At 32.9% G+C, this 64,715-nt stretch overlaps 3 protein-coding genes and 1 long non-coding RNA gene across 5 annotated transcripts; 2 read left to right on the top strand and 2 right to left on the bottom strand.

The window, feature by feature from the left end:
- Positions 1–15,895: 15,895 nt before the first annotated feature.
- On the bottom strand, positions 15,896–22,757 carry LOC122598043 (dual-specificity RNA methyltransferase RlmN). The gene is made up of 9 exons (XM_043770649.1): positions 22,457–22,757; positions 22,285–22,361; positions 20,996–21,107; positions 20,805–20,902; positions 18,935–19,068; positions 18,616–18,724; positions 17,628–17,819; positions 17,412–17,548; positions 15,896–16,329 (listed from the first exon to the last, which is right to left on the bottom strand). The coding sequence occupies exons 1-9, from the start codon at positions 22,695–22,697 to the stop codon at positions 16,041–16,043; spliced, it is 1,389 nt and encodes a 462-aa protein (XP_043626584.1). The 5' UTR covers positions 22,698–22,757; the 3' UTR covers positions 15,896–16,040.
- Positions 22,758–25,266: 2,509 nt separating this feature from the next.
- LOC122595509 (mevalonate kinase) lies at positions 25,267–29,766 on the top strand. The gene is made up of 5 exons (XM_043767876.1): positions 25,267–25,533; positions 27,492–27,738; positions 28,149–28,402; positions 28,617–29,021; positions 29,480–29,766. Exons 1-5 carry the CDS (start codon positions 25,383–25,385, stop codon positions 29,596–29,598), a joined length of 1,176 nt encoding a protein of 391 aa, XP_043623811.1. The 5' UTR covers positions 25,267–25,382; the 3' UTR covers positions 29,599–29,766.
- Positions 29,767–33,509: 3,743 nt separating this feature from the next.
- On the bottom strand, positions 33,510–35,669 carry LOC122595399. Its single transcript, XM_043767750.1, has one exon. It carries the CDS (start codon positions 35,667–35,669, stop codon positions 33,510–33,512), a length of 2,160 nt encoding a protein of 719 aa, XP_043623685.1.
- Positions 35,670–56,001: 20,332 nt separating this feature from the next.
- Positions 56,002–56,955, top strand: LOC122598173. 2 transcript variants are annotated; one of them, XR_006323549.1, is made up of 2 exons: positions 56,002–56,544; positions 56,634–56,955. It is a non-coding gene; the product is annotated as an uncharacterized LOC122598173 (long non-coding RNA). The 2 variants fall into 2 exon arrangements; XR_006323548.1 differs by having other exon boundaries at positions 56,631–56,955.
- Positions 56,956–64,715: the final 7,760 nt, after the last annotated feature.

Raw genomic sequence — 64,715 nt, 5'->3', positions numbered from 1 at the left:
ATAGTTATAGTTATATACGGAGTACTAATAATTACCATATATGAGTATGATTTTTTTAATTAAACTTAGATATATCTCGATGCAAGTTTGAAAGTATAAATTGAGAAAAACATTTAACCATGATCAATAATTTTGAAACCTTATAATTTACATTACTAAACTTTCAATTATGGAATTTTATTTAGAGAAAAAAATAACTTATATACCCAAAAATCATGTTATATATACCAAAATACCCACTTTTTTTTTAGTTTTCATTAAATAGCCATAAAATCGCAAATCTGAATGGAGAATCGCAAGTCAGGATGGAGATTCGCAAACAGTCAAAATCGCAAATCTCATTTGCGATTTGCGATTTAGGCTTAAAATCGAAAATCTCTTTTGCGATCCTGGATCCATATGTATTCGACCCGACCCTATACTTATAAACCCTAAAATCGAATAGTCATTACAAGAATCGCAAATCACCCCCAAAATCGCTGCCACCACCCTCAACCACCCCCGTCGGCCTTCACCATCAACCACCACCAGAATCGACCATTCCATCACCACGTCGGCCATCACCATCATCCATTCTTCACCATTCCAATTCATTACATCCCAAAATCGATTTCATCTAGAATCGAACTGCCCAATTAATTAAGAACAAAACAATTGAAGAAAGTTAAGCAAGTCAAGAAAGGCCCGAACCTAAGGTTGATATTCTGCCATTTTTCTTATTTTGATTTTGGATTTTTGTGAAGTTTAATGATTGTTAAACATGTATATATATTATGACATTTTTCTATATGTAAACTTATATATATATATTTTAAGATAATGACTAGTTTTATATAAATTTCACAACTTTTATATAAATTTCACAACATTTATATATATTATCCTGGATCAAAAATATCACAACTTTTATATAAAATTCACATCTTTTTTATTGTTGTATGTAAGGTTTCTATCTATTTGAATCTTAATTAGTAGTATTGAACATACCTATTTACGTTTAATTTGAATGGTATACTAGTCTTAGTGATGCTACTTGGTTTTTTCTTATTGTTTTTAAGGAATATATCCAGTGTTCGTTGACTTTGAGGGGTAGAATGAGCATAGCTAATGATATCGCAAAAACTCTGATGTCTCAATTTATACATGTTTCCCTCATACGATTTGGACGTTTTAGACACGTTTGGTAGCCGTTTATACATGTTTTGTGGTGCTTTATGGTATTTGCTAGTGATTTCAGGTCTAAAGCAAGTTTATCGCTCACAAATGGTAGAAAACGACTTAGGAAAGGTCCATATGCACTAACGGATGAGTATGGGTGAAGAATGAAGCTGAAACGGCAACTCCAGGCAAGACTAGCGGCGCGAGGCAAGGAGCTAGCGGCGCTAGTCAAAGAACTCAACCCAGTAGCGGTGCGAGCCGCTCACCTAGCGGCGCTAGTTTGCAGTTTTTCGGTCAAAAATGCTCAAAAAAACCTCTAGCGGCGCGACCCGAGTTCCTAGCGGCACGAGATCGAGCTGACATCACCATTTTCTCTCTCTTGGGGTATAAATACCATCCACCATTCCACCCAAACCCTATTATGGGACAAAAGAGCACACACACTTTGTTTCCAGCCGATTTTCAAGGGTTTTCAAGGGTTTTTCACTACTCCAACATCATTTGAAGACTTGAAGATTAATCTTGGCTATTGTTACTCATTGTAGCTCGATTGTAACCTCGATTTGGATTTGTTCTTTATATTTGGTACATTATGTCTTCCTTTTTATTTGAATCTTTAGCCCTTTTTCCCATTATTCGCCTTAGTTATCCGTCCATTGAGGACAATGAACAACTTAAGTGTGGGGAGGGGGATGGTAAATTGGAAAATGGTAAATTGGAAAAAATGAAAATTTCTTTTGAAGTTTCCTTCCTTTATTAGCATTTTGGTTATGTTTTTAAATTTTTGAGGCTATAGGTTTTGTGCAAAGACGAAAAATGAAGTTAATATAAGATTTTGTTAATCTAGGATAAAACTTGAGATTGTTTACCTTTAGCTTTCCTTTTCTAGTGCTTGTGGCATTTCATCATTCCAAGGGGCAATAGGCTTGTTCTGAACTTCAATATAATCTAGGTTGCTTGCTAATTGTACCTTAATGATAAATCAAATGTAAATAATAGCTTCACTAGATGATGTATTGGTAGGCACCGCTTGAGGTTTTCCATTTGAATTTTGCAAATTGTGTGCATAAAGTGCTTGAAATGTGTTTAAATATACTTGTGGTAATTTGACTTAACATATGGTTTGCTCACCGGATGTCCCCGGTCCTTAATTCTTATGTTATAGGTTGTAGCTCTAGTCATTATGTTGGGTCTTCATATCGGGGTGTCTAGGGTGCTTCGGCATCAAATGGGTGGCACATGCGGGAACACGCGCAAAACATTTTCAATAGTCTAATGCTAATGTGGGCTTTGAGATTTGAACAAGTAGGTCCTAGGGGTGACTTCATCTTACCTAGCTCACCTAAAGCTTCCAACTTGGGATGAGTTGTCCGAAAATTCACTACACGGGTCTCATAGAAACTCACGGGTATTAAATTATAAAACTTTTTGTTCTCGTATGTGTTAGTATTTAGAGCATGGCCTTTGGATATGCAACCCAACCTTGAGTTCTGGTGTATGTCTCTTAACGATACTCACGTATCTGTAGCAAACCGCTGGCCGGACGCTTAAAGTACACTTTCGTATGATCACCTAATATGTGGATAAAGTTGCAATTCTAGACCGTAGGAGTATGTTTTGTCAAGAGACTCATAAGTATAACGTAATGAAAACCTTATGGAAAACCAATGGCGTGAGTGTTTAACTGGACGAATATACCAATAGTCATTGTGGAATATTGCTTATGTTGCTAATAATAATTGTGATGCTTGCTAGTGGATTATAAGCTTAGTAAGAGCGAGCTTAAGGCAAATTGGAATGATAGAAATGTTAAAGAGGTGAACACAAGCATAGGAAGGATTCTAATTGTAACCGAAAGATGGTTTTGCTTTAGATTAGTAGAATTTTCTGATTTCGTCTAAAACTTTGCTCATTAGTTTTTAAATGCATTTGCTTTTGGTATTCAACACCGCTTGGTTGGAAACTTCCCCTTTAACTATAGATCGTTTTATAAAATTTTGTTGTATTTTGTTTGAGTTTTGAGGTTTGTTTAAGTGCATACTTGCTTGAGGACAAGCAAGATTTAAGTGTGGGGAGGTTTGATATGTCTCAATTTATACATGTTTCCCTTTTACGATTTGGACATTTTAGACACGTTTGATAGCCGTTTATACATGTTTTGTGGTGCTTTATGGTATTTGCTAGTGATTTCAGGTCTAAAGCAAGTTTATCGCTCAGAAATGGTAGAAAAAGACTTAGGAAAGGTCCCTATGCACTAACGGATGAGTATGGGTGAAGAACGAAGCTGAAACGGCAACTCCAGGCAAGACTAGCGGCGCGAGGCAAGGAGCTAGCGGCGCTAGTCAAAGAACTCAACCCAGTAGCGGTGCGAGCCGCTCACCTAGCGGCGCTAGTTTGCAGTTTTTCGGTCAGAAATGCTCAAAAACATCTCTAGCGGCGCGACCCGAGTTCCTAGCGGCGCGAGATCGAGCTGACATCACCATTTTCTCTCTCTTGGGGTATAAATACCATCCACCATTCCACCCAAACCCTATTCTGGGACAAAAGAGCACACACACTTTGTTTCCAGCCGATTTTCAAGGGTTTTTCACTACTCCAACATCATTTGAAGACTTGAAGATTAATCTTGGCTATTGTTACTCATTGTAGCTCGATTGTAACCTCGATTTGGATTTGTTCTCTATATTTGGTACATTATGTCTTCCTTTTTATTTGAATCTTTAGCTCTTTTTACTATGAGTAGCTAAATCTTTATACATCTATGGAGATGAAGTGAAACAATTAGTCATGGTTGCATAATATTTTGAATTCAAGTTGGTTTTACTTAACATTTTGTCAAGATCTTAATGAAGTAATTTCTTTTACTTAAATTTGTGTTCTTGGTAGTATTTGTGTTCTTCGTTAGTGGTACTAGTTGAATGCAAGTATTATTTTAGTTGTTTGTCTATGAATAACTTTTGCTAGGTCATGGTATGATAGTAAAGAATACAAGTTTAATAGAAATTACTTTGTTAAGTGGATTTAACGGTTGGTGGTACCACGTTTCTTTCACAAAGATAAAATTGTTATTTAAATAATCAAACGAACTAGTTTGTTCAAGAAATTGTAATAGGGTTGGTGGTACCACTTGTTGCAAGAAATTGAGTTGATTAGGTGATTGAGTAGATTTTACAAACGTAGTGCACTCGTTTGTGTTTTTGACTTGTCACGATTATTATCACCAACATTATTGAATTTTGAGCTAAAACCATATGCAACCTAGACTTCTTGTAGAGCGGATTCGACATAGATGGCTTTTAATTCTTGTTTACACTAAAACCATTTTCGATTAATTTTTTGGAATTGCTAATTTGTTTTAATTTCCGCAAACTAACTTTTCTAAACGCAAAGTGACAATTCGGTCACAAATCAAACTTTCTCTTGATTTACATTTTTATAGCCTTAAGTACAACATTCAGTCCTTGTGTTCGATCCTGGTCTTACCAATTAACTATATTACATACGAACGGGTACACTGCCCGTAAAAGTGTGGTAGTCAGTAAGCGGTAGATCTTGTTATAAATTATTAAACTCGATTTCACACATCAAACTCTTACACCGAGCTAGAAAGAATTGTTTACTACTACTTGTTTTGGCTCATGGCTGCAAGTACAACAAGGTAGCGGAGACCCGTTGTTGACTCATCTATTTTTGCAGTATGTGACTCATGAGGTACCAGTGTGATTTGAACGTGGTGACCAGGAATTGTGGTTCTATTTTTCACCATTTCATTATGCCCGATTTAGTCAGGAGGAGTTTTGCTTAGTGACCGGTCTACGTTTCGGGCGGCATGACTCATTCAGTCCATACATTGAGCATATCAGCACCCCATTATGGGTTTTTCGTGTTTTTCCCGACTACAAGGGTAGTGATACTCTTAAATTGATGGATTTCGAGCAAGTGTTTGAGAGTGGTCATTCTAAGGGGTTGGATGATCATGATTTCGTTCGAATATGTCTTATATTACTTGTTAAGGTTGGATTTAGTGGAAGACAACCATTGCAACATGTTAGTAAGGATTTGTTATTATTGGCTGAAGATTTGGAAGCATGGAACGTGTTTCCTTAGGGATCATATCTTTGGCAAAAAGTGTATGAACAACTTAGCACTATGGCCAAACGTGGTGAAAAAGTGGGACATGGTCGTAAATATACTTTAATCTGCTTTATTTGGGCATTTAAGGGATGAAATATAGTGTTCAACACAACTTATTTTATATGTAAATATGTATATCTTATTTATTTAGTTAATTAATTTAATGTGTGTGAATTAAATTGTAGATATGGATTTATGAAGCCTTTCCCCATATGCGTAATTATGCAAGGAAGATGAAAAATGTGATTCAAAGAGCCATTTGTTAGGATAGAATTACGTTATTAAAATGGCCTAAGTTGTTGGAGATTATGCCGATTAACGAAGTAAGTGCCGCAAATATTTATTTTAATTAGTTTGTATATTTATTCTTAATGTTTAAGCACCACTATATTTTATATGTTGATAGGTTATTGACGAGCCGCTACTCACACTAACACCTACAGAGGATGAGGCTAAGACTGATTGGTGGCAAGATAGCAAGCGGTTTTTTGATGGCGTAGATGACATGGATCCCTCGACATTTCAGGTTCAAGGTAGGGATCGACTCAATTCACCGCCACCACGATCACCACCTCCTCAAGATATCGACCTTTTAGATGTGCCCCGTCAACTATAAGAACCGGACGCAAGAAAGAAACAAACGAACGTATCTACAAAAAAGTAAATAATTTAAATGTGAAAATTATAATTAAACTAAAAAGCAGGTGGAAAATTTATCTTGATTTACTAACCGCTGCACCAATGGCGATAAACAACAACTCAAAACGTCCATCCCTATCTGTTTTGATATGAGTTACCGACCCGGGGTTTTTCAACTTTAAATTGTGACAATAGGCTGGCAGTTATTCCAAGGCATAACACTTAGCTCTCCAAGCTTGAGAATATGAGATACTAATCTTGAACCGGGCATTTATGTCGGTCATAATCTCATGACCCCTATATACCCTTCCTTTTACAAACATCAATTCAGCCAAAAATCCACCCAACACCTTTTTGTTTGCCTATCTATGGTGAGGATAGACTTGGGTTCTTGAACAAGTATGTTGATCAATGAAAGTAGTGACTTGAAACATTTCACAATCTTTTACCCTCCTTGAGATCATACGCCACGTACAACCTTTTTGATCAATTCTACACTTTGTTTCAAAACGATGTTTATCTGATCTTGAAACAACTAGTTGATAGTCGTCTTCCACACATTTCGTATATAAAGCTATCTTCAAGTCTTCCTTTGTATCGAAACAATCACCTTTCTTGATACGATTAACTTTGGTATAACATTCGGCAGGTATCTTTACCAATTCTTCTTCGGGTATTGGAAGTAATTCTGGCATATTCCAATATTACTCGCGTGGCTCTCTAAAATCCCAACCTCTCTTGTCACAAACTTTCTTCTTTTTTTCTCCTCATCATGGGGTTCTTATTCTTCCCCATCTTCATCTTCATCTTCTTTTGGGTTATATGAATTAAAAAATGGGTTTTCAACAGTTCTTTCATAACAATATCCTCCACATCATCATCATCAATAATTTGTTCCTCAACATGAACTGATTCTTCTTGTTTACTTTCACCAAAAAACCAATCTGAATCATCTTCAAGATCATCATATGGACTAAGATCAAAAAATTGTAGATTTTGAGAATGTTGCAAATATTGAATGGGTTGGCTACGAAAATGATCAGAAATTTGTAATTGTTGTGGAACAATGAAATTTTGATGATGATAATTATTTTGTTGTGAATTGTGAACCCCAATACTAGGAGCCGAAGAACTTAGTCAATTACTTCCCGTTCCAGATCCAATTTCAGTACTTTGCACAACAACATACAATGTAACAATATCTTCAAAAACACCAGTATAACTCATGAATCGATCAACATCTTCATTATCGTTTAATATGTAAACGTTACCATTTTTCGAATAAGTTAACCTCAACTCACTTTCAACATTTAAACTTAGTTTGTTTGCAACACGTAAAATTAACTTTTTATAAGTTAACTTATTAACGGGGAGTTGTAGTGACTGATGAAGAGGTTCTGGTTTATATTGTAAACTACCATTTATATTCTCCCATGACCCTCCATAACATAAATCTATCCAAACAGTTGATTCCATCACCAATTACTTATATGAAATCATAAGATTATTTTTAGATATAATTTTGAAAGAAAAATGAATTGAAGGTGAAATGATCCATGCTATTTTTCTTATCTTTTATGTTATACAGCAAAAATATGTAACAAGTACAGAATATCCAGCAAAAATCTCATAACCTTATCCAAAACCTTATCTCAAAATCGCAAATCACAAATCTGATTTGCAATTTAGAGTCTAAAATCGCAAATCTGATTTGCGATTTGTGATTTTATGGGTATTTTATGAAAACACGAAAAAACTTGGGTATTTTCGCATATTTAAAGTGATTTTTGAGTATTCAAGCTATTTAAGTAGCCTATAATTCACAAGCATTTATATATATATATATATATATATATATATATATGTTACTATATTAAGTCATACATTATTAGAGAGTTATTGAGAATTTAAATAAAAATTGGATATACATGCATATCAAATATATCAGTTATATTTACGTTTTCATCCCTTTAATGTCATATCCCTATTTTAGCTTAGGTTTGTCCAAGCTTCAATGACATTTAAGTTATCAGTCAATAAGGCCATCTATAATAATAACAAAAATAAATAATAAAAAAAAATCAAGTTATAACTTGTGTAAAGATATAAAAGATCTTTTATGACACCTTCATTTAGATGACAACTAAGATTTTTGTTTATAATTTAAAATGTTATAATTTTTGCTTATTTTAAAATTTGGCTTAGTAATTAGTTAATAACTAATATTAATATTTTTACCTAAAATTAAACTCCATGCATTTATTTACTATATACTTATATACTTATATACAATACTAATTACCATACATGAATATGATTTTTTTTTAATTGAAACTTAAATATATCCCGATGCAATTTCAAAAATGTACATTAAAATATAATTTCATGCTTTAACATAATTGACATATATCATATATTAATATTAATAAATCATAATTTTACTATTTACAATCGTAATCTAATAAATTTTTATATTATCATAAAATATGAATGATAATGTAACCATTAATTATTTTTAATTATATTATCGATGAGTCCCGTACAACGTCGGGTTTAGTCTAGTTAATAACATTTTAATAAATGTCACCTTCATTAAAACATCATCTTGGGCTTAACATTAACGTTTTAAAAAATATAATAATAATATATAAATAAAAGTAATATTACTTTCATTAAAGCATCAAAGTGGCTCAAGGAATTAGAAAACGAAGTTTTTTATTTTACAATGTTTTTTAGAAAAATAAAAATGTTTTTTTAACCAAATGTAAACTCATAATTATCTCAAATTATCTTTCTCTTATATTTAAAGAATACCACCTTCATTAAAACATCAACTTGGGTTTTCATATTATGTAAGAGAACGAGAAAGAATTGGACCTAAATAACCCACGACATGTGTTTGATTGAAAAAAAATGACATGCTACAGAAGTTAAGGCCCTAGAGTTGGTATCTCATATATTAAAATGGTCATATGTAATGACTCATACATGAGGAACTTTTGGCTAATTTAGTCAGTAAAATAATAAAAATTGACCAAATAATTCATCATCGAACCGGTTTAGTGAGCGGTTCAACTAGGAAACCGGTCCTTCATATTTAATATCACCTTCATGAGCACATCAAATCGACACACCAAATTGAAGAACGTAGTTTTGGAATTAACTAGATTATTAACCCGCGTAATACGCGGACGAACATATATAACAAATGACATGTTATTCTTTCATTTATACTCCTTTATAATAATTATCAACCCTTTCGTTTTGGAAAGTGTTAGAAAATGGATAGATGCAAAAGTACTAAAATTCCCCTTAGTAAACACCCTATATGAAAAATGTATTAGAGATTATCAAATTTGTTTTTAATGAATTAATTTACACTATAAACTCTTATCTTGTTAACTTACACTAAGTCTTTATCTTCTAAAATATTTCCAATATCACCATTACATCAACTTACACGGTTACATCACTCGACACCAATTGTCTATGTCAAAACCACCCATCACCGACACCACTAAACTGTCGTCGCCACCACTGCCGTCGCATTGCGTGGTACCATGCTAGTAATATCAAGTACTGACACATTTAGATAAAAAAATGTTGATAATGGGGATGTTATCATTATTTTAAAAATTATTGTATCCATTATATACAAATAATTAAGTATTGTTTATTAAAATACCTTAACATATTAACGGTATAAAACAAAATGCATATAACAAATATTTATTATGTGATATTATAAACGTTCTATGCAAAATCACAAATTTAGTAATAATGATTTTAAATTTTAATTTGTAACAAAACTAATGTATGTTTTATATTTGTTTAGTCACAAATTTATGTTTCTAAGAAACATGTGAATCGATCATGAGTATCGTGAGGTTTGACATATATTGTCTTAATTGTATATGTAATCAATTTAATTACATCGGTTAATCTTTAAAAAACTACTATAATTATGAAAGCTATATAAGGTTTAATATCAAAATAATTAATATTATCTTAACTCAAAATCAAATATTGGAAGTGAACTTATCCTAAATTATGATATTAAACTTTCTTCATAATAACATAGGATGTTATATATACTACATTATGAAATAAATTTAAAGATTTAAACTTTTAAACATATTTATATTTTTGTTCCGCCTAATTATTTCATTTTCAAAATTTGCCAAATATCACAATTTTTATATTTTGGTACGTTAAATTATCTTAAGTTAACGGCCAACAAAACCGTCATTAATGACACAACTTGCTTCATGTTTTAATTATAGTTTACAAATTTTATTCTTAAATTTGATATACCCAAAATTTAAAAAATTTAAGACTTATCCACCATCACACATTGTCCAGGTATATTTTCAGTACTTATAATATCCAGTTAATTATTATCAGATCAAAATAAGTTAATTTACAAATTATTTTTTTCCCAAGAACTATTGAATTTTGAATGAAAGATAAAATAATTAATAATATAAATGTATTTATCAAAATATATTATAAAACATTGGGTTTCTCTTTTTTTCCCGACTAAGTAGTTGTTAACCCTAAAATACTCTTTCTTTTTATTCACTATTTTAAATATTTCCATTAGAAATACTTTTAATATTTACTTGAAAAACCTGTAATAACCTTAATAAATTTAATTTATAGCATCTCCCTTAACTCCAAAAATGACTACACTTCCCCTTTTACATCAATAACCTGTACTACTTGCCACCATCACCGCCACTGCCACCAATCATATTCGACTCGTCGCCGCCACCATCTATCCACCACCACCACCATCTGTCCCGCAACATTATATACTTCTCAACCAATATTAATGATTTTTTATGACATAATATATTTATCTTATCTTAATATACTGTGTATGTATTATGTTAGTTTTAAAAGTTATAAACACTCTCATGCGTTAAGAAGATTCAAACTTGTGACCATGACTTTTGTGGACAACATGTTTACCAACTCTTCTTTGAAGGAGTTGTTAAAAAAAATGTTAAATTTGAAATTCATGTGGATAAAAATTGTAAACTTATACGTATACATGTAAACTTACATTAGATCTATATTAATATATCTTTGTTTTTTTTCTCTATGTGTTTTTCAAACGATTAAAATAAAAGATAATATAAAAATTATATAAAATTATATTTTACTAAAAATTAAAATGTTTATTTCAATACAAATATTAACTAATAAAATTCCAATGTCATTAAATACTTTCAAGCTAATTTTGGATACTAATAAAAGACGTAAGGGTATATATTAATTAAAATAAAAAGTAGAAGGATTAACATTGATATTGACTAATTCTTAAGTCAAATGTGACATCATCATATTCATCCAAAGGCTCCTATTCAAAATTAAATTTCATTAAATGGTTATTATTTTTCCATTTTAGAATTTAGGTTGCTCTTTTAGTATATATATGTTAGATGATTGATAAGCCCCATATTCTTGTACGATTTTTAATAATCTACATAAGTGATTACATGATACAAAAGTATTTAGCATTATCATAAAAAATGATAAATTTTTTTATTTTTTAGTTATTATGTAACACTCCGTAATTTAAGGTATTATAATAATGATAATACTATTACTTTTACTATTATAAAATGATTTTGTTAGAAATTAAAATATGATAGGTGACTGTATATAGAGTCGAGATTATACTATTTAATAGCCGGATACTTTAAGTATCTAGACTTATGTTTTAAAGTAACGGGTGTTTAAACGATTTGTATTAGAGGGATTAGGAGTGTAAATACCCGTTAAATTAGTAGATAAACATGATATAGTGGAGCTTTATGGATTATACACGTATACACCTACATACATACTTATCAGACTTCATCTGATACTCCCTCCAAAGAGAGAAACACAAGAAAATCAAGAAGAAAAGAAAGGAGGGCTGAATTCATGTTTAATTTATCATCTTTATATTGATTTCAAGTGATATTCCCATCATTTAATTCAAGTGCTAAAGTTGGAAGTCTCATTGTGATTGAATTGCTAGTAAGCGGCTAAGGTGAGTAATATGGGGATTAGACGGGTCACATGACCATATGACCCCGAGGTGTCATGTAGTCATGTGATAGTTACAGCTAGACTATATGACCCCGAGGTGTCATATAGTAATTGGATAGTTATGTTTGATAAGAGTTGTTTGCATCATAGGAATAATCTAGCTTTATCGCTAGATTCCAGTTGTTATGTGCTAAGTTGTTATGTGTTGCATATGCACGGATCCGTTGCAAGATAAGAGTTGTAAATCCCTATGTTTGCCATTGATAAGATGTTGATATGCTTGTTTAATTGTTTATATTGCTCACTAAGCTTTTTGCTTATTTCTTTAGTTGTTTAACTTGGTAGGTGCAAGCGGGTCAGGTTTTAAGAAAGAACACCAGGAAGGAAAGGCTAGTGAGGAAGCTTAGCGTGGACTTACTTGTGCTAGTAGGTATATGAAAGTCTCTTTTTGAATTGCTGAGTTGATGCCCAACTCGAATTAAATCGCCCTGTATTTTGAGTTAGTATGTAATGGAACGGGTCGTCCATATTTTGATTAACCTTGTTGGTCAATGGCAAGTTGGAGTCTTCTTGTAAATTATGGTAGTTAAGACAACCCTACAATATTTTCATGTAAGTTTAAGGCCATGTAATATGGTCATGTTGTTTATGTATGTAAAAGTCTTAGTTTTACCCATTTTGCATATCATTAGGTGGAATAACCTAATTAGGTCTTCTTATGGGTCAAAAAGGATATTTTGAGTTGAATGTATTCTAATTATGGTACAAAAGAGATCTGCACTTAGGTAGGTTTATGTGTAGTCATTTGGTATAAATTTTGGTTAGTCAAAGTTATATTGCGTCTAGGTTAGTACCATTGACCCGTTTGAACTCAAATTCCGAAACAGAAGGCTCAATCAAGTCACATATTGTATTTCAATTTATTCTGTAAGTTTTGGTGTCTTTGAAGTTGATTTTTGGTCGATTTAGGGGATGTTGACCATCTTGAAGAAAAAAATGTCAAAAATGACTTTTAGGTCAACTTTGAAGGCCTGTATCTTTGAAATGGTTCAGTTCTGGTTCAAGTGGCTTACGTGGTTGGAAAGTAGACTTCGAGGGCTTCGAAATGGTATAAGATATGTTTAGTTTTGTCAAAAGAAAAGTGGGTCAAACTGTGTCGTAAAACAGCTGCCGGGTGCTGTTTGTTTTCTGATCAGCAAGTTGCTGTATTTTTTCAGCAACCTTCATGTTCCTGGGCTGTTTTTGAACTGCTGTAATTTTGTGTGTGTCTTGTTTTGGGTGAAACCAAAAACAGGTATTGAAAGTATGGTTGTATGTCTTTGAAATGGTACAGGTTTCATGCAATACGGATGTGTTTAAGTGTGTCAAATATACGTCACAAAACTGTCCGTTGGAGCAGTTTTCTTGTAAGTCAATTGAATTTAAAATGGTTATAACTTTCAAACGATAACTCCGTTTTTAGTAAATGAGCTATCCACAGAAAGGGGAAGAAGTCTACTTTCTAATGGTTATGGTATTAAAGTCTAAATCAAAATTAATTTCAAGTTATAAGTTGTTGAACAGCTGCTGTCCTAGTCGGTTGCCCCATTTTAGTTTGTATAAGAGTCGGGACCTATTCTATACATATGTATTGATAAGAATACACATGTTTCTGTTATTAAACCATGTTTTAAAAAAAAAAAAAAGTTGGGCGTTTCATATTATCAATAAACTTATATTTATATAATTAGTAAAATGTTTATTTGAAAACTAAAATTTTTATAAAAACTAAAAAAAATGACCAAAACACACTATGATCTAATTTAACACAATGTTTTTTTATTGTGTAATCCAAAATCACATTGTGTTAAGTTTTAAATATCTGATAGCGTGTGAAAGTCATAAAATTTTTCAAACACATTGTGATATGAACTTAACACGATGCGTTTTCTAAAAAAAAGTTAAAAACACATTGTGCTATATTCAGATAACAATGTGTTTTGACTAGTTTTCACAAAAATTTTAATTTTAAAATGATCACAACCCATATAATATAAAGAAAAAAAATTTAAGTATTTAAAAGTTAAAAAAAGTCAAAATAAAATTTGACCAATAGAGGATTTTATTAATAACATAAAAACCACTTAAATAGAGTTTATCTCGTCCATATGAACACACTTACATGACTATGAGAGGATTGCTTATAATGATTTTCTAATTCTGTTAAGATACCAAAAAACCAAATGGGCTACAATCTCCGTCTCTTATCTATCTCTATTCTCAATAAAACAAAATTGTTATGACATCACATTTTACAAAAATAGTTTAGTTGTTACCTCCAAATTTTTTCTTAAAATAGTTCTTTTTTATTTAATTTATTTATGATGTCAAAACACCTTCCTAATTAAAGTCTATCTTATTATTTTTATTTTTGTTATTTATGATGTCTTTTTTTTTTACAGAAAATGTTTTCATTTTCTTTTTAAAACTCTGATATTTTTATACATGGACTTTTATATTTTCATCATCTAAGTAATTTTATCATAACAAAATTTTAAATTTTTGGCATATCATACGGGTTAATAAGCTAATTAAATTTATTTGTAACATAAAATATACTATTACGAGGTTATGATTACTGTTAAACTGTCACAACTTTAATATCGAAGATACGCTTTTACAAAACTTATATTACGAGTATTATTCACGGGTTGAACCTTAGATAATTAGCTAGTATCTATTTATATTAATAAAATAAGATTGTTATGACATACGCATTTTACAAAAATAGTTTATGTGTCACTTCCATATTTTTTCTTAAAGCTTAGATCTTTTTTGTCTAACTTACTTATGATGTCATAAATAGTTTCTTATTAAAATTTATTTTACTTTTATTTTTTATGATGTAATTTTTGTATAGAATTTTTTTTTTTAAACTCTAATAATTTTATCATAACTTTAATGACGAAAATACTTTTTTCTAATACTTTTATTAATATCTCCGGGTTGAATCCGGATTAATTAGTTAGTAGAATTTTTAAAAAAATGTCACAAGTTAGTTGGTGACAACACTATCGTACAATAAAATGTGATCCCAATTCCACCCCATTTCTACAAAGCGGGCATAAAAATGGATAGATGTCCAAGCCACTTTCCATTAGATTCGTAGTCGGTGACCGATCAATTAGTAATCTCCAAACAAATATATTTACCTTAGACGGGGCAAACCGATTCGGAACAAGTTGGATGCTGACTAGATGGAAAAACAAACTGATCTATATGTTTTATAACAATAACAAGTTTTACCTAGAATTCGTAGGAGTCATCACATAACCATTGCGAAGAACTCGGTTGCTCTACTATTATAACATTTGAAATATGATAAGAAAAGGATTGAAACTGTTGCAATTCGTCCGTATGCCTCGTCTCCAAATCTCCAATCCCATCTAAAATTGTTACATTCCGTCGATGATATATAGACCAATATCTATTCTGCTCGATAGAAAAAAAGCCGAGGAACAGTATAGAAAGCAGAAAGACACCAATCCAAGTGCCGAGCCAGAAGAGAGGGACCATCCCCAACCTTTTAAGTGATCACTTTCACAAGTTAAAAATCCATCAGTATCAAGTTTCTAAACACCTTACAAATGTATCCCCAAGTACTCATGAGTTTGTTCCTTGGATCCATCAAAACAAAATATTTGGGGAATTATAAAGTTAACCTTAATCCCATTAAGCAAAGGAGTAAAATTGGATACTTTTTAATGTTCATCTTGGAAATAAACTTGTGAAATGACCAAATTGATTAAGATACACGTATGTAAGAAGATCGAAAAGGATTTAATATGAGAACCAAACTCTAGAGAGATTCCATTTGGGTCATTAATCACAGTATAAAGTTGATTATCAAATGGAAAGGAAAAAAACCAAAAAGAAATTGTTCTCAGCTCAACCCAACTTGATCGATTTTAACCTGTAGAAAAAGTACATGTTAAGACCCAAACGTATTTCAACCAAAGACCCAAACGAATACAACTATTCCCAATAAATCCTCTGTGTTTACTCCTAATATGTACAAGTTACAAGAGTTATATAGATGGCTCCAACGAGGCTTGAAATCTTGGCGGCACTTTAAGCAAAGGAGCTTGAAACTCACCCGGGTTTCCCAATTGACCACATGCAGCCATTTGGTCATCTCCTCTACTTGGTCTCATTAACACAACACAACCTCCCTCTGCCAGGATGTTTCGAAACTCGACCATCTTTGCATCCGTTGTGGGTTGGAAGTATGACCCACTATGCGGGTTGAATGTGATGAGGTTAATCTTACAAGGAATGCCCTTAACAAGATCAATAATCCTTTTTGCATCATCAATACTGAAAAGACAAGATCATAACATTAATAAATGAATTCTGAGCATGTGCCTTTACACAGATATAATCATTTTGATAAGCACACCCCTTAAAACTTTTAGCCGAGTTTGCAATTTTTATTTTGTAAACTCTCATCTTTTCATTCATACAAAAGGCATTTAATGCCCTGTATCCCATTGTTTGGGTGTCAACCTGAGGATTTACTTATTTAGTCAAAGACTAACCATGTTGCACCTCCCAAAGATTTGTACCACTGAACTCGTTGACTCATAGGCAAACTGTTCTTTTTTTCCCAAGGGAAACAGGCAACTCACTGTCCACTCGAGGTTCAACTATCATAAGAACGATATGATTAGTTTGCTCTACCAAAGCTGGTAAACTTTGGTTATACTATGTTCACATAAAACCATAGCTTACATTGTGAGTTGAAGTTTGCATGCAAACATATGTAATAGTTCAATACAACTATCAGAATCATGCATGGATTGGAGTCACTGGACACGTGTGTATAATAATTAAGTATGTGTTCGGATGCATGTTTAGAATACTTAACATTGGATTTTTTGGTTAAAGTAAAATATGATATTTTAGGGTCAAGTTATCACACTTTAAAACCACATTTTAAAACAGCATATCCAAACACCCTTAAACTGATGCTAAACGAGACATTTTAAGGAGGCAATTTTAACCCATTTACTTATAAATGGGTCGATTTTGGTTGTATTTTCTCATGGTGCAAGTGAAAAAATTAGCTAAAAAAATGAAAATAATGAGATTGAATGGATTTACCATGGTCTATTTTTTATGCGATTCATGGTCTATTTTTCATACGATTATTCTGGTAATAAATACGAGTAATAAATTTATTTTGTATTTATATAGACATCTATCATTATTCAAAAGTAACATTAAGGAAACAAAAAAAGCAATCGTGGGTCAAGAAACCGATCCTGCTGAAACTAATATGACCCATTTAACCCTATCTACATTTTGACCCATTATCTAACCCGCCCATCTTGCGACCTTGGCACAGACTTTGGATCATATCATCATAAGAAGAAAGTAAAGTTATTCTCACATCTCACCTGTCATTAACTCCAGCAAGCATCACATATTCAAATAAGACTTTGTATTTATGCTTCAAGTGGAGTTCTTCACGGAGGGTTTCAAGAAGTACATTCAAATTATACTTCCGATTAATGGGCATAATCCAGTTCCTAACCTATGACATAATTTTGAGATGGTAAGAAAAAAGACAAACAAGATCAAAGCTTTGTAATAGAAAGGATCAAGAATATTACTTCATCAGTTGTAGCATTCAGACTAACGGCTAAAGCACATTTAGACTCACGAAGAAAGCGTTTTATCTGGGGCACTAGCCCACTGGTTGAAATGGTAACCTTGTTGGGGCTGAAATGAAGCCCTTGCTCATCCACCATTACATCTGCGGCTTTTAACACATTGTCGATGTTCTGAAGTGGTTCTCCCATCCCCTAAAAGTAAATTTATAAACTGATAAATATCACGTTCGTTCTCTGTATGTTGGAGAAGTGACATAAAGCACGGATGTGCAAATGGTCAATACAGATAAGTTCATATTATTTCCTACGTGTCAACAATGGTCGGGTCATGAGGAGTTGACCCAAAACACTTTTTTGTCCAGATAGTTGACATACAATTACTGTATCATTTTATGATTACAAAAAGAGTTTCATTTCAGTATTAGTCTAATTGTTAAAATACAATGATTTAGGAGGTTTTAGCATTAAAAAATGTAAACACAAGGGCCAACTTTTGAGCCATTCAGGAGGTTCCCTTTTTTAAGCTATTCTTTATTTTATTTAAATGACCCTTTCAAGATAAATCATAAAACATATCCTAAATCGCCTATTAATAAGTGGGTCGAAATTGCCTCATATAAGCAAGTATCTGGTTCTACTTTGAGTATATATATCAAATACTACTGTTTTGAAATTAGCTAAAAATTCATAATTAATGAAAAAAAAAGAACTAGAATTGAATTAATAAAAATCAAACTGTAACTACAGATAAAAAAGGTCCCGTAGTTGAATCAATAACGTTATAATTACAAAGTAAAATAAGAAAGACTTGGATTTAAATCATAATAAAAAAAAAAAATATAATCATAATTTAACCAATATGAGGTTCATACTTAAAGTCAAAAGAGTAAAATAATTTGATAAAAGTCATAAAAGGAATGAGCTACTGTTATTATTTACTTAGTACGTTATAGTTACTCCATTGATAATAGCAATATAGCATACATACCATGAAAACAACATTTGTTATGGGTCCAACTTCATCCGTAAACAATCGTCGTGCAAAAACCGCTTGTTCTACTATTTCCGCTGCAGTTAGATTTCTCCTCAAACCCATCCTGAAAAAAGAATAATCCATCAAGAAGAGGAGACCGAGGTTCGCATTTTGGGTCAAAGCCGACCCCTTTTGTCAAGTACCAAAAAGTTACCTATTTTAACTAGTTACCCAACCCACCCGTTTTGACACATCTACGTACAACCCTTGCAGATCCAAGAGCTTAAGAGTCCCACACTCATCGTTAGCAAATACAATCAGAAGAAAAACTTGCCTGCCAGTGAAGCAGAACTGGCAGTTCATTGCACATCCCACTTGGCTTGAAACACACACCGTATTCCTTCCTCTGTCATTGTTGGGTATTATGACCGTCTCTATTACCAATCCATCATCCAATCTAAACAGAATCTGCAGCCTCCTGAGATATTATGATTAATGAGGATATCCTTATAAAGCAACGATAATATTATCTAGAGTATCTATTTTCATCAAAGGAGGCAAGATGAGCAGGGTTGATATGACCAAGAAACAGTTTTTTGGCCATATTAAAATGGTTAGTTATCATTATCTGAACAATATTATTACAATATTTATTCTATCTCCTTGAACAAAACAAGTTAAGTTACCCGTTCAACCCTTTCCCCTTCTAGCTAACATTTTGTTAGTCAGTTCAAAACAAAAGCAACCAAAACTGATGTTTCACAAGTAAATTGGCCGCATGTATCATATATAATCGTCATTTTGAGGGTCCCACTTATATAAGATGGGACAATCTGATTTGATATGGGTCCCATTAAATTGAAATATGAACATATAAAAATAGAACCAACAAATTGGAGAATTATAGGAGAACTGAAAAGAGCGGTTCACATGAATGACTATATGAGCTATGGAGTGCTTAGATGTATGTTATAACTAGTTACTAAGACAAAGTTTTGCATGTATAGGCATTGGCGGATCCAGGAATTAGTCTAACCGGGGGCAAAAAAACTCACTAGACTTATAGTGGCCAAAACGACAAGAAGATAGTCTCAGAATAACAGCAATATATAGTACGACAAAAAAAAAATCATAAAAACCACAAAACGAAGCATTTGAAAAAAAAAAAATAAACTAATTAAAAAACAACCAAAATGGTAAACTTCATTAACATAGCAAGTCAGCAAGTGAAAACGTTATAATATTGACAAAAGAAAATTAATAAAATTTCACAACAAATTAATATATAAACTTTTAGTAGGATCACTTTAACAACAATATATATCTAATGATAAAACTAATGTGAAATAGCCATAGCCAACAAACCAATATTAAAATATGAAGCATTTGAAAGGGGCTACGACCTCTAACTTTTTGGCGTAAACTCTTTTTTTTTTATATATATTTTAATTAAGGTTTACAAAATTACGTTTGGAGTATTTGCTTACCATATTTAGAATCAAAGTTTGTATATAATCAAGGTCGCACCAGAATTTCAATGAGAAAGGAGAACAGGAGGTTCTATTGCATTTTCTTTTTTATGAATAATGATGTTTTCATCTTCCGTACTAGATTTAATGGTTTGGGCTGAGGGCATTCCAAAAATACAGTGAGGGCAACTTAATAAGTTTTGGGCTTTATAAAAAAATTTGCATTACTAAGCTATAGTTTTTACCAGCCCACAGAGGGCATTACCCCCCAGTAACTATGAATTACATCCGCCCCTGTGTATAGGCAAAACTGATCATCTAGCTGTAAACTTAATTATGGATTTTGAATCTCAAAATCATTTTCAAAACGCACATTTAAACTCCATATATGATATATCATGCAAGTATATACAGTCCAAAAAAATGACCAGTGTTGTAAATCTCGGTTATCTCGGCCGATATATCGCTTCTCGGTGGTCGACCGAAACGATATATTTCCGATGGAAAATGATTAATCCTCCTAAAACCTTCAAATTATGACGTGTATCCCACTAACACTCTTTCCTAATTTTAACTCTTAATTATGCCACATGTCAAAATCTTATGGATTTCTAGGAGGTTTAATTAGGGTAATTAATCATTTCCCATTCCCGATATATACCCCATATATCGCTTCTCGGTGGTCGACCGAGACAATACCAAAAGCATTATTTACAACCTTGAAAATGACATTACCTTTCTAGTGCCATCGGATGCCGTAATAATATCTTTCACTTGTAATGCCTTCAGTTTAGCACATTTACTCAACATCATCGTTAGATCTTTGTTTAAACCTAAAGAATAATAATTAGATAAACCAAAGTTAGTAGACGAAGAGCAACTTTTGGATTGAAGCCGTTAAATAACTTCTTAATATTGAGTCAAACCTTCCAATTCTTCACATGAATGTGCCCAAATACTCTTTGAATTATTCCCATATAGCAACTTCCACAACATTAAAGCTTGAGCAGGTCTATAACCTTGGGAAGTGACCCAATTCTGTTAGAATATTCATTTATTTAGAATCTGAAATAAGCTTAAGTTATGTATTAAAGTAAAATGATACACGTATGGAATAGATAATTTTATTTCGAAACACACCGGCTAAAGGCCAGTTACGCCATTCTTTTTTGGTGCCCTGAAAAGTTCTCAAGTCACAACACCTATTTGGTCATTATTGTGTTTCAAATCAAGTTATGGCATATTAACGGCTTCATTACTTCCCTTGTCTTTTTTCTTCTTTTATTTTTTGAAGAGCATTGTTTGATATAACAAAAACTTCCATAGTTGGGGAGTATTTCTGATGAAATATTAGAGCTATTTTATTTTTTCACAAAGTCAGACCAACATCTTCTCAAACTCATACAACTTGGCAATAAATTTGACACTAACAATACTGCTAACATCAATCTAAACAAAGATTACACTAAACTCTTAAAACTTATGGATCTAAAGATACTGCTTATTAACACCCATTCTAAACTTCATTCTATATAAATTTTCACCCACTCATTTACACACACACACACACACACACACACTCCTACAACAACACAACCTCAAATTTGCAACAAAATCGATATCAACTTAGCATCTTCAAATAACAGCACATATCATATTAACACTTGGAGGAGTGCAAATCTAATGACTTATTGAAGCTTTTATTTTTATTTTTTATTACCATGTATGTGTCTCAGTTTTGGTTCCAATTTTCTACTTATAGTTCAATACTTCAATCTAATGAAAGACACACAAAGTTCACAGATATGGGGATGTTTGCAATTCTTTACTTTTAAGCATGCTTATTTCCTAACAAAGTAAATATAAATAAATTCATATAAGCAGTGATTCCATATGTTTTTTATAAAATAAGCACATAAAAAGTTTTCCAGAGAGCATTTGTTATTGCTTATTTGCCATACAGACAATCAATGTAGGATTGTAACTCAAAACCCCACATGGGTTATATATGTTAGCATGGGAGAGGACAAGAAACATAAAACTCGAGGTCTTCAAAACCCGGTCCAATCTTACTTTTACCACGGTGTTAGGCGATTTATAGTGGGTCGATTATCCATTATGTCACGACAAGAGCTAATTCAGCAAAATTCATATATTACAAGATTATAGATACAATTTTATAAATATATATTCACACACACACACACACATATACTTGGAATTCTTGGTATCTCATTCCTTTGAGAATGACTTTTTGAGAGTCCTTAGAATTAATTCCACCATCTTCAACTCCTATCACACACACAATAGCCATAAAAAAAAAAATAAAGATTAAAACTTTGATATAAATAATTAAATAAAATGGTAAAATAACAGAAGGGGTTTACCTAAAGAAGAAAAAGATTGATTGTGCAAGGTTTGTGAAGCAGGGGATGTTGAAAATGAACGGCGGCGGTGGTGAAATATCGGAGAAAGAAGTGGCGGCGGTGATGGTTTGGAAACAGAGTATGACGGAGAGGCGGTGGCGTTGGTGGTGCGGCGGAAGACAGTGGTAGAGGTTGTGGTGGTGGTGGTGGTGGCGGTGGCTATCATTAGTCGCCTCATCCAGATTGTTGATTCCACAACCATTTCGCGAATGCTACTTCGAAGTGTTTGTGCCAAATTGGATAAGTGTTTACTTTTCTGTTTAGTTGTCAACTCAATGACCATTCGTAACGGTTCCTGTTTATACTTTCACCGGAGTAAATTTTTTTTTTTTTCATCTTTCTTTCGCTTCTATTTTTATTTTTTAATCATTCACTTTCCCCACTTTTTTTAATTTAAATTAAAATACAATATATTTAAACTAACCTTAACATATTTAATACTCACGATACCTCACCTTGTACGCAAACAAAATAGAAAAAAATAATACAAATAATATAAATAAATTAAATTGGACTCACATCTCATCTCTCGCTTAAACCAAATTATTCACCTATCTCCTCTTCACCTTCTCCTATCACCTATGAGGCTTAACCGTTCACCTATCCTTCATTTCCCTTTCACCTAGGGGGTGTTTGGTAGGGTGGAATGGGAACGGTGGAAATGGAATGAGAATCACTTCACTTGTTTGGTTACACAAGAGAATATAAATGAAGAGGTAGAAGGGGGAATCATTTCCATTTTCATGATTCCTCCCAAAATGGTGAAGAATGGTGAGAATGGAATCAAATTACATTTTTTTTCTTTTTTTCTCATGTATTTAACTATTAATTTTAATTATTTATATTATGATATTATATTAGAATTAGTTTTTGTTAAAAAAAAAATTCATATTGATTTGTTTATTTTTATATTTCTCTTATTATCATTCTCTGTTGTTACCAAACAATATAATTATTATCTTTCCAAATACTCATTCTCTTTCCTACTATTTCCATTCTTTATTACGTTTCCATTCTCAATGATTTCCTCTTACCAAACGCCCCCATTTATATTCTTCACCTTCCCTTTTAAGAATGGTCAAAGTGTTTACTTTTATGTTTTCATTCATGAAAAAAAAGAAAAAGCAAAAATCTCATCAAAATAATATTAAACTCGCAATGCAGGGGTGATGGTCACAACAACGGTTTAGTAGTATTGTTGACGGACGGTGATGACACTCATTATGGGTGGTGATGACACTTCTATTGATGATAGTGACATCGTCGAGTGATCTAGGTTAGTTTAAAGATAATAGTGCGAAAGCTTAGAAAATAAGGATTTAAAATGCAAATTATTAGTATAAGGTTTCGGATAGTAATTAATTTAATAAGGACAAATTTGCTAATTTCTAATAATTGGAGATCGGGTTCTCACTACCAGTCCACGTGGGAATTCTTCTAAGAAAGCCCCTATATCAAAATTTTAGTTTCTAAAATAATAGGAAAATTCTTGGAGGGGGGTGAGTTGATATTAAGGTGTCAAGGCGCTCGAAGAAGGCCACAAGTGGAAGCAACCGATGCTTTGGTCATTCAGTTGACGGTTAGAGTATCGCTTTCATACGGCGAGAGTCATTGGTTCAAATCCAATAGTTTTCCAAAGGGAAATTTTATATTTTCAAGTATAACGAATATGTAACATTTTTTAAATATAAGGAAGTGAACTATTTTAGGTTTATTTATCATTTTCTTTTATGTAAAGGAGAAGATAATACCTAATGTAGTAAAAACAAATATTTTTTAATACCGTATAATTAGCTTTACAATGATTGGAGCTACCTAGGCTCTTCTTTATGGACTTCGTCATTTTGGTTGTACTCCTCGTCATGCCATGCAACCATAAGGAGGAACTCATCTATATCCACTCATCATCATCATTACTCGTCTCCTTTATGAAATGCATAGACGAGTATATGTGTGTTTAATTATTTTTTTTTGAGAATGAGGAGAAAGGGTGTATATGTGTGTGGGTTTATAATATTTTAATTGTGGATGATTTGAAGATGAAAGTATGATAGGGAGAGGCAAATGAATTGGATTAGAAAGAAAGGTGTATCTTGGAAAGAGAAAGCTAATGTGATAATCAAGACGAGATGATGACGGCGTCAGAACTGGAAAAAGCTTTGTAAACAATAATTATTCGATGAAATCTAAAATATAACTCAATAGATTAATCTCGTGTTTTCTACAATTTAAAATATAATTGTAACAAAACTAAGTAAAAATTAACCAAAATCCCTTTAATAACAAAATCATAGATTATTTTCAACTAACCTTATTATTATCAATCACAAAAAAAGAACAAAAACTAGATAATTCTCGCAAAAATAAAAGTAATGTACAATCCAATGGAAATTATACGGATCTTTGTTGCATGTAATATATCAATAAAAAATATTTCTTTTCACGTTGTACAGTTATTAGTTTTAGTTAAGTAATGAATATGTCGATTTGTACAAAGATAATAGACGTTTTCAGCGGTTGAGCATCACTCTCTTTCTGATTTATTACGAAGTTTATTAACTCACAAAGATTAAACATGAATTTGGGTTCTCAAACCAAAAGTCTTTTTCATTTTTTCGTAAGCAAATTATCTAAGTTATTGATCGATTTCATGACCAATATTAAAAAATTATAAAAATCATGTAATATATAATCCTACTTATTTAAAAGTCCAAGATGGGCGATAAAAATGTAGCAACACTTTTTATACAAAAAATGAAAAACACGTTTTTTCCACTATCAACAGCTTATTTTCCCTTAAAATAAACATTCATTTCAACATATATATACATACAGTTGCTATATCTATACAAAAATCACCTTCAAATAAGTTAAGAGTTTATAGAAGATGACGATGATGGAAGTGAGATCAAGAGCTCCGGGAAAGATAATACTGGCCGGAGAACATGCGGTTGTTCATGGATCAGCCGCCGTGGCTGCTTCAATTGGCATATATACATCTGTATCTATACGTTTACACTCACAACTTTCTTCTTCTGGTAACCTTTTTTTTTTTTTTTTTACACTCCCATTAAGTAAATTTAACTTTTTTTCATGTGCCCACTATGTGTTTGATCAAATGCCTTAATGGGTTTTTAGTATACTTGTTTGTTACCCATTTTTGTAACTGACCCATTTAGTATTCTTGCATAGTTTGAGGCTAAGGAATCTCAAAATATGCATTTACAATGGTGCTTAAAAAAGGTGGTTAATCTAGTGTTAAGTAAGCAAATAAGTACTAATTCGTTTTTTATTCGAATATTTAGGGGATGTTTGGCTTAGTTTATGTTGAGCTCATTTGAGTTTGGATTATGTTTGATTATGAGCTTAATTTGCAATTACAAGTCATGATAGGCTCACAAGTCCAAAAGGCTTATTAAACATGAGGCAAATGCAAATAAGCTAATATAAGCTAAGCCTTAACCCCCTTAGAATGTGCCTATTGTGTTTGGAGACGATATATGCTATAAGCACTTGAAATTTGAAGCCGAAACACCCTTTAGATATTAAAGATTTATTAGTCTTCAAATTGGATTTCAATATAAGCCAGTTATAAAAACAATGAGTGGTACCCATGAAAAAGATACCGTGCTTACATGAGAGACTCAAACAACCTTGATAACAATGACTAATACATATCCGGGATGTGGATAAACTATATTAATAAGTAGATTCTGATTCTTTTAGAATAAATATAAAGCTGATGTCTCAAAGTGTGTGGCATTTCTTAGTTTTGAGCATCTGATGCTAGTGGTAGATAACTACATATTGATGTATAAATACGTCTGAGTTTTGGAGTAATGCGTCCTGCCCTTTCCACGCCTACTTTCCTATCATCTAAGCTTCTGATAACATCTCTTCATTTAACAGAAAACAGAGCTTGATATTTTTTCCTATAAGATGCTTAGGGGGTAAATTGTTTGTCTTGGCTAACAGATTGAGGTACAATTGGGGAAAGTCGATGGTACTATGAGTCTATGACTAACAGGTTGTTGCAAGGAAAAATGGAGGAGAATAAGGCTCACAAAATATTAAACTTGTAAACGTGGCTTGAAAAAAAGTAGAAAAAGCTATTAATTTTCCTTTGGAGCTGGACTCATGAACAATATCCTTTCTACTCATCTAATTTAAATAAATAATCTTTTTAACTAGTATGGGCCACTGCCAAATTTAGTCAATTACAAAGAAATAAAGTAGGTCAAGAGTCGCCTACATTGTTGTATTAAAAGTCCAAAATGGCCTAGAATTTAACATTTTTTATGCATAAAGTGAAAACACATTTCCAATATCAACAGCTACCATCGCTTCTGCTAAGTTAAACAATCATTATCATTATAGAATCATGTATTTACCACAGAAATTTAAACCCCTACCTATATATATACACACACTTTCAATTTAAAACACTCCAGAAAAATAGTAGCAGTTGAGAGCTAGCCCGATGTCCAAATTTTATAAGCTTATTCGCATTAAGCATTTCTTAATATATACTTTTAATTTTTTTTCCACCTCGTAACAAAAGATGTTATTAACAAAGTGTTATGGTTATCTTCATCTGCAAGTTTAATCTGTATATGTAAGCTATCAAAATAATGAATATCTCAGCAAACTTGATAACATGGACAAACAAAGCTTGTAAAACCCTTGGAAATAGCAAAGAATCAAATCTCGGAATATGAGCTTATATATAGAATGCCATTCCCCTACTTGGTTGACAATTATCTAAATCTCATCAAGTGGAATTCAAACTAAAAGTAAACATGCTTCTATTGTGCATATTGCCTTTAATTTGTATTTTCTTTCATTAGCGCTAGCAAAATCTATAAGATAGTTGTTTTAACATTAAATAAAGATCAAGTGGATAATATGTTTTATGTTTGTAGAATCTTTCCTCGATGATATCTTATTACATGATCCGACTATGGTGAAGGTCAATGCTTCTTTCAATTTTTTGCAGTTGATAAAGATGATATTCTCACGCTCCGTCTAATGGATGTGGACCTAGAATTTTCTTGGCCAATTAGAAGAATCAAAGAGGTATTACCTGATTCAGCCAGTACTATTGCATCCTCACCCGCAACATGTTCCCCAGAAACCATCAAACTCATTTCAGTTTTAGTGGATGAACATAAAATTCCAGAGGCAAATATTGGAATTGCTTCTGGAGTCATTGCCTTTCTCTGGTTATACACTTCTATTCAAGGGTATGCTTTCAGTTCTCTTTTATACTGTAGACATTACTTCTATTCAAGTACCTGGTTGAAACAAGTTAGGGTCAAAATAGGTAACTCTTTGGCATGGTTGACCTACGACACATATGGTCCAAAGTTCTGAATTTTTTCTATAAACAATTACTATGTCAAATATGATTACATATGTTTTGTTATCTTCAATAATAATTAATAGTCTAGTTTTTTATGAAATGACATAGGAGTTGTATACTTTAAAACTACACTTTGAGCAAGTTTCAATATGTTTGACATGTTTCCTTATTAGCAATGCTTCATTTTACCCATTTACCTATTAGAGGTAATACACAACCATCTGATGCCAATTCACAACTCACAAGTAAATGGGACAAATTTGCCACTGATCCTTTTTTCTTCTGACGCAGGAATAAAGCAGCAACAGTGACTGTCTCATCTGAGCTTCCCTTGGGTTCAGGATTGGGTTCATCTGCAGCATTCTGTGTTTCACTTTCTGGCGCTTTGCTTGCTTTATCAGATTCTGTTACAGTTGAGTTTAGCCGAGAAGGTTGGGTTGCTTTTGGAGAAAAAGAGCAGCAACTGGCGAACAAATGGGCTTTTGAGGGTGAAAAGATCATTCATGGGAAGCCATCTGGGATCGACAATACAGTTAGCACATTTGGTAGGTTACCTTTGATAATCTAAAATATGAGTTTGACATATAACTTGATAAAAAGCTTGACTATCAGTCAAAGATCTAATCTTCCACTTAATTAGCACAAAACAAAAGAAATATGTGTCCCAAAACAATAATATATCGATGCCACTTAATAAAAAATCTCCTTAATATGCATGTTTAGTGAATGATTAAAGGTTTCACATGACTGTAATGACAGGGAATTTGATTAAATTCAAATCAGGTGCTTTGACATGCATCAAATCCAATATGATACTTAAGATGCTAATTACCAACACAAAAGTGGGTAGAAATACAAAAGCACTAGTTGCAGGTGTTTCAGAACGTAAGAACAGGCATCTGGATGCTATGACATCTGTATTTACTGCGGTTGATTTAATCAGCAATGAATTTGCTTCAATAATTCAGTCATCTTCTGATGATGATATTGAGAAGGAACAAAGGGTAGAAGAGTTGATGGAAATGAACCAAGGTTTGCTTCAATGTATGGGGGTCAGTCATACGTCTATTGAAACCGTGATCCGGACAACATTGAAGTATAAATTAACTTCCAAGCTGACTGGAGCTGGTGGAGGTGGATGTGTTCTAACTTTCTTACCATCATGTATCCTTTTCACAATTTCTTTTATAAGTTCTCTTCTATTTCCTTTCTTTGAGTGTAGTTAACATTTACTGCTGGAAAAATGAGGGCCGGGTGGGTTGGCCAATTGTCAAACCGGTTCCCAGTCAAAACAACTAATTATTGGATATCGATCAGTATAGGTCAGTTGACCTGAAACACTCCTTGTCTAATTTTTATGTTCTTAACAACTACGTTGTTTTAATAGTAACCTAATTTTTTCAGTAACATGATCTAGCAGGTGTTTAAGAATTAAAAACGCACTTTGGTTGACTTTCGAGTTTAACTCTTTTCCGTACAAACGGCTTTGATGTTTACTTTGTTTGGTCTTCTAGAAAACAAGTATAACTTGAATTGCCCGTTCACAAGTACATAGGTCAAATTTTTCACAATTACTTCATTGTCAATTTCTACTGAGATGTGTCCTTAACCATTACCAACAGTATTGTCAGAAACAGTAATCGACAAAGTAATCAAGGAGCTTGAGCAATGTGGATTTCAGTGTTTGATTGCTGAAATCGGTGGTAACGGACTTGAGATTTGCTTTGATGGCTGTTCATAATTCCTCAGTTTATAACCATCTTGTCTGTGACAACCAGGCTCAGATGGGAGATTCTTAACATCTGGTGTGTTAAAACAGTTTCATATTGGATTGTTGTAAGATGCGTGTTAGCTTCTACTTTGTCTCAACATTGATTTAGTATAGAATAATATTATTACAAGTTTCATATATGCAAAAAGCTGATTTTATTTTCTTAGACTTAGGAAAAAGCGACAAGAAGTTACAGTAGCTTCATCTCTTAGCAATAATGTTACATAGGTTTGGTAATTTGATTAAATTTCTGACTAAGATGATACTCATCGTTAACACATGTTAAATCTAGTTGCATTTCAGGTAAATAGTCACTCTCTTCGCCCTAAATTTATTGTTCGTGTTTTTATTTTGATGTCTCAAAATAATAGTCTTAGCAATCAAAATTCATTTAAATGTTAAATATCAAATGTTATAAGTGACAATGCAATGAATATCGACGACAAGGGATTAAAACACCCGGTCAACAAAGTTGGCATAGACATGATATCTCAAAAAGTTAATTATTGTAAGTATGATATATAAATAATAAAGTGATGAAAATTTGAAGATCAGGGGATTATTGATCATAGAATACTGATGCTGATACTTTTTACTCTCACTAAACTAACTAGTTGTAGAATTCGACCGACTTCCAAGACAATGAATCTCGCAGTACCGGGAGGCCCTTGGAAACTTCAACAACTCTACACTCAACTGCATTTTCTTCTCCAAGGACACGCCATCGCATGTGATTGTTATCATCGTCAAAACCTCTGCATTCCCCAACAAGTATGCCAAAAACTGTAGATAACATTTCTGCCCCATGAAGTTTACATGTTCTAAGGTTCTTAAGCATACATGTCGGAACTGATTGCGACTCAATCCATGAAGAATTTTCTTGATCTTTGGGTTTCTGTTTGAGCATAAACAGCAGAAGGATTGCCGAAAGTTATGTGTAAGAAAACGGAATAGAAAGCATATATAGCATAACTGAATAATGCATGTCAATTGTCAAAGATAGATTTAGAATCAGGTAAGCCTAAGTAACATACCATTATAATACATAAATGCTCCAACTCATGAGAGTGTTCCAGAATTTGATGAAACATAGCGCCAATCCAAACCATTCTGAGAAGAACTCGCATTGAACTCCAAGTGCTTCAAATACGGAAAATCAGGCATCCGTGTTTTGGATGGTGTCTTCAGCTGAAAACAAATGTATAAGTTAAAAAGGAGAACAAGTTTGAATACAAAATCAGCAGGACATACATTCTGAGTCTTTAGGAAGATCGATAACTTACATAGAAAGGAACATCCAACAACGTAATCGAGTTAGTTCCACTTACTCCTTATAAAACTTCAACCACAAAAGGATGGGAAGCATTGAACTTTGATAACGATACTGAAACAAGAGAGGACAAATCTTTCATCACAAAAACTGTGTTAATATGTGTTCTAACATAGAGGTCTTCAAGCTTAGGAACATCTACAACAACTTTGTTGATACCGCCCATTATTATGCGAGTCTAAATAATACTCAAATTCAAGAGCTTCAAAGTAGGGATGTTGAAGTTGTAACCGTCATTGGAAGGGTCGAGTATTTCTAGTAATAAACTTTCGAGTATTGGGCAACCATGTGTAAGATTAAGCGCATTTACAGAGTTTTTACTGAAAACTATATCAATGGTTTTCAGACATGGAAGATAGACATATGACAGAAACTCCAATTCGCCACCATACACATGTTCATCATTCCTCGAATGTAGGCTTAATTTTGTGAGCGTCTTACAAGTGAACAAACTATGAGGCAACATAAGATAGCTTACCTTAACATTAACATCAAGCTCACAAACATTTAGCCTCACTGTTGCATCAATCCACATACACAAATACGACCTGGGAACCCAAGTATCAAAAAATGCATTCTAAAATGATTAACTACTTGGGATGATGCTTTACTACAACACGGTTTAAGTGCCCCGTCAATGAATTGAGTAAAAGAATGTAAATCACGTCCAAAAGGAGGATGTTTATCATCAAAGTCAAGGCTTGTAACAGACTTCCAAGAGTGAATCCATGTTTTGGATAAAACACTAGTTCGAACCGCAAATTTAGTAGGCATTAGTGAAAGGATGTGTGAATTACGTCTTTGGCCATGTTGCTAAGTCTATCTACATTCTGCCGGGAACCCATTGTTTTGTACGTTTATTTATCCGCTTTTTCTTCTTTGTTCTTCTAATTGGTTTCCTGAGAATAGAAATAGAAATAGAAACAAACCTGATTAGGGAGATTCAACTGTCATATATAAAACCTCTCATCTGTAAATATAAATTTGGGCTGGTAGATTATTATTAAACCCAGCTAAAATAAGGCTACATAAAGAGTTAATTGAAGAATAGATTCATCTCTCTGGTTTGTAAATATATGTTAGGGCTGATACATTAATGTGCTTTGGTAGAATAAACAAGACATGCAGCATATCCTGATATGGTAGTTTTGACCCAATATATGTCAAAACTTGCCTAATTGTAGCATTTGCTGCACTACCATTTCCCATTCTTGCATCTTACTTGCTAACTGTATTCACCACCGACTCCTAATTGTAGTATGTGGAACTCACCGTTGTTGATATGCTCAAACTGTTTGATGGTCCATATGAACAATTTCACGTTGAACTAACCTGTCATGGAGCCATTCATTTTACAGATTAAATCATTGTAATTGATTTGGTTCCTAAATGCCTTAACTATATATATAGTTGCACACTTTTACAAATACTAAATCAAAAAACCTAATTCTTATTTTGAATAATCATCACGAAAGAGTTACAAACACGAATCTATTCTTCAATCTTACTAACATGGTCACAAATGGTAGGACTTTAGAAATTTTTTCATGTTCCTTCATACCATCATGCACTCTTCTTATCGAGGCAATACGTTAGTCAGAAACACCTGAACATTGTTTTTTATGTATTTTCCTCGTGCGGACTAGTGAACTGGACATCTCTACATTGCTCTCTACACAATTCACTAAATAAAAGGTGAAATATAGATCATTAATTGCCACGAATTTAGCCTAAAATGATAGAATTTTCTGTTGTAGTTGCAGACATTGAATTGTTTTGGTGTAGCTATGCACAATGTCACATATCATGAAATCATGAATTGTGTGGTTCTTTCATCAATCAAAGTATAGGAAACTAGAGTTTGGAATATGTTGGTTTTTCTCCCTATCAGATTGGTGTCTCGTCTTCTATTGGGTTTACAAATTTTAAATCTGCATTAATTTATTGTAGACTTAGCTGGTCCCAAGCCTGGATATGATGTGGAGTTTATCAATAACTTGTATACCTACTTATTACGGATGTTGTAGTTACTTGAAAGAGACCTTAGAAGTTCAGTAAGCTTGCAGTGGGCAGTGATGGTCTAGGTTACAACTGATTTAACTGATGCTTGTAATAGTCAAAGTGGGTAATGGGTCAATATGAGTATTCCCGGTCTGGTCAATGTGTGTCTGCAAAGTTGATGTAAATCATAAGTTTATGTATCAGGAAGGTTGATGTGAACCATAACGTCGAAATGGGTCAAACCATGTTGATATAACTTCAAGAGGAACTTTCTTTTTCTCTGTAAGATATGATATATAGGACAAAGCTCTAATGTTTATATGGTACCCATGTTAGAGTTTTTCGGTAGTTTATATCTTACCATAGACGATTTTAAAAGTGGATACCTGCTAAAGGTTTTTGGGGTAATTAGATACATTTTCAAGCCATTGGTCCGTATTTACACAGTTTTAAATGCGGGGATTTAAGTGTAAAGACCAATGTATAATACATTCTTTCTTGCAGTGTAGGACTAAAATTTAATTATATAACAAGAAAAATAGAAACACCTTTATTTCATTATAGATACAATGAGTAATTTATCAGAATTTAATGAAGCTGGTTGAACCCTGTTTGAAGAAGTGTAACCATGCCACTTATCAATGCATGCCATTGAGTCCATATCTAAGTGAGGAAGTTGGCGCGCTTTAAGGATCTTTAGAATCTTTTTGGACTTTCCAAGAAGTAGAGCAGCAGAGCGAATGTTGTCTCTCCTCTTCTCTATTGCATCGTGATGACACTTCATTTTTATGACACGTGGTAAGTTGGTAAGGCAAGCGCACAATACATCTGCTATTACAATTGATATCCACTCAAAAACTTCTTCATCATTAGGCCATTTTTCTTGTTCGTTGAAGTGGAGCAATATACTTTGGCTACTTTTGTACATGGAACCTGCAGCTAAGAACTTATAAAGTGAGTGATCTAGAATTTGCTTTTTGCAGATCTTAAGCTGTATCACGATCTTTACTGCTTCATCACCCAACCATTGAAGTATCTCCTTTGATTTTCTTCCTCTATGAGCCTTTTTCTGAAGATCGATTTGTAGCCATGTACGATACACTTCTACTTCTGTCCACACACTTTTAGCTGCTTTTCTTGCCTTCACCAAGTCAGTATTTGGATTAAGGCTTTCTTCAACATGCCTTACAAATTTTAAACCTTCATTCATGCTAGCAAGTAACCCCTCGATATGGTTGTTTGCTATGTTAGGAAGTGCAAGAGCAATGGCTGTTAATGTCACCGTTACTAGACTCCATGAATTTTTTGTTTCTTCTGCGTGTAAAGGCGGAACTTGGTCATTGTGGAACAGTTTCACTCCATCAAATCTTGTAGATTTATGTAAAAGCTTCAAAAGATTGATTGACTCCTCATTAGACACTTGAAGAAGTTGGGTTATAGATTTGAGCGCATCTCTTGTAACTCTTTCTGAAAACTCTGCATCATCTTCAATTTGTAGAGCATACCTTGTATATTCTTTGATCTCTGAATTCGCATCAGTATTAGATACATTTGGTGCCTTCTTAAAGTTTTTCAACCAAGACTTGAAGAAATACCAGCCACACGAGAATAAGATCAGACATGATTTGGGAAATAAACTTATTATTTTGCATATAATCACAAACATTATCTGAAGTGCTATAAAAAAATTCAAAATGCCATTTTTGAAAGCTTGAAAAGCTATTTTGCAATAGCGACCTGGGATATGTGAATGGATATGACTGCGTTTCCATTGATGAAGTTTTTGAGTCCATTGTCTTTCGACTCTGAACATGTTGAGATGTTTCGCACTCCAATTTTTGGAGATTTTGAAATAACTGATAGAAGTGACGCATCTGAAAGTTGGCGCTATACTACCTACTAGAACCCCAATAAACTGCATGGTAATAATTAATTTTATTGACCACTTATAGTCTGATCGCCCGTATGAAAAGTATGATGGCATTAAGAGCTCAGCTACTAGAACCCCACATACTTGTGAAGCGTTAAATAGGCATACAACCCCGATAGCACAAGAAATTGGTGAACAAGCAATCACAAATTGGGGGTTACCGGTTTCTGACATCATCCAATACTTTTTAATAGTATGCACGAGTCCTTTCGAGGAGAAACTGATTTCTTGATTATTTGAATCCAATTCGTGCAACTCCCTGTATTGGTGTTCTAAGATTCTTCTAGATGCTGGAACTGTCAATGCTACCGAAAATGTGAACAGAACAGGTACTAAGTTAAAAGCATCATGCACATAAAAGACATGTGTAGCCATTTGAATGCATACATTAACAATAATGGTGATTATAAGAATACCCAAAGCCAAGATGTTAAAAAGAAGTTCCCTGTCATTCATAAGCCCGAAAGAAGGGAGAAAGTTGGCTAACATGGTGATCAAGAACAAGATGCTAGAAACCTTAGCGTTGACGTCATCAGTGTTATGCATAACGGTGCTTAGATTGGGCTTGATGGTGGTCAGGTCCACTGGTAACTTCATTGCTATCGCTATCACCGTGATTGAAGCAGCATTGAGAGTGAAAAATCTACAAGGAAACCATATTTTCCTTTTCCGAAAGCCTTGGAAGGCATCGGCTGCCATGGCAAGAGTGCAAACTAAAGATGCTAAGCAAACATACAGCCCGACCCATGGCACGGCATCCTCAGGATTGTTCAACTGCATCTTTCTAGGCGTACAATGGTGATTTAACTTAATTAATTTAATTAGGAGGCAGATTATGAGCTAGCTAGCTGATGCTTGATATATATTTTTACATGCTGATAAAAAGTCTCTAGACTATATATCTGCTGCTTGCTGGCAGAAGATAATTATTTGTTTCATTATGTGGTTGAAAGTGTAGTAAACGCAATATCATTCAAAGTAAACGATCCTTGCATGATAACTACACATTTAGTTGTCCTTATGAAAGAAAGTACGTACTTGTCATCAATATTTATATTCTTGACTTCTTGGAAATTTCTTTTGAAAAGCAATGGCATGGGTCAGTTATTTTAGGGAAAATTAATATAATACAGTAGTAAAAAAGAAGAGGTAACTCTTAATAGTTTGGACTTTCATAAATGGTAATTAGATTTCTTACAATATTGTATGTACCTAGTAGAGGGGAGGCCAGAAATTTTAATTAAGGTCGGAGGCTAAGTTCCACCACCACGACTTCAACTTTAAACTTTACTTTACTATTTTGTAAAACCTCACTTGAGAATCATTGTCATTCGAGCCATAGCATGTAAGCGATTCGATGATGCATTGCTCGAAGTAAGGGAAGAGTGAAGTTATCAAAATACTCCTTATACTCGAGGACAACAATTCCCAACTCAATTTATCCGGTTAATATCCCCAACTCACTTATACTCTAGACAACAATTCCCAACATTATACGTGTAATCGATACACCTAGGCATGTTGATTTCTCGGATAAAATGACCCACTGCCCTTAGGCTTGTCGATAGTGTCGTCCTAATCGTAGATGATGCTGGAGGCGTGAGGGTATGAAGATATTTTTTTTTTTATTGTGCATTAACAAATTTAAATTTTTTGGTCCGTTTCAGTTTTCCATATCTTATACAATCTTATATAAACATAATATGTTATATATTGACTCATGAACATACAGTGAGGGCGATCCAACATGTAATTCATGACCTACCTAAAAATTGTGGTCGTACTTAACAAGGTATTCTTTCTATGTTGGTGGTTGGATTTATGTTTTTAAATATTTATATGGTTACACTTGCTAATGTTTATATAGATAATTGTTTATTGGTGAAATAATCAATTTTAACTATTTATTTACTTGTTTTAAACTACTTCGAGGTACTTTTACTGCCATAAAGGAAAACATATGTTTATTTCTTACAAAATTGTTTTTGTCATCATTTTCCTTTTATAGGATTTATGCTAAATCAATCAAGTTTTAATGGTGATTTAGGGTTTGTGTGTATTTAGGTGAACTATGTGAGAGAATGATATTAGCTAAATTATACACATTTTCTTTATGATTTTTAATAGCTAATACCATTTATTTGTATGCCTTTTTAGTCACTTTCATGTCATTATGGTCACTTAGTATTTGCATACGTTTTTGTGTAGGTATTTTGTGTGATCATGGTAATTTAGAGTAAAAATGGATAAAAGACGACTTAATAGTGTAGAAGTGAAGCGGTTACAATTCAAGGTCAACACGACTTAAAATATGAAGCTAATCGAGATGAGATGGAAATAAACAAATGCAAATGGGGTGGTTTAGTTCACCACTTTGACCGAAGGGACCTTCCAGCCAGGCACAAAGCCACATGCAGCTTACTATCTAATTGCAATTTGCAAATTGAGGAGATTATATTCACTACTACAAAACTGAGGAATTCCGACGGATATTTCCGACAGATACTTTATGTCGGAAATTCCCGACGGATCTCCGACGAATTTCCGACGCAAAATGGTCCAACTTACTAATCTGCATATTTTCGACGGATTTCCGACGGTTTACTCACAGAAAACTCTTCCGTCGTTATTCTTGTCAGGAAATTTTAACTATACCGACAGATTTCCGACCAAATACCGACGGAAACTTTTTCGGTCGGTACGCCGTCGGGATTTTCCGACAGATTACCGTCGGAAACTAAAAATCTGTCGGTAATCCGTCGGCAGCTTTTTTAAATAAAAAAAACATTTTTAAAAATGAAACCTGTCGGCAATCTGTCGGTAATTTCCGACAGCTTTCCGACAGAAGGTATTTTCGGTCGGTAATCTGTCGGAGTTCGTTTTCGTTAAATAAAGTTTTTATTTTATTTAATTCTGTCGGAACTCTGTCGGTATTTCCTGACGGAAAACCGACGGACGATTAATAGAAAATAATGAAAAATGAATAAATACAATTTCGTCGGCATTCTGTCGGAAATCTGGGTATTAGCGACAGAATATCGACAGATTACCGACGCCTTTCCGACAGATTACCGACAGAACAGTTTTTTTCACTTTAATTTACTAATTATCAATATTAAATAATGTTTAATTAGTACAAATATTAGATATTTGTTAAAATTTTATTTAATATATATAGTAATATGATATCTTTTTAAATATAATTATTCACATACATGTTCTTAAAATGGAACAACGATTATGTACCGTTTGTATCTCATATAAAACTTTAACCGTTTATGGGTGACGTTATTACCAATAAGTCAAATGTTGAAACCATTCATAAATCTCAACTCCATAAGATGGTATCACAAAACATATATATTAAGGGTATGTTTGGTACGAAGTTTTTAAGAGCTTTTAGGAGCTTCAAGCTTTAAGCTTTTAACAAAAAGCTCATATTTAATTCAAAGTCTTGTTTGTTTGATTGAGCTAGAAGCTTTTAAAATTAGGAAAAAAACTCTTTTTCCCAACGCTCCTTTCACTAGCATTAGAAGATGGCTACAAGCTTTTAGGATATAACATTACATAAATAACCTTCAAGATTTTATTAGCAATCACTTTGAGTGTGCATAATTAAATAAGAAAACTTAATAAATTACGAATACTTTGGTTGAGAGTTTACATCTTTGAAGCCAGGTGTGACATATTGACACAAGTTTTCAATTTATCCTTGTCATCACTATTAATATCCTTTCTATCACTATCAATAAGTGCATTTAGAAAATCTATTAATACAATATGATGTACATGTGTTTACCAATTGTATTACAAGGATTAAATTTAGATATATTGTATACACATATATCATCACGTTTAGTATTAAGTACTTTTTATTTATGTCTATTTTTGTCATTTTATACATTTAACTAAAAGCTACAATTACTCTACCAAACACTTAAATATATATAAAAAGTTATAAGTACCAGCTTTTGGCTACAGCTACCAACCACCAGCTACCAGCTTCTAGCTTACAGCTTACAGTTACCAGCTACCAACTAGTTTTGCCAAACATACCCTAATTGCCTGGGTTGTTCAATATGGACTGAAATGAACACATTGTATTGTTCGTCAATTTAGTCTGGTAAATTTACATCTATTAATCATTTGTTTTAAAGTAAAAAAATTAGTCACAAACTTAACTTTTCAGTTTATTAATTAGATATTAATCATGAATACTAAATGTACTTGACATTTAAAGGAATTAGCCAACCAAAAACCTTATTCCAAATCAATATTGATTTGATCTTATTTATTATTATATAAAGATTAATTATTCACTTTAAACCGTTTTATGGCTTTTATTTGAAAAACATACCATTCGATGAATAAATAAATAAATAACTCAAATATCTTTTGGGTAAAAGGTCACCCTGTTTAAACTTTTATATCAACAACAATGAACAAAACATCAGAAGCACCTCTTGATCGGCACAAGACTATTGGTGACAAAAACTCAAATATCTCATTTATAAATTGATATAATGTTTATTTTGTACACTGAAAAAAAAAGTTTAATTATTCACTTTAAAACTTAAAAAAAAAATAGTTTGATTAAAGACCAATCATATGTATGTACTAAATTATTCTCTTTTTAATATATAGAGATATAGTAGAAAATAATGCATTTGATCATCATCCTAAAATTATGATTTTCTTCAAAAACTTGATAAATTAATAAAAGCTATTGTAACTTACTTCTATATTAAATTTATAATTTTAATTTTAAATTTAAACTATCTTAGGAGTGACAAGTCTGTAGGTTTTTTCCCTGAATCACCTGTAACGGCTTATGTCTACATCTCGTAGTCTAGAGCACGTGCAGGGCTTCACCATTATACGGTGAGGTGTTCCCTGATGTCGATTACCGACTAACTGTTCAAAAAAAATGTGGTACTGTTGAGGGGAGTATTGTTGAGTCGTATCTTGTCAAAGAACTTTCTACTCATTGCTCCCTATATTTTGATCCAACAGTAGAAACCCGATTGAATCGTGAGCCGAGGAATTATGCCCCTGATGTTCCTTGTTCTTCGAAGATTGATAATCGATTAAGCATATTTAAAGTTGCATCTCGAAGACTATTCAAAAACGGGGAAATAAAGAGAGCATTGATTGGGGATGAAAAACACAAGGCTCATACTTATATCTTGCTTAATTGTCCAGAGGTGTTTCCTTTCGTGAGGATGTTCAATGAAGCCATTATAAATGAGAATCCTTGTATTGATGATGCAACACTTGACAGAGCTAGAGACGAAGGTTTTGCAAAGTGGTTTCATAATCACTTGCAAAGTGAGCCTGATATCAATCAAAATTTGAAGAATCTTGCAAGAGGACCACTTCGTTATGTTCTTTCACATCAAGGATACTTTGTTAATGGGTATAAGTTTCACACAAAGAAATATGGAGCTGGACGGGTTACTGAAAATAGTGGTGTATGTGTGAAGGGATCTGTTTATGACGAATCAGAATGTGATTACTATGGACAGTTAGTTGAAGTCTTAGAGGTTGAATACCATGGTGGAAAAGATGATCGTTGCATGGTTGTCTTGTTTAAATGTGATTGGTTTCATCCTGCTCAAGGGGTAAGGATCATAAGCAAACATAGTATGGTTGATGTCAAATACAATAAGAAGGGAAGCCTTAACGACCCGTTTATCCTAGCATCACAAGCACAACAAGTATACTATGCACCTTATCCTTCAATGACAAAGGACTTGAAAGAGTGGTGGGCTGTTGTCAAGACAAAGCCAAGAGGCGTATATGAAGTTACAGAATCTGCCAATGAAGTGTGTGACGATGATAACGTAGACGAGGAACCTTTTTTCCAAGAAAATGAAAGAATACCATGTGCATCTCACTTTGATATAAATGAACCAGTTTGTCTTGTTAACAGAGGAGTGGTACCAGAGGAGATTGCACAAGCTAATGATAATGGTGACGCCGAGGGTACTATGGAATCTAGTGACGAGGAAGAAGAGTTTCAAGATATATATGGTGACTCGGATGAGGATTGTGATGATGATCTTGATTTATCTGATCATTCATCAGATGAGTAGTTATATTATGTGGGTTTCTTTGTTTGTTGAGTAGGTATATGATTTCTATTTATTGATCTGTGTTACTGATTATATGTATACGTACTAAATTTACAACAATCAATTTTGTTTTTTTGTTTATTGATCTCGTTGATTATATGTTTACTAATTAGTTATTTAAATGTTTTTGCAGAATTATGGGTTGTGGAGGCGGAAATGGTAGGAAAAGGAATTCTGTTAGAGGTCGAGGGAGTAATACTACTACTCACGATAGCAACAGTACACCTACACGTACACCTACACCTACACCTGAGCATCAGCCCATGTCATCACCAATGGATGACAGACTTGTGGACTCCGTTCCCAATACCTCTTCTAATGCTCATGAGTACACTAGTGAATCATCAGAACGGGAAACTCATGGGTCGAACACAACACAAGACATGGCCGCTCGTTCATTACACAAGACCTTTCTCATCCCAGTTGGGAATGTGTATGTCTAACCGTTTGACATAGTTATTAATATCCATTATGCTGTTAAAAAATATTCATTGTATTGCATTGTCTCCAACTTTGTAGGTTCCATGTACAAGGTGTTTCTAGCGTAATTCGTGAGATTTTGATTGGGATGTTTGATGGGAACTGGCCGACCTGGAGGAAGGTTCCAAAACGCAACAAAGACCTGATGTGGGAACGTTTTCAGGTAAATGTATATTTTATAGATAAAACCTCTTAAGCCGTGTTATTATAATAACTTAAATGAATAGTTTTGTAAATCCTACAAAAATAAATACGATATATAAGACCATATATACCTAGGTGTAAAGAACCATTCTGTTCTTTTGGAAAGCTCACCATTTATCATAAAACTCATGCTTTGTTGTTCACCAATCTGGTCATCGTGTGTTATCAGCTCACACATGTCAACATGGTTGCTGTTAAAATTGTGTTTATCTGATCTTTTTAATTTCATATATGATATGTGAATGTGTGATATGGTGAGACATGTGAATATGGTTGTTGTTTGAAGGTTTGAAGATGTGTTATTTTCTGTCATGTTTGTTGTGTGCTTTATTAGTAGCAGGTAGAATCATAAAAATATATGATTCTCGGGAGGATGCTTTCAGGTTAGCTAGAGAGAATAGTGTGATTGTCGGGAATGATTGGAGTGTGCTAAAGCCATATCATCCAGAATGGATTGATGAACCAAATTGGGCTGCCATGATTGATACTTGCTGGAATACAGAACGATGGCAACGCAATTCAACTAAGAACAAGGTTAACAAGGCTACGTTAGTAGATGGGAAAGTGGGTGGTCATTCTGGCGGTTCACGCAGTATGATCCATACCCAACTGTTTATGGTAACTTATATTCTATTTAAAATTTTCTTTTTCTCCTATTCAATTTATCTATTTTTTTATAAACTTGATTACAATTCTTGTAGGAAAAAGAAAAGGGTGGTCTAGTTTCTTTCATAAAAGTCTATGAAAAGTTTTTCACAAAGAGAAAGAGAGACCCGTCTGACCCACAAGAGTTTACCAATCCGAAAGCTAAGAACGTTTTGGTAATCTCTCTTTTAAATAGTAGTCTTAAATAAGCTATACCATTTAGTTGGTTAATTTGTGTTTCTAAATACTATAGGCCGAGTATAATCGACTTTTGGTGGAGGAATTTGGGTCTGATAATGATGAGCACCCTAGTGAAATTGTTCTAAATCTTTGGGAGAAGGCATGTGGGGGGTTGAAAAAGGGAAACTTATTTGGGGCGACCAAGGATATCTTGGCTATGGCTGGAGTGTCATTGAAGAATTGTAGTCAGTATGGAAGTCACGTTGAAGAGGTTAGTTATTTGTTGCTTACATTGCTCTAGTAAATGCTTGTGTGATTTAAGTTTAGTGCTTGGTAATTCAAAGTTAATACTACTAGTCAAGTTAATAGTTTCATATTATGTGCTTATTGCTCATTTAATACCCGCTACACTAGAATCTACTCCTGTTTCCATTTTTCTTCTACTTAATCCTATTATCGTTGATGTGGTTGTCATTTTGCTATTTTGAGTGTTGTGTTTCGGCCGCTACTTGAGATAATGAGATCCCTTTTTTCTTTCTTTCTATTCTGACCTAAACCAGTTAGTCTATAAAGATGAGGTGTTCTGCTTGTTGTTGTTGTTTCCTGTTGTTGCTGTGTTTTGCTTCTTGCTGTTGCGGCTTGCTATTTTTGTAGTGTTTGTGATGCTGTCGCTGCTTGTTGTGTTCCTGATCTTTTCTGTATCTGTGCTTGCTATGTTTTTGTTGGTGTTGTTAAAAACCAAACAAAAACATTACTTTGTGATATATTAACTCCAATGATACAAACCTATCCATAGTTTGTTTCTCTTTTTTGCTTGCTGTTGTTATTGCTACAAACCAAACAGAAACATTACTTGTTGTTGCTTGTTGCTACAAATCAACTAGAAATACCTTGGCTTTGCTGATTAGTCTATTTATGTATATCCTCAATTTTACACAGGTTGAAAGTTTAAAAGAAGAATTAAAAAGGCAGAAGACAGTAGCCGAGGAAGCTGAAAAGAAATCAGCAGAATTGACAATCAAGGTCGCCGAGTTGCAAGAACGAGAAAAAGAAAGAGAAGTAACGATGTCAAGCTTGCAAGATCAGATCAAAGTTTTTACACAGTTTATGCAAAGCCAAGGTGCCAAAAATATATAATCTAGCCTCGTTTAATTTTGGAACTTAGATATCTTTTGGATTTGGGCAAAGCCAAGGTGCCACAAGTTAGTATGAATATAATCTAGCCTTATGTATTTTTGAAACTAAGAAATCTTTTGGATTTGGATCCCATTGTATTTTGAACAAGTTACAATTGGCGATTTTTGTATCTTGATATGTGAAATGCAATTTGGGCGTGTTTGTTATGCTATTTTATTTATTCAGGTTGGTTTTGGTTTATAAAACTACAGGGAATATAAAGATTTTAAAAAATTGGAAAATGAGCTACATTTTTCTGACAGACTTTATACATCCTATTTTCTGTCGGAAAGCTACAAATAGTCTGTCGGAAACGTTTTACAAAATCTGTCGGAAATAATGTCGGAAACAATTCTGTCGGAGATTTTGTCGGGAAACATCTGTCAGCAATTTTGTCGGGGAAAGATCTGTCAGCAATTTTGTCGGCAATTTCTGTCGGTAAATCTGTCGGTAATTTTTATTTTCCGACGGATTTTTTAAGAACTATTAAAATCATACCCCGACAAACACCCGACGGAATATCGGTCGGAAATATTTCCCGACAGAAAGCTTCCGTCGGAAACTAGTTACCCACACATGTTTTTCCGACGTCTATTTTCTGTCGGAAATCTGTCGGTAAAGCTGATTAGCGACGGTTTTCCGACGGAATTTTCCGTCGGAATTTCCCAGCTTTGTAGTAGTGATTTGTTGAATTGACTGCCACTCTCATGAAGCCACGCAGATACTCCATATACATTTCTCAATTCGAAACCAAGCAACAACATTGTAGATTTAGGGGTGTTTGTTATTGTGATTATAAAACAGATTTTGCGTTTTTAAAATAAATTATGCGTTACTGCGTTTTGAAAAAGCAGGTAGGTACATGCTTCTTTAAAACTGCGTTTTCATAACAGATAATCACTTTTTTATGCAAACACTTTTTTAGATTATTTGCGTTTTACGAACGTAATAATCAGATAATCACTTTAAAACGCAATCCCAAACACCATAATAATTGATTGGCATGTGGGACAATGGAAGCAGCACACTTTATTCATATCTTTTGTTGAATGGCCACTAATGCACTGCCACCTCACGCAAGGAGATACATCTAAAACTTGGCATTTGCCAAGTTATGAGTTCTTGCGGCTGGAACTAAGGCCACGACACCCTATATATATTATCTTTGAGGGATCCCATTTGATAGATAGCGAACACAACAGAAGCTTGAGATAAACACCAACACCACATTTTTTATTTTTTTTTTAATCATCCATCAACAATCAACATCTAGAAAACCCACATCATTATCATCCATCCACCATCATTTTTATCTTAGATCTAAAATCCATTATTATCCTTATCTAAAAATTAAAATGTGACAATTTGATTTAAAGATTTGGGATGTTTTGTTGGGGTTGAATATTGAAGATAGTTCTTTTATCATCCATCCATCCAATCCAGTTTTTTATTTGTGGGTTGTAATTTTACTCTTATTTTCATTATTATAAACATGATTTGCATATGTCTATGTATATATTTGATTGTTTGTGTTACTGATATGTAGTAGTGATTCTTATATGTTTGCTTAGACAATATAATATTTTTCCTTTGATTGATTATGGTTGATTGGTTGATAAACATTTATTTGTGGGTATTGACTTTTAAGGGTCAAACTTTGATTAGTTGATAAATTTGGTTAACATGACATGTATTAGTGCTTTGCAAATGTCCGTTTGATTGAACTCGTATATGTTGGTGATTTTTCACCATGGTGTTTATGAACGTAAAACCATATGTTGCCTTTGGAGTTGATTGATCAAATAAGATTCGTAAATTAATAAGTCATCTAAATGTTTTTACAACTTGTTAGCTTGGATTGGGTACATAAAAGGGACACCAACTTATATTTTGATTTAAGCCTCTTGAGTCGTTTTTAATGGCAAACGGTGGGAGTGAGAATACTTGTGACCGCAATACTCATGTCCATCGTTTCTAATAATTTCAACGTTCGAGTCTTTTGTTGTAGATGACCGTCTAGGCAATTGTTTTAGATGTTTGTGTCACGCCGTTGCTCAAGCAAAGGTCAAATCCCATAAACAAGTGTTTGTCAACCCACTTTTATTGTCTATTTTAAATCAACCATGACTATTGCACGATAGGGAAAAACATATCTAAGTAAACATATATGTTGATATTTGATTGCTTGTTTATTTTGTTTGTTTATTTGCTTAGTTTAGTTTAGTTTAGTTGTCATTTTCATTTTATGTTTTATTTTCGTAGTTTAATTATCTAATCTTAAAAATCTAATCTTTTGCTTAACAAAATTCATTATCAAAATTTAAATAGCTCATTTAAGTTTTCAATTCACCACCTCCTTGTTCGACACCTGAGTCATATTTGCTATATACTTGGTCAATTATTGACTTTCCATTCATTCCATCTCCTTTCCACTTCCTCTTTTTATCGACCGTGGCCCGTTGGATTTCCGACGACGTCTTCCGGGCCCGCGTCAGAGAACATGTGTGGTATAAGTTTTATTTCTTTTCAAATGAGTACACACTAATTTAACTTAATAGGGATTGAAAATTTATATCTTACACCCTCATAAATACATACCAGTCCAAACAATTACTAAAGTTTATAGTTCCAACACCTTCGAAACACCTGATCATTACAAATTCAAATAGTAGAAACACATCCAAAAATTACTTTTAATTATCTTTAAGTTATGACTAATTACCTGATTTTGATTATTCAGTGTTATCTAATTAATCAATTTCAAAATGCATATCTAAACACACCTTATTTTTAGTATTTCTATTGCTCTGGGGTAGGTTGAGAGATTAATAACTAAGCTCAAACTATCTCATGAAACCGCCTATGAGATATTGGCTCGTATAATTGAAAGCATCAATTAACACATGACAATAGATGGGTGTGTTCAACTTATTAATCCAGTCAATGGAAACGTTTGTTTTGCTAGTGGCGTGGAGGATGGTGCTTTACAGTACAATCATTTGCAAAGAAATATCTTAGGGTTAAGGGAAACTCTTCTGAAGCTAACAATCTTGCTTCTCAACTGTGAGGGAATTTTTTTTGTGATGATAATGGTTCTTTCAGCCATCCGAAACCTTCGGAAGAAAAACAAAGATCGTTTGCAGTTATTCCTTGAGTCGCTTCATAAAATATACAAAAGTGACGAATATGACCTGACAAATTGCTTTTTGGGTCAGCAATTGCCTTTACGGACATGGTGGTTGGCCACATCCCGTCTGTTAAAGAGGCTGAAAGTCTGAAGCTTGAGAATGTTTTATGCGGACCTAAAGACGAAAGACTTTATATTGACATGGAAGAGTGTGATCTAGCTGGGCCACTTATGGCTAATATTACCAAGTTATATCACAATATGGACTATAGTCGCTTTGATGCATTAAAAGGAGTTTATAGTGGCAAAATCCATACGGGGAACTTGTCTTTGTGCTCACTGATGAGGCTTCTGAGAGTCTAGAAGAAGTTACGAAACTCTGGATTTATCTAAGCCTGTGAGAGTATAGCTTTTGAAGATGTATATCCCGGCTCTTTGGTTGTTATTGAAAGGGTGGATCCTTCCATTAAGAACTGCCACACTTAGTGGCTTAGAATATTACGGGAAAAAAAATTGTTTTCAGGCCTCTACAGTTTAATACTATTGCAGCTATGAAATACATAATCCATAGTTTTAATAATCTTGATGATCTTCCGATGGTTGATTAGTTTAATATGATTAGCAAGGCCCTTGCTACTCATATTTAAATAATTAGCCTTGAGAAGATCATCAAAACTATGGATTATGTATTTCATAGTTGCAATAGTATTGAACTCCAAAGGTCTGAAAGCATATTCTTTTTCATAGTATTCCAAGTCACTAAGTGTGGCAGTCTTGTTAATCGAAGCATCCACTCCTTCCATAAAATCCAGGATACACTTCTTCAAAATAACTCTCACCGGCTTGATAAATCCACAACTTTGTAACTTCTTCTATAGTCTCATCAGCCTCATTAGTGAGCACAAGGACGAGTTTCCCTTTACTGATTTTGCCACTATAAATTCTTTCTAATGCATCAAAGCGGCTAGAGTCCAAATTGTGATATAGCTTGGTAATATTGACCATAAGGGCCCGATGGATCAGACTCTTGCATGGCAATATAAAGTTTGTCGTCTTTAGGTCCGCTAACAACATTCTCAAGCTTGAGACTTGTAGCTTGTTTGGCAAATGGGTTGTGGCCAACCAGCATGTTGGTAAAAGCCGTTGCCGACCTAAAAAGAAATTTGCCGGCTGATCTATTCCTCACTTTTGTATATCTTATGAAGAGGCTCAAGGAATAAATGCACAAACGATCTTTGCTTTTCTTCCGAAGGTTTGTGATGGCTGAAAGTTCCAGTATCATCGTCACAAACCACCACTCCCCCTCTAGTTTAGAAGTAAGCTTGCTAGCATCAGAAGAGATTCTCATGTCCTTGAGATATTTCTTTACAAATATTTGTAGTATAAAGCACCATCCTTTACTGCCACTAGCAAATCAAAAAAAGAGACGTAGAAAAGAAAGAGTGAAATAGATGATGACTTTAATGTGTGATTGGTGATAATTTTTGTATATACAATGGCTGACATTTCAAAGGATAGATTTGTCATTTAATATTATTTACTTTCCAATCTTATTATTAACATTTTATTAAATTCTGTCAACTGACCATAATCCATATTTTAAAACTTTTCAATTCCAATACTTTCAAATTTTAATTTTTTCAAATTCCAAGTCATTTTCAAAGATTTTAATTACTTCAAAAACATTATGTGAACTAAACGTCTCTTTAAGTGCAAAATAAAAAAACAACAAAAAGGCATTAAAAAAATAATAATAAATAAAACAAATCTGATTATTATTTAGAGTTTAATTATAGAATAATAATTTATTATTAATTAGAATATTTATCCATACAATAAAATAATTATCTGATTAACAATCAGAAATTAATAATCCAGTTTTATTTTAAAAAGGGGAAAATTTAAGAAAGACAGTATTGTAAGATTTTTTAGAATATTTGCTTGATAAATTGCATTAGGTTTTGGGGAGAAAATAGAGATTTAGGGGAAAAATAGTCAAAAAGAGTATTATATTAGAATAGGGAGCGACACGCAAAAAAAAATTTATTTAAAAACTAGAATTTACCCGCGCTTCGCCGCGGTATTATCATGTTTAACTTTATTAACAATAAATTTTAACGGTGTTAGAAAATGATAAGGGAATAAGAAAAGAAATAAAAATTTAGACAAATTTAAGAGGGAAAAAAAAAGTGAGAGGAGACGGGGAAAAAGTTTGTGAGTAGCAACCAATTAACAGGTTTTATTATATATAATAACTAGTGCGTAGACCCGCGCGATGCGCTTACAACTTTAAATATTATTTTAACTTTAATTCAATAATGTAGCGATTCACATATATGAAAAACATCCAATCTCTCAGCAATTACGACTACCATCACACTTTTTTCCCCAGGTAAGGTAACATCTCCTCGCATCTCGTTAGAGATCACATATCATTTCATGAGAGAAAACGTAAACCACTAACTTGTACTCGTATTCCTTAAAACTGTGTATGGGATGCGTACATTAAAATTGGGTAAGAATTCCCTGAAGTTGAGTACATAACTTGAGTCAAGTTGGGGAAATCTTAGCCCTTGAATAAAAATCAATGGTCAATATTCAATGATCATCATTGAATCTTGGCCTTTGATTTCCATCCAAGGGCCAAGATCATCAATATTCAATGATCATCATTGAAACTTGAGGGAATCTCCTCCCATTAAAATTTGAGTTAATTGCAATCTGTTTGTACATTTTACTTTTCAAGGACCAACCATCATTTATATTATACATATTTATTAACCAACTTAAAATTTAATTAACCGCTAAAATTTTAAAACATGGACCAAAAAAAGTTTAATGTTACTAATAATAATTGTAAAGAAAGTCTTATTAATTTAGTTTTTTTTATAATCCATCACTAAATTATACACTTTTTTGTTTTTTTCTTAAAGAATAAATTTTACTAAATACTTAATTAGTTATTAACACTTTTTTGCTTTTCATAATTATTAATAATTAAATTATTAAAATTGTATTTCCACTTACTATAAAATACAAAAAGTATATTACTTGATATATCTAAAATATATTAAAAAATTAGTTAGCATTCATATTAAAATAAACTTTCACATATATTTATTAATTAATATTTATAAATCAATTACATAAATGTTTATTGGTTACATCGAGAACTAAAATACTATATATGACATTTTTATTATTTAGTCAAGTTTGTTTCTTTTATATATATATATATCTAATTCTTAATATAAAATATCTTAGTTTTTAACCTTAAATAATAATATAAATTTATGTATCATTTGGTTTCAAAAGAAAAATTATAAAATATTTTATATTACAATTTTTTATTTATTTAAAAAAATTCACAATGTGTTAATTGCAAGATTCACAATGGGTTAAAATTTAACATAGAACTTGATTGATGTCATACGGACATACACTAACAAAAAATTTCTTTATTTTAATTTCCTATAATTCATCTATTTGAGATGCTTAATCTTTTCATGTTTTCATTCTTCTCGTTCTTGTTTCCATGATGTCCTTCCTCGAAAAAATCTTGATCCAAGTGACCCTTATCCTTTACATCTTCTCTCTTGAATCTCTCTCTCTCTAAGAGAGGATAATTTTTTGATTATGTGGCAATTATGAAATCATGTCATGTAGGATTTTCTCTTAGGTGTCATAGTTACATTAAACTCCTAATTTTAAGCATACTTTTAAAAATTATTCTTTATCTTAATCATCATTAACTAATAATAAAAAAATTATTATTAGGGCTTAGGTGTATATAAACTTTAATTGTCAAATAAGCTTTTATCAAATATAAAATTTTGTCATTAATTTTGTAATTCTTATTCTTTTTTTATTTAGCCAATTTAAATAATGAGTTTCTACATATTAATGTAAATCTTAAATTTAAAAAATTTAATAATGTAGGATAATGATGCTAATTTTTAATATTAACCGTATTATCATTATTATTTATCTGTATCTCATTAGTGTATGTTTTAACAAAAATAATTTATACACTTTGTTAAGAAGGTATGATTAGTTTTTTTCATAACAAAATTTAAAATCTATAGATATGTGGATTCCTAATTGTTTCAATTCTATTTTGTCACTTGATCTTATCGCAAATTGGTTATATATCATACCTCATAATACTATTTGAGTTATGGACAAAAATTATCTGTGCATCACACAGGTTTAATCTAATAATCAATAAATAAATTTCTAAACCTTACAACTATCCTATCTTCCAACATAACATACCATCTTACACAAAAAATAACCATTTCGCACCAGAAATAACCCTAACCACTTGTCTATTCCTTATTTAACTTGAACACTACAATGAGAATAAATAAATACAACAAACAAATTAACATAATTCCAAATAAATATATGATTCGACAAAATGTTAAATACTACTGTATTACATTAGCAAAGAAAACGCATAAAGAATGTTTCCAATTCTCCATAAGTTAACTTAATATGGGAAATATGCCAAACACATCGAGGGAGACACTCGCACTAACCATCGATGGGCTCTCTTGAAAAAATGATACAAAGAGATCAACATCCTCTAATGTGCTCGAAATAGTTCCTCAGCAATTTCTGATAGAAGGTTTCTGAAGTCCAACTCGAGTAATTATACCGTCAACATATGGCTTCGTTGAATGCAATACTCATCGTTCCCGTGGCAATAGTCCAATACAAAAGATAACATACATAGCATAAATAATGAATAAGCAAAATTATATATCTCGCTCAATGGTCAACAAATCAAACATTAGTCAACCTCTAACACATTGCAGCTGCGAACCTGCGAGAAAGAAAAAAGGACTTCTTTTAGGCGTCAAAAGTCACATTAATAATGATAACACTGACCTGAAACATTAAGAGAACAATTTTATCTTTGATAGCTTAATCCATTGTTTTATACTATATCCATGCAGCACCTGAACAGATCATAGAAAAGTTATTCCATTCACAAAAAACAAAAATTGAAGATTATCAAATGTTAGTATTTAGAGGATATATATAATTTCGTAGTATACGAGCCTCTCTCATACCAACTACTATCGAAATTAGTTTAGATTAGTCTAGGATATATTAGTCTAGATTAGTACTATATCTGTTCTAGATAAGTAAAAGGTATGCCACAAGCAATGTCTCTAACACCTTGAAGGATGACCAGGTCCTTTCCACCATGTTTATCTAGAAATGATTTGTACGAAAGAGGCAAGCTTTCCTGATTTAGTATGTATGCACACATCAGAAACCACTTTATTACAATCATAAGAAATCTGAATTTTTTTTATATAGTTTCAATTTGCTAACAATGGATGCACCATTGCTGTGTTACACCTTTAGGATCCTAATTAACACGCCCAACATAAATTCAATCGAGTAAAGAACATCACATTACAAAATACCTACATATGGATGAAGTGGTGGTAAGTGAGAGATTGTAGACGGTTTATACATCTTTAACTGCTCTATAGACATTTGAATAATTTGTATTGCCTACATAGAGAAAATCGTCACTTTACATTAACAGTTTCGTTAATTTTGATATAATGCAGCCACGTCCTAGGTTGCACGGAAACGGATACGGGAACGGGGTACGGAGACGATACGGGGACGGGAAACGACAAAACTAAAAAATCTAAGATACGGATACGGCAATAAAAAAATATAAATATATACAAAATATATCTTGTAAATGAACTATTGTAACAGAAAAAGTCACTTGTAGTTGAAGTACAAGTTTATATATTATTAAAAAAATGTATAATGACAAAACTAATTATACGGAGTAGTTATTTATGTTCAAGAAAAAGTTCGACAATTGGGCCAAGCCCATAAAAGAGAAATAAACCCTTTAGCATTTAGTCTCCACCCGTTACATGTACTATTCGTCTTCCTTATCTAGATTTTAGGTTTCTTAGTTTTTTCATCACCACAGTCACGTAGTCACACTTGATATCAAATCCACGGCGTATGTAACTCATCATCATCATCATTAGAAACTCCTCTCTTCTTTCTCTCTGTTTCTGTTTCTCCTCTCTTCTCGATTCGGTTCGCTGTACCAACTTGATTTTGTGCACCGACTGCCGGCAATCAGATCGACATGGAAACGTGTTGGAGACGTCCCCTCAAATATGGAAACGTTTCTAGCCATCCCCAAGGCGTTTTCGTCCCCGAGGAGTCCCCGAAACGGGCACGAGCACCTAATTGCCGTCCCCGTGCAACATAGGTCACGTCAGATGTGTAGTATATAGAATCACTCCTAAGGCATGCCACATAGGACATAATTAGAAAAACCCAAGTAGGGATTTATATACTCGTTGGATGATATGTATATGATCAAAGAAACATACCTCCACCTCAACTATATGATCTGAACCTTCCAAAAAGTTGCATGACTTTTTATTACTTTTTTCCAAGATAAAAGTCTATATCATACACATCAGTGTATCCACTAAAATTGAAAACATGTTCCTCATCTCAATCTGCAGCAACCTACTTGTGAATCGGTTGATTTATATTGCGGTTCATCTCCAAAGGGTCAATTCATAAAGTTTGTAAAACAAATGGCCTCTTACTAATAAAAATATGAAGTATATAAGTCGAATGATAGACGGGTTGAATGTCTACGCGAAGTTTATTATTAAATGCATATAACCTCCCTAATTTTGTTGAAATTAATATAATATGCTATTTCTGTAATCATAGTTATCCCGGAAATTATTGTCTACTTATATATATGTAAAAGAGGGTAATGGTCTTATGGAACTCCAACCCATCCAATTAGACAATCAACCTCGCCTACTTATCTTGCCAACTCTGCAATTTATCATATACTACTCATACGATCGCCTACTTATCTTGCCAACTCTGCAATTTATCAGAGTCTACTCATAGGATACCCTAAAGTTATAGCAATATAGCTTCCTAGAGTAAATTTATGATCTGTGCGATTACTTTAAAGCTTGGTACTACATGTAAAAAAGAAAACTAAGCTTGATATGGGAGAAGCATCCACATACAATATTTGCATAAAGGAGAGAAACATAAGGAATATGTCTACTTATTAAGTTTTTTTAACTTCGAATAAAATGTAAAGCATAAATGAACAGTAATAGTTACGAATAATTTTGTCAGGCTCGTAAAAGATGAAGCTACAATCTCAAGAGATCAATTTATAATAACTAATAAACAAAAGACTAACCTCTCGTAAAATAGTGACTTCCGCATGCGCTGTTGGGTCCGTGTGGTTTAGTACCATGTTATGGCAACTTACTACAACTTCATCATCGAACTACAAATACCTCAGTTGTGCCTCCATTACAACATTGAACCTTTACAGGCTTCTTCAACAGCATTGGTTAAAAACTTGTGATCTCTATCCAAAACGATTGCATAATAAGCATCAAAAAAGTTAGTTGATTATTGTAAATGGGAACAACCCTAGCCCCGGTACAACAATTGGATACCTATCGGCTCACCCCGTATAAACCATATGATGCCACAATAGATAACGACATGTGGTAATCTCATATTTGTCTCTATAAAGCAAAACTTTACAACAATTTATAACCTTGTTACACACATATAAATACTTTTAACCCAAATAACCAAAAAAACCATAGTCACTTCTGCAAAAACTCTCAAGTAAATAACATTATCATATTCATGACACAAGTGTTGAATGTACATCAAAATACCCACCCTATTAAAATATATACCCATGTCATGTATAAAGTCTAACTGAATAAAGTATTGCAGTATATAAGCAAACATGATCAGGGAACTTAGGGATAAAATCCAATATAAGTATTGATACACGTATGATATATGCATCTCATTGCAAGTGAGAAGAAGAATCTGGTTTGTAAGAACTCACAACTAAAAATATCTTTTTTTGTATCATTTATATATATTAAATTACTTGCAATTCTAGGATATATAAAGATGTTTACGAAACGAACCGTATCAACTCTTCTTGATGACCAGCAAAAGCAACAAATAATTGGTTGAGACATTCTATCAAACAATTGGTGGTCATGAGAAAAAAAAATCACTTGGTGATATAGAAACTCTACTTGAACCAAAGACATGGAAGATTATGTATGCTGATCAAAATTTTAGAACATATAAATATATAATGAAGGAATAATTTATTAAAATAAACCATATCATCTTCGGCTTAGACTACTTGATAACATAAAGAAAAAAAATCATAAACAATCCTCAACTGAATTCAATTTAAAGTAGAAAAGTTAGTAAACTTCTAATACAAATGAAATTTAAGAATGATGAATCAAGTAACCTTTGTGATATGATATCGAAAGTGGAGAAAGTGAAGATCGTGAAAGCAAGAGAACAGTTTGCAAGGAAAAGTACCTTGGATTGGAAAATCATCATACTTTAACATGGAACAGTTATTAGAATATATGGATGAAGTGGTGGTAAGTGAGAGATTGTAGACGGTTTATACATCCTTAACTGCTCTATAGACATTTGAATAATTTGTACTGCCTACATAGAGAAAACTGTCCCTTTAGATTAACTGTTTTGTTAATTTTGATATAATGCAGCCACGTCAGACATGTAGTATATAGAATGACTCCTAAGGCATGCCACATAGGACATAATTAGAAAAACCAAAGTAGAGATTTATATAGTGTATAGATAGATGAGTTATATAATATGTCCATTAAATATAATAAATCATTACCAAGTTCTAATAAACCAATTAAAAAGGCAAATGAAAAATAACTTTATATCATGAACAAAAAGAGTTTAAAAAAATCTGCCATTAAAAAAAAAAAAAGAGGCAAAAAAAATTATAAGCATGTAGTGTATAACTTTACAAAATTAAAAAAAGAAATCCATTATACTTTGTTTAATTAATAATATGACCATGTAAAACTATTTTATTTTAAAGACCCGTCAGTAAGAAAATGTTAATTGTTTTAGTAGAAAAGTATTTTAAAATAGAAAACAATTTTACAGATGGCTTTCATTATATGTGTTTTCTCAAACAATTTTACAGGTGGCATAGGTAATGGTTTATGCAAAACCATGTGGTATATGAAACGGTGGGTAGTACGATACCATGTGTGTATGAAACTGTTTTGTAGTACATCTGTACAACACTTCTATGATTATCATATTTCTATCTTTTCTTCTATCTCTTCTCCCTGTAACATACAACTGCTTTTTTTCTTCTACATTTGCAACAATCTCCATCGGTTCTCATTTTTGAAAAGAATCTTATTTTTCTCAAATCTAGCGACTATGACAAACACTCTATTGTTAACAAAAAGAAGTTGATGGCGTTTGAATTGGGCGGTGGCCGAAAATCATAAGACCGAGCGTCGGTCGAATATTACAACTTACGGAAGTGCAAAGAAAGTGTTGGTCAAAGTATGTAATTTAAAATGAATAGTGTTTGGCCGGAGGTGTTATAGATCTATATAAAGTCGTTGGTCGGCGGTGGTGTTCGTAAGTGGTGGTTGATGATGACATCTAACGGCGGAGTAAGTGGTTACTCCGAGCCGCTGCCGCCATCCCATGGGAACATGCAGACCCAGGCGATGGAGTAAGTGGTTATTAACTTTTAGTTGATGATGAAGATAACTTGGGGTTTTTTTTAATAAAAGATCTCATAATTAACCTCTCTTTATTACAAAAGGTATTGATGTTTTGTAATAATGTTTTTCTTTATATTATATCTTGTTATTTATTTATTAATACGAATTTTTGTTTACATTTTAATAGCAGAACTCATTTGATATGTTTGATGGAGACCTGGTTGTTCTAATGGTTGTTACTGGCGGTGGTAACTGGCGGTCGGCAGTCGTTACCAGTGGTGTGACATGTTGGACATATTATCTTTAGTGGTTCATCAGATTCGCCGCGGACGTCGCAGCCGCCGTTATTCGATGCGGGTGGGTGTTGCCAGTGGTGGTTACCGGCGGTGGTTATGGATGATTTCCGGTGGTTACAGAAGATTTCTTCATGTATTTGTGTATACTTTTTGGGTATATTTTAATGCTTTAGAAGTTGTACTTTGTATTTAAGAAATTGTACTATATTTTGTAACTAAACCGGGCACTGTTCAAACTGAACTGGGTATTGTAACTGAACCGACTGCAGTACCAAGTACAAGTAAACCGGTACTGTAGCAGTTCACAAATTAGGATTGTTATATATATAATATAGAAAATAGGAGAGGACGCGTAGAAAGAATTAGGAAGGAGTTTAGACAAAAAAAAAAAAAAAGGATTAGGGGTATTAAGTGTATTCCAACCTCCTCTTTTAGTTTTAGTCATAGGGTATGTTTGATAAAACTAGCTAGTGGCTGATAGTTGGAAGTGGGTAGCTAGTACTTGTAGTTGAAAGTTGGTAGGATATATTTAGATTTTGGGCTGAGTAATTGGAGCTTTTAACAAAATTAGAAAATGACAAAAATAGACATTGCTAAAAAATATATATATATAAAAGGGTTTGGGTATAGTAAAATAAGTATTAAAGTAAAATAAATAAGACAAGATTTTGACTTTTAGATCATATTTAAATTGATGTACACAGATTCACGAAACAATTGATGTACGATGATTGTCATGATGCAAGGTGATTTTTAGTGAAAGAAAATCTATTGTTTTACTTGTTTTATTTTTATTTAAGTTTTAGGTAACAGTGATTAGTAATATATTCCATTGTTGATATTTTATATCATTAGGCAATAGCTTAGTATAGTTTGTCGTTAATATTTTTTATCATACAACTATGTCACATTAGATTACGCTTAATATAACATTTTATACTCCGTATGATATTTAAAATAAAAGAAAATTATTTACTTAGAGTGTATAATGAAGACAAGGATAAGATTTCGTGTCACAATATCCAATCTTTTCATATTTCTAAGCTCCTGTCAACTTTCTCATACCTAACAGTTTTACTTGTATAATACTCATATTAGAGGATATTACACTAAATTTATTAGCTAAAAGCTTGTAGCCTTTCTAACAATGACGGATGTAGCATTTTCGTATAAGGGGGCATGATGACAAAGGTGGTAACACGAATGCGATAAGCTATGGGCAGGTAGGCTATGAGATTTTTGATGCCCCAAACGAAAAGTTTTGATAATACCGCTATAAAATTTTGTTAACGAACAACAAACTTACATTTACAGAAGTTTACAATCATATTAAGCAAGATGGGTCATTTTCACATAGATTTCCCTTATATAGGTAATTTTTAAATCAACATTACTTAAACTTCATAATTTTATTTTTCATAGAACTCATGAAATGAATATTTATAACTACATATTTGAAATATAGTTAAGGACCTTAAGTAACTAGAATAGTTATGTTTATTAAATATAGATAGGTGTTTAATTCTTTTTATTTACAAAATGATATAAATAGATTATATAAGTTAGTTTTATTAACTTTTGTCATTTGGAAAAATGACATAGACTAATAAATCCAAATGACATAGACTAATAAATAATAATTACAGTATATATTTATAATTGAATATAGGGCATTGAATGAATGTATTGAAAAGATAAATATAAGGATTTTAATGAAATTATGTAAAAAAAGAAAAGTGGTTAAAGATAGAATATATCATCATCATCATCCTCCTGTATTCTCAAAAACACAAAACAAAGCTTCATCAAGAACTTACATATATCTTCTTTTTGTAAACAAATAAACAATAGCTTAGTTAGCAATGATAATTTATTAACTTACATATATTTTAGCTTTTGACTAAAGAAACTAGGGCATGTCAAATTCATGATGGGGGCATTTTAGAAAATTGTTTGAACTTCCATGTTTATTATGACAAAATTTGTATTTATATTAATTATTGTCGTAAGAATTATAGGGGGCATTACCCCCGGTACTCATTACTTACATCCGCCCCTGATTTCTAAACGCTTACATTAGTAGCGTTTGAGTAAGTAGTTTTTTTCCCTCCTAAAAGCTTATAGCTCCTTTAACAAAACAAAGTTTTTTATTATGTTGAACTTTTTTCCTAAAAGCTTGAAACTTTTAAAAGCTCCTAAAAGCTTCTCGCTAAACATACCCTAGTATAGATAGATAGATGATTACACTTGCTAATGTTTAATAATTGTTTATCAGTTAAATAATCAGTTTTAAATATTTATTTGCTTGTTTTAAACTACTTTGAGGTACTTTTACTGCCATTTACAAAACATATGTTTATTACTTATAGAATTGTTTTTGTAAACATTTTCCTTTTATACTCCATAAGATTTAAGCTAAATCAATCGAGTTTTAATGGTGATTTAAGGTTTGTGTGTATTTAGGTGCATTATGTGTGAGAGAGAAAGCATGTGTGGTATAAATTTTATTTATTTTTCAAATGAACACACACATCAATTTAATTTAAAATAGATTGAAAATTTACATTTTACACCCGTACAAATATATACCAAGTCCACACAACCACTAAAGTTTATAGTTCCAACACCCCCAAGATCATTACAAATTCAAATAGTAGAAACACATCCAAAGACTATTTTTGGTTATCTTTAGGTTATGACTAATGACCTAATTCTGATTATTTAGTGTTATCTAATTAATCAATTTCAAGATGCATATGTAAACACACCTTATTTTTGGTAATTCTATTGCTCTGGGTGTAGGTGTAGGTTGATAGATTAATAACTGAGCTTGAGTTATCTCATGAAACCTCCTATCGGATATTGTCTCGTATAATTTAAGCCATCAATGAACACATCACAATAGATGAGAATGTTCAACCAATCAATCCAGCCATTGAAAATGTTTGTTTTGCTAGTGGCAGTGTAGGATGGTGATGGTGCTTTACACTGCAATCATTTGCAAATGAATATCTCAAGGATATGGGAATCTCTTCTCAAGCTAACAAGCTTGCTTCTCAACTGTGGGGGGAATTTTTGTGACGATACTGGAACTTTCAGCCATCAGAAACCTTTAGAAGAAAAGCAAAGATCGTTTGTGCAATTCTTCCTTAAGTCGCTTCATAAAATAGTATCTTGATTCTATATCAGGAACAGGAAAAGAGTATCGCTTGAATCCTTTGGCGAATTTTGATCGGTTTTTCAATGTCGTTACACCATTCCAAGATGCTTTCAGAAGAAGCATCAGGAATTGCACACTTCAACCAGGACGAAAGGAGCTTGCAGATTTCAATATTGAAGTTGCATTTCTCGAATATATGATCAGTAAATTCAGTTCTGTTATTGCAAAGCTTGCAGCTAACAGAGTCGACATATATGCCTTTAGCCAAAAGATTAATCGAGGTTGGAAGATAGTCTTTACATAATCGCCAACTGAAGATGTTGACCTTCTTGGGGACTAGCTTATTCTAGTTTGTCTTAACAGTAGTGTTACTAGGCGTGTCATCTAGATTTTTACGCAAGGTAGAGACCGAGAACTCACTTTTGCATGCAATTTAATTGCCACGTCCAACTATCTTCTTTGTTAAAATAATGTAAGCTGCTAGGAAGTTTAGTAACCATTTGATTTAGCATGTCACTCTCCCGATTATGTTTTCTTCACCAGTTTCTTTTGAAGTTTATATTTTCCTCCTTTTTTGATTTCATATACATGTATAATCACATAGAGATAATGCATATCCGAATCTACTCATTCATAAAGTTTATGTGTCACCTCTTTAGTATTAGGTCTATATTGTCTGTTGGATATAATTAATTTATCTTTTATGTTGATGACTATTTTATGACTTATATTGTTTTCTTTTCTAACATTAAACAGTTGCTTAGTCCACTATCCAATTCTACGAAACAGTGGATGACTCTCCATCCATAAAAACAATCTGCTAAGACAGATGACGGAACATTGGAAATGACCATGGTTTAAGCGATACCACTTGTTTTTGTTTCTGTTTAATATCTTATTAAGAACATCATATTATATTGTTTTATTGGTTAGATTGCTAAACAGTTGGATACTGGAGCTGTAGAGGATATTGAGAATAGTGTTGTAAGTGTGAACTGTCCTAGAAAAAAAAACAGCCAATAATTTGGAAACAAATTGCAACTCAGATCTACTTACTGCAAAATCTATATAGGCCTTTGGACGAGTAAAGCAGGTTTAGTAAAGTTTCAAAAGTTTTTAGGCTACTTATTTGAAATGTTTTCACTCTAAGAGCATTTATTTATCTTAGAGCGACCTAATATATTATTAGATGACACCCACTCAAGTGACGACGACAAAAAGCGGTTTCATGTAGTGAAGGATCCTATTGTTTCAGGGTTAGTAGGTCTTTTACCTGTTACCACTCCCTAAATATTTAAGAACCCTTTAGTGTGTGACTAATATTTTCAATGTTAGGTGTGGTTAGTTTTGGAATGAATATACTATGAACTCTTATTCATCGTAATTCAATATTTGGCAGATTCCAAAATGGTGCAGCTAAGGGTCCGCTTTGTCATGAACCCATTTTTAATGTGAAGTTTAGAATAATAAATGCAATTATAGATGCAAGAATCACACTGGAAAGACATGGTGTAGGTATATCTATTGAAGAATTAGTTGAGCGTTTGACCCGTTTTCTTTGCTCAAGACAATACCATAACTTATGGAGCATGTACAATACATGGAAGTAATAACTTCCCCAAGAAAAAATGCTATTCGGTTAGCATCTTTACATATAGGGTTCCTCATTCCTTTTAGTATAGCACACATATTAGCAAGTGAATATAAATGTCCTTCATCCTAGATTTGACATACACTATATTCCTTGTTCAATAACGAATTCTGTATGTTAGGTGTTAGATATAAATACCAAAATCTTGTGTATCTGTCGTAGGTTCCATATTATCTCTAAAGCGAGGCATTAACTTTATAGAAGATGTTCATCAACAAAACACTGGAGATTGTATACTCGAGATCTGTTTTTTAGTTTTCTTGGGAATCGCAAAATGGTTTGGCCTAGGAAAATGGTTCAAAATGGCTTGTTTTAGATTATGTTTCAGATTAAATAAGTTCATCTTAAGAGTTGAAATGTTAATTTATGATATTTGTTATTACACATATTGAATTCTTGCTAATGTAGTTCGTTGTCTTTGATGAGCTTTCAGGCATCCCTACCTTTGATAGAAACATTTGCATTTGAGAACGAATTACGGGGTCACACAGATGGGCAAGCGTTATACCTCTCGACTTTTGATCGTTTGGAAAACATCCCCGTTGACTAAAGGAACAAGGGCACAAGAATATGCTGCGGAAATAAGGTGTAGGAAGCACTACTGGAAATGAGGCATTGATTCTTGGCCCTAATGAGATACATGGAAGCTCCACTGTTCCTTTGGTCAACGCCTCATTCCCAATAGTGCTTCCTACGCCTTACTTCCGTAACATATTCTTGTGCCCTTGTTCCTTCGGTGAATACCAGGGACGGTTTCCCAGTGATCAAAAGTCAAGAGGTCAAACATTTGCCCATGTGTCTGACCCCGTAATTCTTTCTCAAATGCGAATGTTTCTATTAAAGGTCGGGATGTCTGAAAGCTCATCAAAGACACAACGAACTACATTAGCAAAGAATTCAATATGTGCAATACCAAATATCATAATCCAACATTCCAACTCTCAAGACCAACTTATTCAATCCGACCCATAATATAAAACAAGCCATTTTGAACCATTTTCCTTGCCCAAACAATTTTGCGATTCCCAAGAAAACTAGATAACTGACCTTGAGTATAGTCTCCGGTGTTTTGTTGATGAACATCTTCTATAAATTTAATGTCTCGCTTTAGAGATACCTACCGCAGATACACAAGATTTTGGTGTTTATATCTAACACCTAACATACAAAATTTGTTATTGAACAAGGAATATAGTTTATGTCAAATCTAGGATGTAGAAGATTTATGTTCACTTGCTAATATGTGTGCTACTAAAAGGAACGAGGAACCCTATATGTAAAGAAGTAACCCAATAGAATTTATGCTTAGGGAAGTTATTACCTCCATGTATTGTATAGGCTCCAAAAGCCGTGGTATTGCTTTGAGCAAAGAAAAACGGGTCAAACGCTCAGCTAATTTCTTCGATACATATGCCTACTGCATGTCGTTCCAGTATGATTCTTGCATTTATAATTGCATCCATTATTTTGAACTTCACATTACAAATGGGTTCATGACAAAGCAAACCCTTATCTACACCTTTCTGGAATCTGCCAAATATTGAATCACGAATAATAATAGTTATAATATATCTATTCAAAAACTAACCACACCTAACATTGAAAATGTTTCTACATTTCAACTCATCACACATTTAATAGTTCTTTTATTGGTAGGGAATGGTAACATGTAAAAGACCTACTAACCCTGAAAGAATAGGATCCGTCACGGCATGAAACCGCTATTTGCCGTTTTAACTTGCGTGGGTGTCATCCAATAATATATTAGGTCGCTCTAAGATTAATAAATGCACTTAGAGTGAAAACATTTCAAATAAGTAACCTAAAAACTTTTGAAACTTTACTAAACCTGCTTTTTTGGTCTAAAGGCCCATTTAGATTTTGCAGTTCGTAGATCCGAGTCTCATTTTGTTTCCAAATTATTGCCTGTTCTTTTTTTTCTAGGACAATCCGTACTTACAACACTATTCTCAATATCCTCTACCGCTCAAGTATCCAACTGTTTAGCAATTTAATAAATAAAACAAAACAATATGAATTTCTTGATAAGATACTTAACAAAAATAAAAACAAGTAGTACCAATTAAAGCATAGTCATTTCCAATTTCCCTTCAACGGCCTTAGCAGAGTGTCATATGGATGGAGAGTCATCCACTGTTTCGTAGAATCCGATAGTTGGACTAGACAACTATTTAATTATATCCCATTGACATTATATAACTAATAGTCTAATACTAACGAGTTGACACATAAACTTATGAATGAGTAGATTCAGATATGCATTATCTCTATGTAGTTATACAGGTATATGAAATCAAAAAAGGAGGAAAATAGAAACTTCAAAGGAGGCAGGTTAAACAACTCGAATACTTACCGAAGTAATATAGCGCTTATACTCGTATCTGAAACACTAATGATTTATTAGTAATAAAAAAAATAGAAAAACAGTGATATGGCTGGCCCAAATTGACCAATTTCAAGCAATAAAAAAAGTATTGCATTACCCAACCCACCCCCTTCCAAAACCAGCCTTTTTCCGCCTCTACCCATTGCAATTTAAGAACTGAAAAACGATCTAGATTAAGTTCCTTGAAATCCTTCATTATAGAATCAATATACAGTTTTCCTATTCCTGATACAGCTAAATGCTGATATTCCAAAGAAACAACGGCTAAAGGATAGCCTTGCTATTCATATTAGCCGTTGGAAGATCATCAAAACTATGGATCATCAAAACTATGGATTATGTATTTCATAGCCTTGCTATTCATATAACACTTCGATGGCATTACCGTACACCATGTATGCGCTACTAAATTCAATTCATAATTTATGACTAATAACAAATGCACAATCAAACAATGTCATCAAACAAGACAAACATATCAAACAAGACTTGTACACTTTCCAGCCTGAATCTCCCGAGTAGGACTACGAAACTCACCTAAGACGAGCAAGTAACTTCCAAGGGTAACTCATGGCTGCGGAAGTCGCTAATCGCTCCCAGGTCGGTCGACAAGTGAGTTGGGAGTACTCGGGTGTATGCGATGAGTACTCGAGGGTCAAAGTGGCCAAGTCGGGGAGTACTCGGAGTAATCGGCCGACTCGATACCTTACCTTGTAGAGAGTACTCAGAGAGTACTCGGCTCTACTCGGTGAGTTTTA

Source organism: Erigeron canadensis, chromosome 4 (assembly GCF_010389155.1).
Source record: "Erigeron canadensis isolate Cc75 chromosome 4, C_canadensis_v1, whole genome shotgun sequence".
Taxonomy (NCBI): Eukaryota; Viridiplantae; Streptophyta; class Magnoliopsida; order Asterales; family Asteraceae; genus Erigeron; species Erigeron canadensis.
The sequence above is the reverse complement of the archived record's forward strand: the minus strand, read 5'-3'. Positions and strand labels throughout refer to the sequence as shown.

What these genes read in the sequence shown, in the direction of transcription:
- LOC122598043 (XM_043770649.1), bottom strand. Translation starts at nt 22,697, where the DNA reads ATGGTTGTGGAATCAACAATCTGGATGAGGCGACTAATGATAGCCACC. An exon ending in CATCCGATGGCACTAGAAAG is followed by an intron (nt 19,069 to 20,804) that starts GTAATGTCATTT and finishes AGGAGGCTGCAG; the next exon opens with ATTCTGTTTAGATTGGATGA. An exon ending in CTTGCTGGAGTTAATGACAG is followed by an intron (nt 16,330 to 17,411) that starts GTGAGATGTGAG and finishes TTGTCTTTTCAG; the next exon opens with TATTGATGATGCAAAAAGGA.
- LOC122595509 (XM_043767876.1), top strand. Translation starts at nt 25,383, where the DNA reads ATGACGATGATGGAAGTGAGATCAAGAGCTCCGGGAAAGATAATACTG. An exon ending in TTATACACTTCTATTCAAGG is followed by an intron (nt 27,739 to 28,148) that starts GTATGCTTTCAG and finishes CTTCTGACGCAG; the next exon opens with GAATAAAGCAGCAACAGTGA. An exon ending in CAATACAGTTAGCACATTTG is followed by an intron (nt 28,403 to 28,616) that starts GTAGGTTACCTT and finishes CTGTAATGACAG; the next exon opens with GGAATTTGATTAAATTCAAA.
- LOC122595399 (XM_043767750.1), bottom strand. Translation starts at nt 35,669, where the DNA reads ATGCAGTTGAACAATCCTGAGGATGCCGTGCCATGGGTCGGGCTGTAT.